Source organism: Dipteris shenzhenensis, chromosome 22 (assembly GCF_047967505.1).
Source record: "Dipteris shenzhenensis isolate YYH24624 ecotype China chromosome 22, Dip_SZ_1.0, whole genome shotgun sequence".
Lineage (NCBI taxonomy): Eukaryota > Viridiplantae > Streptophyta > Polypodiopsida > Gleicheniales > Dipteridaceae > Dipteris > Dipteris shenzhenensis.
In genome coordinates this window covers 47,443,848-47,515,936 of record NC_141617.1, presented here as the reverse complement: position 1 = coordinate 47,515,936, position 72,089 = coordinate 47,443,848, and the positions used below count along the sequence as shown (strand labels likewise).

General features: G+C 41.4%; 1 protein-coding gene across 2 annotated transcripts; it reads right to left on the bottom strand.

Moving 5' to 3' along the window:
- Positions 1-30,610: 30,610 nt before the first annotated feature.
- On the bottom strand, positions 30,611-57,703 carry LOC147888199 (uncharacterized). Of its 2 annotated transcripts, none has more exons than XM_087393574.1 (5): positions 57,582-57,703; positions 53,493-53,583; positions 52,764-53,393; positions 32,551-32,667; positions 30,611-32,363 (listed from the first exon to the last, which is right to left on the bottom strand). In XM_087393574.1, exons 3-5 carry the CDS (start codon positions 53,334-53,336, stop codon positions 31,179-31,181), a joined length of 1,875 nt encoding a protein of 624 aa, XP_087249700.1. In that variant the 5' UTR covers positions 53,337-53,393; positions 53,493-53,583; positions 57,582-57,703; the 3' UTR covers positions 30,611-31,178. The 2 variants fall into 2 exon arrangements, with proteins under 2 accessions (XP_087249700.1, XP_087249701.1); XM_087393575.1 differs by having other exon boundaries at positions 53,528-53,583.
- Positions 57,704-72,089: the final 14,386 nt, after the last annotated feature.

The following is a 72,089-nucleotide window of genomic DNA, read 5'->3' as shown; positions in this document are numbered from 1 at the left end:
ATTGTGCGAGAGTATCACTTCTACATTAGTGATGATCGATTGCATGATGCCCATTTTGTGCAGCATTGCTTCACTTTGCATGAGTTTCTTGAGGGATCATGGTGTCACATGGCAGCGGCACTGGATCTAGTCAGACGACTGTGGTGGTCAGTGCAAATCTGCTGGACAGTTTTACCTGCTTGTGTAAAGCGTGCTTTGCATCGATACCAGTTTCGTCATAAAAAGGCAATGTTGGAAGTTGAAAGCAGAAAAGAAAGAGGGCAAGCAAAAGGCAGATGCAAGTGATGATTCGAAGGCCATTCTGCCTCATTCTAAGAAGTCTTCTGTCAAGTTAGAGGAGATGAATTATGTGTCTGATGGCAGCCATTGCTCTTCAGATCTTCTTTTTACCTCTACTATCAGTGCACACTCTCTACATGCGGGGTGTCTCTCAGATCTTAACACATGGCTGATTGATTCAGGGGCTTCTTTCCATGTTACTCCTTTCAAGAACAGCTTCAGCAAGTACCATGTTCGGAAGCCTCAATATGTGTATTTGGGAGATAATCATGCATGCCTCATAGAGGGAATGGGTGATGTGAAATTGCAGCTCTATGATGGTTCAGCTTTCATGCTTCATGATGTATGCTACGTCCGTGAACTTAAGAAGAATCTCATTAGTACGGGACAGCTTGATGATATGGGATATCACACCACTTTTGGTGCTCAGAAGTGGAAGATAGTAAAGGGCTCCATGGTTGTTGCTAGGGGTCCTAAGATGGACACTCTCTATCCATTAGTTGCTAGAAAAATTGTTGTATTTGGTGATGCTTCTGTTGCCGAGCTGCCAAAGGTTTCATTGTGGCATAGCCAGCTTGGACACATGAGTGTCAGAGGAATGGAAGAGTTGTCTCGTCTTGGTTATATCCCGTCTCTTAAATTTTCAGAATTGAAAAATTGTGAGCATTGCATTTATGGTAAACAGAATATGTGTCCTCATAAGAGGGGTTTGGGTAAGAAAAGCTCCCAGTTAGAGCTTGTGCATATAGACACATGTGAAATGCCAAATCTATCACTCGGGGGGGCAAAGTATTTTGTTATATTCATTGATGATGCCACACGTAAAGTGTGGGCCAGTCCTCTTTGTTCGAAGAGTGATACCTTCACGAAATTTAAGAAGTGGCTTGCCTTGGTTGAGAACCAAACGGGTAAGACACTCAAATGCCTGCGTTCTGACAATGGAGGGGAGTATGTGTCGAAGGAGTTTGATGCATTTTGTGACTCCAAGGGTATTAAAAGAGAGATCACTGCTCCTTATAACCCACCTCAAAATGGAACTGCAGAGCATATGAATCGAACCATTCAAGAGAAGGTTCAGTCAATGTTGTCACATGCTGCACTATCCCATGGATTTTGGGTAGAGGCCATGCAAACGGCCATTCACCTCATCAACAGATCGCCTAATAAGAGGCTGGATAACAAGGTGCCAGAAGAGATATGGAGTGGAAAGCCTCCTTCTTATAAGCATCTGCGAGTCTTTGGTTGCGTAGCGTACATACATATCCGCAAGGATTTGCGCAACAAACTCGAGCCTAAGTCTCATAAGTGTGTATTACTAGGATATGGTGATGATGGGGAGATGGGATATAGACTTTGGGATCCCACACAAAGGAAAGTCATACACAGCAATGATGTGATCTTTGATGAAAATAGCATGCACAAACAGCCCATGAATGCTCCAGAAAGCAGAAGGGTTGTATATGATGAAGATGCACATCCTGGACAGCACAACGAGGGGGCTGTACCGCAGCAAGAACAGCCCCAAAATCAGCCCAATCATGCTGCAAATGATGGTCTTGATGACCAACCAGAAGAGGGAAACAATTTCCCAAATGTTATGCCACCGCTTGAGGAGCTTCCTGACATTATCTTACAACTGTACCTTGAAGGACACATGCCAAATGATGATGATATGCAGGCTGAATAGCCAGTAGAAGGTCAGGAACATAGGGTTCGGAGGTCCACTAGGATCACAAGACCACCTGATAGGTTTGTCCCAGGGGCTGATTATGTCATGCTTACGGATAGTGGTGAACCCTCATGCTTCAAGGAAGCAATGCAGAGGGATGATAAGGTCAAGTGGGAGCTTGCCATGAAGTCAGAGATGGATTCTCTGAAGAAAAATGAAACTTGGGATTTGGTGCCATTGCCTAATGGTAAAAAAGTATTGCCATGCAAATGGGTTTATAGGCTAAAAGAGATACCAAATGCTAGGCCGAGGTATAAAGCCAGACTGGTTGTCAAAGGCTTTAAGTAGGAATATGGTGTTGACTTTGATGAGATCTTTTCTCCTGTGGTTAAAATGACTACCTTAAGGACTGTCTTAGCCTTGGTTGCACATGAAAACATGGCATTGGTTCAGATGGACGTGAAGACTTCTTTTCTTCACGGTGATCTCCATGAGGATCTACATGCAGTAGCCTGAGGGTTTTGCAGTAAAGGGGAAAGAGGATCTTGTGTGTAAGCTCAAGAAGAGCCTTTATGGTTTGAAATAGGCACCAAGGGAATGGTATCATAAATTTGATGCTTTCATGAAATCCCAAGGCTTTAGGTGAAGTGACACAGATCACTGCTTGTACACCAAGAGGGTATCAGATGGTAGTTTGCTAATTCTCATTTTATATGTGGATGATATGCTTATTGTCGGTAAATCTCTCAAGGAGATGGATGTCTTGAAAAAGGATTTGCATCAGACCTTCGACATGAAGGATTTGGGACATGCTAGCCACATTTTAGGTATGCATATCACTCGAGACAGAAATCAGCATTTGCTTTATTTGTCTCAAGAGGAATACATTGGCAAGGTCTTGCATAAGTCTCATATGGAGGGGGGGAAGACTATTTCTACTCCGTTGCCTCCACATTTGAAACTCAGTGCTAAGGACAGCCCGCAGAGTGATTCTGAGAGGGCAAAGATGGCCAAGATACCTTATGCTTCAGCTTGCAGTAGTCTCATGTATGCCATGGTTGCTACACGGCCCGACATTGCCTTTGCAGTGGGAGTCATTAGCAGATATATGGCAAACCCTGGGAAGAAACATTGGGATGCAGTGAAAGGTGTCATGAGATACCTGAAGGGTACGAAGGAGATGTGCATTTGCTTTGGTAAGCATGATGCCATTGTTCATGGGTACACAGACTCAGACAATGCAGGTCATCCAGATAACCGGAAGTCTACTACCGGTTATGTTTTCACTTTTACAGGTGGTGCAATTTCATGGATATCTCGTTTACAGGGATGCATTGCCTTGTCTACTACTGAGGCAGAGTATGTTGTAGCTGCTGAGGCTTGCAAGGAGGCCTTATGGCTTGCTCGGCTTGTGGCAGATTTGGGATTCCCTGGTGATGTTCCGTTCTTGCATTGTGATAGTCAGAGTGCCATCTAGTTGGCTCGAAATCCTGTTTTCCATGCAAAGATGAAGCATATTGATGTGAAGTACCACTTTATCCGTGAGGTGATTGATGACAAGTTGCTTCAGCTTGTCAAGATTCACACGGATGATAATTCTACAGATCTTCTGACGAAGAGTTTCCATGCAGAGCGGTTTGGTATTGCAGATCACTCATGGGTGTTGGATGAGGCCAATTTCAGATTTGTGTTGGTCTTGTATATCATTGTATACTTGCTATTTTTATTTTTTTCTCTCTCCTATGGGCATATTGCCTTTAAGTGGGAGGTTGTTGGGGTGTAAAGGCCCTATGTAACATTTATAGTTTGTATACAATGTGAAACCAGTTTGTTGAACCGGTTCCACCCTAACCCTAACACATGAATAAAACTCATGGGTTGTGGTGTGCCCATCATCCATTCTTCACACCCACACATTGTTGACTCTCGTCTCCTACTCTCTCTCACTTTCCACTCACTCCATCATTCAGTTCAAAACATGCAACAAAAAAATAAACTAAAATAATCAGAATAACTAACCTCGTCCCTAGACTCGGCCAACAATGCCTCCAACTCTGCAATCCGTGCATCTCGAGTCTCCAACTCATGTTGAGGCAGTGTAGATGTGGGAGGTGGTGTAGATGTGGGAGGCTCCATAGATGTGGGAGGTGGAATCAAAAGTGATCTCGATAGGGCAGAGATCATGTCGTGCAGGGATGAGGCCACTAAATGAACATCCCCCCTAATCCGTCCTCTAACAGCTCGCAATGCTAGTGTGTAGCTCTGGTGCCTCGCATCGATGCCGAACACCTACAGTCTGATGCTCTTGATGCCCCATCCTACCATGTCTCGCTCCTGATCCTTGACGGGTACTAAGGTAGTCTACCCGATGACCAAGCACAAACTCAGCGTATAGCTGCATGGTAAATGACCTGGCTATCTAACGGTTGTGAGGCAATCAACCACCATTCGTAGCGAGATATCTTGGATAAATGTGTGCTACTATGATGAGGTGCCTACAACGTAAAATATAAAAGGGCAGCACTGATCGTGGTTGCATCGTCTCAGTGTGACCATCCCAAAACATATCCTCTAAGGCCTGCCTATGAGGTGACTAACGCTCAAACAACTCTCAAATGGCTCTCCAATCCAAGCCATGACCAGTGATCTCTGCCTCATCCTGTGCCTGAAAGGTATCCAAAACGTTTTCAACTGTGTCTAATCGACCTAGAGCATCAATGACTAAATCTAGACTCGCAACCAAGTGAGGGGGTGCCCTAGCATCCTACAATGCCCTCATCTTAGCTCTCAAAATCACTATCTGCATACGAACAATGGTGCCAGAACCTGTGCGCTAGCTAGCACATGCACACAAAAAACACATGGAAATTAATATTCTATTTGGATAATGAAAATAATATTCTATTCAATGGGACTTAATAATCTATTTACATAATGAAAACTTTTAGCTAGCCAATTTTGATTGAATTTTTGCAAAAGCTCATGACAAGGTTTCATGGAATCACATAAGTCTTTGTATTTGTTTATGTAACTATATCTATACATAGATCTACAACCTTCCCTAGTTCCCTATTTCTATAGTTTCACGTGCCACCTAAAGGTATTGCTAGCCACATGACCTACCCTCTCCTATTTGTTTGATTGATTACACTTAGTCTCATACTCCTTGATGAGGTAGGATGTCATTGGGATCATCCTATGCACCTAACGGTAGATGGGCCAAATGTGTGGCCATGCCTACAACAGTGCTATGTTGCAAATGCAACACATGCACTCCCTACATGCTCTAAGTTGCTCCACTCTTCAATGGAAGATGCATACACAATAGTTATTTAGCAGTGTTACTGAAAAAGGGATTTAGATGTTTGGTCTTATTTCATTTTCAAAGAAATTTCAAACTTTGTGTTAAAGATGCTACACTTCCCTAATTTGAAAAATAATATAAAAACTACTTTAATCTCCTTTTTAAAATAAACGAAATAGATGATTTTAAAAAACAAAATATATACGTTTTGACATTTAAATAAAAACTTCACTAACTTGAAAAATAATATAAAAGCTACTTTAAACTCTTATTTTCTTTTTTTTAATAGATGATTTCTAAAAAAAAAATTTAAATATTTTTATATTTAATTTAAAACTTCACTAATTTAAAAAATAACATAAAAGCTACTTTAATCTCTTTTTTTTTTAATATATGATTTTAAAAAACAAAATATATACTTTTTGACATTTAAATAAAAACTTCACTAACTTAAATAACATAAAAGCTACCTTAAACTCTTATTTTCTTTTTTTTTTAAAGATGATTTTTAAAAATAAAATTTAAACATTTTTTAATTTAAATAAAAATAGCACTAATGTGAAAATTAACATAAAAACTACTTTAATCTCTTTTTTTTTAATAGATGATTTTAAAAAACAAAATATATACATTTTCACATTTTAAATAAAAACTTATGTAATTAAAAAAATAATTTAAAAAAACTTTAAAATGCATTTGAAAATTTGAAATATTTTATAATTAAATTAGATATTCCTATAAACTAAAATTTAAATAAATTTTCACAAAAAAAAAATGCTACATTAAAAAAACCTTACCTGGAATCTCTCGCTCCATCCATCTCCGTCATCCATCGGTCGTTGTCCGTCGCTGCCACAATTCCGTTGAGCTCCCGCAAATCCGTCGATTTCAATGAGGAGCTCGATCGAGGTTTGAAGAATGAGGGGGGTCCCTCTCTCTATATACAAAAATTTAGGGCTTCACTACCTTGATCGAGGTATTTCACATGCCACATACACATCGATCCATCATACCTCGATCGAGGTATAGACATGCCACGATACCTCGATCGAGGTATTTGACATGCCACATACACATCGCTCCATCATACCTCGATACCTTGATCGAGGTATTCGACATGCCACATACACATCGTCTAGCATATCTCGATCGAGGTATGGACCTGCCATGATACCTTGATCGAGGTATGTCAGCTGCCAGCCAGATGCCATATACCTCGATCGTGGTATTGGACATGCGGCCAAGTCATCAGTCTAACATGCCACGATCGAGGTTTCTGGACTTGCCACGGTACCTCGATCGAGGTATGTCATCTGCCATGTCGGATGCCACATACCTCGATTGTGGTATTTGACACGACCGAAGTCATCTATCCATGATATCTCGATCGAGGTATGTGGAGTTGCCACAATACCTCGATCGAGGTATAGGTGGCTTGCCACGATACCTTGATTGAGGTATAGGCTCGGTTCGGTGAAAGAAAGTCTAGGACCTCGATCGAGGTATTGGCTTGGCTCGGTTGTCCTCGTGTGTGAATTTCATTGGAGATGATACCTCGATGAAGATATTTCACACCGAAGCAAAACCTTTGTATTTTCACTCGAGGGGGTGTCACACTCACTTGAAAGTGGTCCGAAAGTGGACACCCTTAGCTTGCTACCTCCCTATAGTCATTGAAGTGAATACTTTTTTGTCTTTTGTGTTTAGCTATTTTGGGTGAGGCAGTAGTGTACATGCTTGCGTACTGAGCCAAGCAAAGGTTGCAAAATAATGTCCTGGAAAAATACGTCTGTGCTATTCGGTTGCATTCTCTCTAGTTGTGAACGTCACTTCAGCACTGATGTGCATTCTTCCATAGGGCTTATGTTTAATATTTATGTAGCAAAACTCCCTAGTTTAGCTAGTCAATGGCAGGGACAGCCATAAGTACATTGCTTGTTATGAGTTGATGTGTTGGGTGTTCATAATTGCGTTGCCAATTTTTCAAATGCGCTCGTTCACTGGGGCATCCGTTTGTAGACATTTGTCCATTGCTTGCTTCATGGCCTTTGTGGTGGTCGAATGGTCGACTTTGGTCTTGTATGAAGTGCAGGATGTAGCTGGCTATAGTGTGGGGGTTCATCACACACTGGATATCAGTATTGGCTTGCCACAATGCTGAGATTATGGTGTTAAAATTATTCATGCAAATATGTTTGGGTTGATGACGCAAGAAAATTGTTGGTTGAATGACACTGGCTCTCAAGGCCATAGTGTATTGTTCCTTTGTCAGTAACAACAAGGTGTGCAAGAGACCATCAAAGTCAAGTTTCTCTATGTAATTGTTATTCAAGAAAGCATGTACTTTTTGATAATTTTCCTTGTGTACACTCAACAGTGAGCTTTGGTCTAGAGGTGTCAATAATGCTATTGCTCTCATAGGTGGGTGTGGAAAATGAAAGCGATGTGTTGCCTCTCTTCTTGCAAGTTTTTTTGTGCTTGTGCCTCTAGATGTCCTTGTTCTCCAATGAAAGTTTTGCAATGTCAGTGCAAATGTATTGATGCATGAATGACACAATATCCAAATCAAAAGATTTATCATATGTAGGTGCACCTGCGATCCACAAAAGGCCATGGTTGTGCTGACTGCCCCTGTTTTGGAATTCCGCCACAACACACACACACACATACAGACAAAACACTAAATATTAAAATATAAATAAAGATGTTATAAACTCTCTCTCTCTCTCTCTCTCTCTCTCTCTCTCTCTCTCTAATATAAATAAATATCTTATAAACTCTATGAATATGTGTGTGTGTGTGCTCTCTCTCTCTCTCTCTCTCTCTCTCTCTCTCTCTCATATAGAACCACCACAACTCCTTGGAGGCTTTTTCCAACTTTAAAGTGTTGTTTCCCAAGTTTGGGTTGTTGCTTAGACAAAGGACATTGAAGCATTGCAAAAATGGGGGGCATCCAGCCATGGTAAGGTACTTTAAATACAACATCCTCTTTGATGATCTATGCACCTACTGATTCAAATCAAAATTCCACATCACTATTCATCTTTATCTTTTGTATTCTACATTCTACCCCACTGACATTCTTTACCACAAACAAATCTCTATTCATGATTGCCCACTGTTGCTCCATTTCATAGTTTTGTAGTACTTTATCTCTACTTTCACATGCCAATGTATGTCGAGCTCAATTCCTACTAGTGTTGAATGAAATGTGTGTTGCCATCTAGAAACCACATAATTGCTCCATTGGTGTTCAAGTGACCCACCAAAAGTACGTGTCTAATTTTGGCCAAAGGAGATCCTTGGGGATCTATGCTCACATTCTGTAATAAGTAGCGCTCGAGTGGTCCCAAAGTTTAAGTGTGATAAGAATGTTTAAAAATAGGAAATGGGCTATCTCATTCATGTCTAAACATGGCTTGACCAATGCTTCTATGGATGTCTACAACATGAATTGTCCTAGCAGTGTTGAATGAAACATGTGTTGCCATTTAGAAACCACATAATTGCTCCAATTCTATTCAAAAGACCCAGCAAAAGTAGGTGCACAAAATTGGCTAAAGGAGATCCTTGGATAGCTACTTTGCATAAGCTGGACAGCATTTGTGCAATCAACCCATTTGCAAGTGCACATTCAAACAATGTAAATGGAGATACAAGTTTCCTTGAATATGCACAGCCTCAAGTGGGATGACAAATATATGGAGAACAACTTTTTCACCTTAGACGTGAATAACTGCATTGAGAGGCTATTCCAAACACATACATATGACTCATCACTAAACATGTTGTACCATAGCATTTCAAGAATAGCTTCCAAAACAAGAATGCCTTCGCACAAACTCTATACGCCCTATAGCAACTCTCCACTTTACAAGTTAACAAAGGCCAATGTTACACAATTCCTTATGAATTCCTCAAGCTCAAGGGCTTTGATCCATGATTTTTTGGCACGTTTTTTCAAGATATTTGACACAACATTCACTCTACTAATCCATAACGGTGTTGTCCTGATACAAACAACAAAACTCGGTGGACGTCGTGATGGTGGCAACCATGTAGTACTCCTAAATGATTGGTATTTGCCAACAACAACCACTCCATTATGCCCACTTCCAACAAAGAGGACTTATACAAATTGGATTAAGGATGATGAAATACAACTTATTGAACTACTACACACATCACCCAACTTACCTACTACTAATAAACTAGCTTTCCTTTACAACGACTAGCATGGCAACGGATGCTACTCCATTGAAAGCATCTACAACGGATGCTACTCCATCAAAATCATCTACAACAAGGTTTACAAAACTAGGGCAAAAGCATTTTTTGACTACTAGTACGTAGTGCAAACACATTAAACGAGGGCAACCCACCCACAACTCCCCAAGTACAAACCCAATCTTTTGATCATGATCAACAACGTGCAAGACACAAGAAATAGAAGAGGGTCACAGACTCTCCTCGAGCTCTCCTATAAAAGAAACCTGGAAGACACTCCAACATTCCCATGTGCATGTTGTGGCACTTTGACATTCAACTCCAAATTGAGCACTTTACCTTTAGCCATGCTACATTGTTATTAGAACAACACAATGTGACACTCACAGAGACAGCATCGACTATGCATTACATCTGCTCAAGTTGCTTGAAATCAAATGAGGAGACAAAAGATAGCTAAATTTTCTTTAAAAACATGGTCTCCCAAATAAAATGATGTACACATCAACTTTAAATAGAGTGGAAGAACATCTAGTGGCAATAAGAATACCCCTTGCATAGATTTGAGAACTAACATATGAAGCAAATATGGTTTACATGGAAGTGTGGTAAATGTGTTTGTAGATATTAACAAAGTGTAGCGTGTCTTGCCATGTTTCTTGGTGTGATAACACAATAGTGTTATTAGTGATCAAGCAAAGGCTACAATACACACATAAGTACATGAGCAAGTTGGTTCATCCAACTACAACAATGCATGCGATGCATGAGCTACTTCACACACCACTTTATGAAGATAGCAATGTGCAATTTAATCCGCTCTACGTGGAGCACATACCAAATGTGCAAGAAAACAAGCAATTGATAAGCACATATTAAGTTTGGAAAACCATCCAATTCTGGGTGACAACATTTAGACAGATACTCTAGTACATGGCATATACAAAGCCAATAGGTTGTTGACTTTGAATATTGTCCAATTGTCATCTCTCTATCCGAAGGATTTCCACCACTAAGCACATTTAAAGATAGACATTGTGAAGAAATGGCATTTCTAACACTGTTCTACAGGCACCCACGTGCATACAACATTTTGTAAAGAATAACCTACCAAGAGATCGTGAAATGGGAATTTATGAACAGACACAGATAATTGTGACTTGCATAGAGAACCTCTTCTTCAAGATAATGAAGGTCCTAGTTTGGCAAGTTCTATTATCGACATGGGTGCAAATGCACAAGGGCTAACTCAAAGGTAAAAAATTATAAGCTAGAGATGCACTAGCTAACACAAACATCGAGAACCTCTTGCAATCTAATATTGGGTATCATGACTTGTGACTTCACATGCTTGCATAGATCTATAGACTATAAACAATGTCTGAAGAGGAACCAATTTGCAATGGTTAGACAAATTGGCCCACCAAAATTCTTTGTCATATTCTTTGTAGCATAGAGGCTATGGGAACTTATCCAATTCCTCTCTTCGTTGCAACAAGAACAAGGTGATAACTTCTATCCACTCACACAAAATGACATCCGAAATATGATTCACTTTGACCCAATAACAATAGCTCGTTATTACATCCATAGATTCCAAGCTTTGAAAGACTTATTAAAAGAGGCCCACTATATTGGGGCCTATCACTAATCTGACACTAAATAGATAATGGCCTCTATTGACAAATACATCACGACAAACCTGTCTCTCCTTGAGCTCCTGGAGCAGGAAATAAGCACAAGAAAACTTGTCGAAAAAGGGGGACAACATGCAGGTTTGGCTTCCCATAGCCTCACATGAAAAAAACCCAAATTGTGTTTCCACTACCAGATGGCACAAACTTTGGGCCGCACACAAAAGGAGGTTAAAGAAGATTACCAATTTCTTCGCACAACAAAGTACATTGGCACTCCCTTTTGATGTATTCTTTGAATAAATTAGAATATCAATTGACGAGTATATCCACGTGTTGCATGGAAATTCAATCTTTCTTTCTTTGATGTACCCACCATAGAAAGGCCTCAATTTCGAGAAGGAATTTTGGAAATGCATGTTCTAGTGGATGCGACAAAGGTTGGCCGCACCCACCAAGAACTTGGGCTCGCAGTATCGTATCTATTGGGGGAGTGTTGGCTCGCACTCCCCAGCAATAGTGGAATCTGTCAATTAACAATCTTCTCAACAAGGAGGGAACCAAAACACTTATACACCAATAACTTCAATCCAGCTATATCAAGACTTTGGAAAGCTAATATGGATATTCAATTTACCTTGAACCCCCATGGAGCATCATCATACTGCACATCGTACATGACAAAAATCGATAAAGAGACTAACGAGGCCATTCGAAATGCTGTCATTGTGGGCCTGCAGATTAACTTCCCATGGCAAATGAATGCATATGCAATCTTTGGAATGCAATACTAAATACTCAACACATCAACGCACAATAATCCACTTACCTATTCTTATCACTCCCCTTGACAAGTGCAAGTAGGGGTTCCTATTACGTGAACACAAGACTTGTAGATCAATGGGGCAATCGCAACTTGAGAAGTTGGATTCAAATAGCACCAACATCTTCTTTGATGACATTGTAAAAAAATACATGTGCCATAAAGTCTCCTATGACCATCTATGCCTAGTAGCTTTGATAGCGGAAGTGAGAGAGGGAGAGAGAGAGAGGAGTGCACATGATACAACTACTTGTACACTAAGTTGTATTGAACATGAACATGATATACATGTGAACCCCTTAGGGTTAGGGCTAGGCTTAGGGTTAGGGTTTGCTCCTAATGTCCTAGAGGTATGGTGCAATTTACACCATCCTCAACACCCCCTCTTAAATTGCATTGGGTAAATAGAGGGTGCATGTATAAGACCTTTTTGTGTTTCATTTTATGTATATGATAGCATCCAAAACTGAAAAGAAACCAGAGTAGTATGTGTGTGTGTGAGCACAATGACTATGTAGAATGTACAATGAGTACAACATATGAGATCCTGTACATATTGTGCATTTCCCCCTCTTAAGTTGTGGGTCATCTTTCGCCTTTGGGAATAAACCTAGAAAATAGGCCAAAGGGAAGAGGAAGGAAATATGTTGAAAGTAAAGTCCATGTGGATCAAAGACTAGTCGTTGGATAGAAAGATGACCGTGTGTATGGCTGTGTACTAAACATGTCATAAGTCAACGTGGACTGTGCAGCTACTCTGCAGAAGAGGCATTTAGATATGAGGGTAGTCGATGCAACTATAGAGAAACAATCTGGCAAATTGTGACACACGATAGTGTCATCAACCTAAAAGAACTAATAGCAATGGTGAAGGTACATTTGTAGTAGAACTGTAATCTCTATCAAATGATGCGGGGTCAAAGCAAACCGCATAGTCGGTGTGGATAGAGTGATCTAGGGGTTGAAAATATGAAGCAGGAAAATTTGTTACTATGAAAGTGGATAGTAGTGTGTCCATATTCTTGTAGGGCTAAATAAAGTCATCTAAGGATGATCTTCAAAGAAAATTCATAAGTTCACAAGCGTAGTGGTATGAGCACCTTAATGAAATCTCTTAATGATATACACCACAAGAATATGGCCTAGAAGTCTTGATCATCCATAGAGACCATATGTATCTTTCAAGTTTGAGGTGATTTCTAGAGATAAGTCTATCCCATCCAATAGTCTCCAGGGCATTAGTTCTCATCCAATAGCCTCCATGGGCCTCAAGCCTCATGCACACTCTTTTAAAAGCAAATAAGCTTAGGGGAGGAGGCGGCGTGAAAAAATCATTCAAAGCATACATCCAAAACATACAAGTATGTACTCCAATCCTACTTTCATACATCTATGGATAGAGGCTAGAGTTCTACTACTATGAAACTTTGTTGAAATAAACGCGATAAATCCTAGCCATTCGATTTCCAGTAGCGACCCTCAACCGTGGATCAGTTAATCTGGTATGTCAGCACATGGTTCGGAGGTTCACCTAACTCACTTGAAACATCAAGCTAAACAACATAAATTATATTCTAGAAAGAAATGACAAATGCAACAGCCACAAGTGCTCAATGTGGTTGAAAACCAACCTCAACCATGCAATTGTAGGTACTTCTAAAGTAGAAGTCAAATCTGTACATTCGACCTATCACCATGAACATTCCAAGCTAGTTGAGTCAACATCAATGCTAGGAATGGATGAATTTCCCATGTGTCACCTAGAAGATGAGTCGTAGGTTGTCTTGGTTTTTAGCCCTTTGGCACTTGACGTACGTGAAAGGCCGCTATAGTCAACATTTTTGAAAATGAAAAGGGCTCACAACTATCACTACTCACTCTTTTCATTTTCAGAAATGTCTCCCCAGGCCTTTCACTAAATAACATCAACCTAAAAGAACCTTTTTTTTTTGGGCAAAGAAAATTTGATTATATTCTAATCATATGAATCATACAATGTTGTCAAAACTTGACAAAATGTTCCCCTCTACAAAGGGATAGCCAAACCAACTAAAGAGAATTTCAGAAGGATCAGAAAAAAGAGGAAGCATGAGGAAATCCCTTGTTACAAAAGGAGGATGGAGAATTGGCTAAATTAGAAATAGAAAATATGGAGATCATAGTTAGCCATTTCAAAAACCTTTTAAGCACAATGGACTTAACAGACAATAAGGTCCTAAAGGCTAGAAATAAGTGCCATGTAGCTAGATAACCATCTGTATCCAAGTTAGACAGAAATCAGTTGGAAATAGACCCATCTCTTCAAGAGCTTAAAGAGGTTGTGTTTGCAATGGCTAATAGCAAAACACCTGGGGAAGATGGGCTACCTGCTAAATTCTACAAACTCTTTTGGGACACTGTTGGCCCCTCCTTATTGGTTGTTTGTAGAGAGAGTGTTAACTAGGGGCTACTCCTAATGCATTTAAATGGAGGGTCATTAAACTTATACCAAAGGAAGGGGGAAAAAATTGGAGGCCCCTCACTATGCTAAACTATTCCTACAAGATATATGCTAAAGAAATTGCTCTAAGACTGAGACACCAGATGGACAAGTGGATCTTGGAGGAGCAGAAAGGATTCATCAAGAACAGACATTTATTAGAGGCAATCATCAATTTATGGGAAGGGTGCACTCGTGCTGAAGAAAGTAATCAAGAGATATGTCTTATTAAAATAGACTTTGATAAGGCATATGATAGACTGAATTGGGACTTTCTGCTACTCAACAGCCTGGGATTGGGAAAGAATTTTATCTCCTATGTAGCTCTGCTACTATCAAGCCTCTACAAAGGTGTGTGTGAATGGTGAGGTATCTTAGAGCTTTATGTTGAAAAGGTCCATCAGACAAGGTTGCCCTCTAGGCCCCCTCTTATTTGCTATTACTGTAGATGCCTTGGGATGGCTGATAAAAGAACAAGTAATCAATGGTATAGAACTCTAAGGAAATCAATTGGTGAACTAGCAATTTGCAGATGCCACTACCCTAACAACTAGAAACACAGATGTAGACATACAAAGAACTAAGGAATGCATTGACATTTTTTGCAATGCATAAACCACTCCAAAATAGGTTATGCTTTATTATCTAGGGGCACCCTAAACCTTTTGGACCAGCTTGGATGCAAGAAGATCCCCCGTGGACAGAAATTCAGGCTTCTAGCTATGGGAACTAAGAGAACCTTTACTAACGTAGTTTATCAAAATGCAATAGCTTTGTGCAAAATCCTTAACATAAAGATTTAAGAATTCTAAGCAGGGAGGGAGGGAGGGACGGAGGGGGGAGAGAGAGAGAGAGAGAGAGAGAGAGAGAGAGAGAGAGAGAGAGAGAGAGAGAGATAGAGAGATAGAGAGAGAGAGAGGTGGACATAGAGATGCATCTAGAGAGAAAGGAAAAGAAAGTAAGAGTTGCCAGGATTAGGGTTTGAGATGGCATAACGTATTAAAGATTAAGTTGCCTCAATTGCAAGGTCATAAATCTATGCTCTAGGTGTCTTAAACCCCTCGGGCATCCCATAACCTATTAAAAACATCCCAAGAAACATCTCCATTTATTTTGTAGGAGCCTTAATCATACCAACTTTAAGGCCTATACAAAGTATCATGAGTGGAAAAAAATGTATCGGGGTACTTCTATCCTATGAGCATGTCTCCAACTAACATGATACTTTACAAGGGCCTTAATCTTATCCACTTTAAGGCCCGTGCAAAGTATCATACCCATCAAATATCATTTTCATGGTTAGAGGAGTGTATTTCCTTGTTTCTCACCGTGAATCTAAAAAAATATGAGGCCAACAATTTCTGAAACAAGATTAAGGACCTCAAAGGAGAACATCCCTATTGTCATCAATGATGTAGACTAGTTGAGGACCTTCACCTTCTTGTGGTAGTTTTACTTCTTTGACCTTAGCAGGACCATCAAAGTGAAAGATCATAGTGGTAGGGAGAGAAGCAAGCTAACACTAGGAATGAAAAGGAAAGATAACAAGCATAATGGAAATGAAATGGAAAGAAAATAAAAGCAATGGACAAGTACTCACGTGATATGATACTTCTCAAATACCTTAATCTTACCCACTATAAGGCCATGCCTTCAACTATCATACTCATATCTTGTTTTTTCATCATTCAACATACAATATTTTCCTATTTCTCACCAAGTGCCATGCATAAGTGTAAAAAAATACACATCGTCATACTATATTAAGAACCAATATATAGATACATTTAGAGTAAGGCACTCAGTGTCCCCAATTCGACCTTTATTACATTTATAGTCCACTACTTTCATCTATTTTCCCTCATATGAATTAAACTATACACATTAAGGCAAGAGGTAACTGAGTGAATTAATTTATTTAAGATTTTTGAAATTGCATCTTTTATTTCAAATTCATCATAAGTAAGCTTTCTTAGGTGGAAATATCATATGGTTGCATTGATGACATCCTCTTCTTTGTTCTAATCATGAGTATCATGAAAGAAACTAATATTATGTATATACATATGGAACAAAACAAAGATACATTACATGTGGGAAAATAAATGACATTTTCATTTTGAAAGAAAGGGTAAAAATAAAAGAAATTGAGTTTCACAAACTTTATAAAAATTGATAACTTAAACCTTTATCAATTAGATGTATTAATTTTTTAGTTCTAAATCTCAATGTATTAAAACAAGATAACCTTTTTTACTAAGAAACCTCCTACTGCAGCAAATATTGATCTTAAAAAATAAATGATTGAGATCCCATCTCCAAACACTATGATCCAGGACACACAAGGTGCACATATTGCAGATTTCTACTCCTTCTGTATAGAATGGAAATCATTAGCACTCTCCATGCCACTAGAAGGGCATTTGATCTATAAATATAGCTTCACCATGCAAACAATAGGATTACATAGCTAGAGGAGTTTGTCACCACCATTCTACTTAAGGATGTTATTCCTCCATCACCCATTGGACTCAAGTATTCTTTAGAAAATTTTTGTTAGTTTTAGGTGGCTACATATTCCTATGTGCACATGTTGGAGCCATGTACCCATGTTTGTTTGTTAGTTCTTATCTTATCCACTGCCTTTGTTGTGCAAAACCAAGGACACAATGGTCATGGAGGAGTGGGAGTTGGCTTGATCAGGTGTGTAGTGGCGACAAACGTTCGGTCATTTGGCATTGCATGAATCAATCAAGAGAGACTTACTTCTTGGAGAATTAGTCCATATAATTGTAGGGTTTAGAAATTTATTGTGATGTTAATGACTTGGTAGGTTGGTAGAGAGAGAGTGGAGCTATGGGCTTGTAAACTCCTCTATGCATCCACCAAGCATGATTGCATGCAAGGCCCTATGCAACCCTTCTTGAGACCTACCAAAAGCTTGTATCTCCTCAAGGAATTCTTGGAATATTGATCTTTATTCTATTTCTTCTTGCAAGTGTGGTCTTGTGTATGATTCCATAGAAATGTGTTGCAAAGTCTTGGATATGTTGGTTGCATGTAATGTCTAGTCTCAAGGAACATTCACCATGAGTTGTCTAGTCTCTAGGAACATTCACCATGCATTTTGTGTCTCTAAGAACGTCATTCGACATACTATTCTTGAGCGAGCCTTCTCTCTCCCTTTTCATCTCCTTGACTCTCACACTCTCTAAAGAAACCAAGAAAGTGGACTACCATGGCACTTATCCTAGAATTAGTGAGCCAAAGGTGTTCAGCCACATGAGCAAGCCTCAATGAGCACAGAGGAGATTCTACTACAAGGCCACATGAGCAAGTCTCAATGAGCACATAGATGAGATACTCTAGACCTCTAAGGAGGCACGTGGCATCCCCACCACTATCTCTTCTTGTTGTAGCATGAGAGTATGTATACATTCAGATAGGCTTTGAGTTGAATGTAGCACGTGATAGCTTTGCACAATCAAGGAATCATCTACCTTGCAAACAACCATGCCTATATTATTTATACAACTAGCTCCCACGCATACAATTATATTCTTGATCCTTGTTCTATGATGTGTTTTGTTCATGTGTTCATATGTTCTACTTTTTTGTTATTGCATCAATGCATCATAGGTTTATTGTCAATGTCCACTCATACATACTTGGGGGTGTAGTGTTTATTAGATTGAAGTCAATTTGGGATGATATGGTACCTTGCATTTACTCTTGAATCTTTTTCTATGATGGCTCTTATAGTAGTTCAAAACTGAGTCTCATTATATTCCTTCTATAAGTAGTTTAAATTGAGTCTTATTATATTCCTTCTAATTTATTCATTTTAAACTTCTTTAGGTTGCACCTATTCTTGTTGGAAATCTTTCCTTGGATCACATTTTGAGAATATAGGACACTGTACAATTGATAGTCGAAGCAATAGATCCTTTATGGTTTGGAATGTAGAGGCTTTTCTTCACAACTTTTCATGAATGATCATTGCCAATAGATGAGGAATATAGCATTTGTCATCATTTGTATGGTTGGTTAACAACAAGGTCATATAATTAGTCTAATCTTAAATGATTTGTTGATTTAAGAGGGTGAAATTCTCAACATGCATGAATTGTCTCCTAATACCTTTGATCTTTAAGACTTTTGTCTAGAACCATATTGCTTCCCTGTGAACATGTTGCCTCATATTCCATTATTTTATGCCTTTGTATTAGGTGGGAACCAAATTATGCATCTCTAAGAATCTAGCATCTAGAAACCCTGAGGGATACTTTTGTGTTGGAATTGGAAAGGTGCAAGAATCCATCAATTCTATAATATTTAGGTATATATGAAGAGGTTCCTAGTTGTACATTATTATTCCATTCTTCTCTTCGTATTCTTCCCTACATTAGTATGACTTAATGAGGTCAGTGAGGTGCTCAGTCACTTTAGGGATAGGTAATAGTGATTATTATATCTCTCAAAGTATGCCTAGTCCCTTGGACTTGAGGTAATCATGTGCTATTTCTTAAAATCTCATACATGGATACTCTAGTCCACACAAGTTGTGGTGTCTACACCTTTGCTATTATCCATACCATGCATGTCTTGTATGCATGTTTTTCTCTCAGCCTTTCCCTTGTTGGATAAAGATCCCTCTTGCATTCCTATTGTCTCTAAGTCAACCTATGACTCTTGAATCTTTTCTTGGTTTTCTTAGTCCATAAATATCATTATCTTTTATTCATGCTCCTTATTCAGTTGCAAAAGTATAGATCTCTTTTCTTTCCTATTGATCTATTTTCAAAATAGTATTTGAAGCACAAATCCACTACTGCGAACTATGTTTTACCTTCAACTTATCATCAGTGCATGTCTTTTCTATGAGCAGCTGACTATTTACATGTTTCTTAACTCTCTCGATTTAACAATATTCCATAGTGATCTATGATATGTGCATTGCATAGTAATCTATGATGATTGCTTTACACTCTTTCTTAACTCTCACTCTTGTAACAACATTCCATAGTGATCTATGATGAGGTGCATCAAGTGCCTCAAAGAACATCACTTTATGGTTGTTTATTCATGCAAACTATTACTAGTTCTTGAAACATGTAGGTTCTATATGTGATATGTGGATCCTCATTTATGCTTATTTTTGGGTAGTTAAATGGATAGCTAGTACTCATTCCTAAGGTTTTAGGTTCATAGTGGTTTAGGCTACCTATGATGAATACTGGTACCTATGAAAGTGATTACTTGTGTGACATTCTATTCCCTATTTTAGTAAGGATTTCATTCGTAATTAGTGAGGATTTCGTACACCCAAATCCCTAGAGTTGTTAATGTTGACTAGTGATTCTTCATAGTTGCACTTAAATCTACTGTCATTGATATCATCAGTGTGAGCTAGACTCCATTTGAGGTCTCTAAGGATATTTTTTCAATCAACATGATTTTATTGGCTGTGTAAGGCCCTTGCCCTAAGTATATGATCTTTTCTTTGTGGATTTTGGCATTGTAGAGTTCACATGTTTGCCCTTGATCTCTCTTTCAAATCATACTTTCCCTTTCTGTGTCTATATAGACATGGCATGGTAGGCTTTCAATGTTGTCTCGATGTGATTCCCCAGCTAATAAAGTCTTTCTTTAAGGTGTTCTTGATCTTTCAAGTACTACACCATTACATGTGGACTTGGTATGATGAATTATAGGTGAATGGCTACTTGAATGGTGTACACCAATCTGAAAGGCATATATTCACTACTAACTTATAAGATACATTTAACTTTTTTGTCCAGTCAAAATTCTTTAGTTCCACGATCTTGGTGAGTATGTTGCATAATGTTGTGTTGGTGGATTCTACTTAACCATTACCACACACATATGCATTTATGTATATCATATGTATGTATGTATGTATGTATGTATGTATGTATGCATGCATGCATGCATTTATGCATGTATGCATGTATGCATGTATGTATGCATGCATGCATGCATGTGTGCGTGTGTGCATGCATGTGTACGTGCATGCGTGCATGCGTACATGTGTGCATATGCATGCATGTGTACGTGCATGTGTGCATGCGTACATGTGTGCACGCACGTGTGTGCATGTGTGTGACTATGCACGCACACATGCGCGAGTGCACGTGCAGGCATGTGTGTGTGCATGTGTATGTGTGTGTGTCTAGACGTATGCATGCATGCTAACACGTGCTTGCATGTGTGTGTGTCTAGACTTATGCGTGTGTGCTAACATGTGCATGTGTATGTGCGTGCATGTGTGTTTGTGTGTGTGTGTGTGCATGCGTGCATGCACGAGTGCACGTGCAAGCATTTGTGCGTGCGTGCGTCTATGTGTCTAAACATATGCATGCATGCTCTGTCTCTCTCTCTCCACTAAATCTTTACTTTAACTTGTAGTTTCTATGGTGCTGTGACATATGGATTTTAACTAATTTTAGTTCTAAATATTCTAGGAAATGAAAATGGGGAGAAATCTAAGCTATAAGAAATGTATTGATCATGGGTGGTATATGCTTGTGTAAAAGAAAAAACATTTTTTGTTGATCCATAGGGACAAAGTGACACGCTAGTACCACAACACACGAGGATTTTAGACAAGAGATTAGCATTCATCAGTAGTAGTTAGAAGCCCTATAGATGGAAGAGTAGAAGAATATTATGGATGTTTACATTCAGGAGCACCTTGCTATAGCAACAAGGGCTCTTTGTCACGCTCTTTTGGTTTAGAAAGAAGAGTATGACTTTCATGCATGGGAGTCATTTTGGACTCAAGATGGGAGGAAGAGTCAATAAATGGTTCTTCTCTACTCAATGGCTTGAGACATGGTAGAGAAATTGTTTCATAATTGATTGACTATGATAGGATATAATAGTTGAATCTTGATGCCATCCTATGTATTGCTATTAGTTTTTTGCCTCCCTTTTTTCTACAAATCTAAACATACCTGCCAGAGATAATGCTAGACATAGTAGAAGGAAAAAAGGACTTACAATATCCTAGAATTCCTCTAAAATTGAAGGATATAGTGGCCTTTAATATCCCATAGTTCTCTAAAGTCAAAGGAGTTCAAATATTTATCAAGGGAAAACACTTACTCGAAACTATCATTGATGTTTGGGAAAAGTGTGAGTATGCAAAGGGCACAGACTAGGATATTTGCTTCCTCAAGGTGGACTTTAATAAAGCCTATGACAAGCTACAATGGGACTTCCTCATTTAGTCCTTACAAGACATGGGAGTAGGACCTTTTTTTTTCTCACAGGTCAGACTTTGTCTCCAGTGTTAATGGAGAATTGACTCAATCCTTCCAATTAAGAAGTTCCATCAGACAAGGGTGCCTACTAGCTCCCTTGCTCTATGTTATTACTGGTGATGCCCGTGGGACTTCCTCATTCAATCCTTATAACACATAGGTCTAGGACCAATTTTTGTTTCACAAGTCAGACTTCTTCTCACCAATGTAGCTAAAGTTAATGTGAATGGAGAAAAGACTCAATCATTCCAATTAAGAAGATCCATTAGACAAGGGTGCCTACTGGCTCCCTTGCTCTATGTTATTGTCTACTGATGCCCTTGGATGGTTGCTCCACAAGAAAGTAGAAGAAGGCACAATAAGGGCATTGAACTCCCCTCATGTCAACAACTTCTCACCTAGCAGTTTACTGATGACACAAATCTCACACCAAGAAACACTGCACAAGAAATTCATGGGGTCAAGCACACCAAAACTTGTTATTCTACCCTTTTTGGAAAGGACCAAGTTCTTCTTGATGAGGCAGTCAATAGAGCAATTGGAAAAAAGCAAGCAAGAATTTTTTGAAGCAATAGGAAAATCAAGCAAGCAAAGATAGAATCTAAGTGTCCCATAAAATAATAGCTTGAAGTAGAAAGTATTCAAAAAGGGGGGTTATGTGTCACATTTCTTGAAATTGAGTAGTATTAAGTTAAGGACTATTTTAATGTGACACCATTTGGGTTTGGCAATTACTCAAGGGGGTCCCTGATAAACATGTAACATAGCACTTTAGTGCACTGAGGGATATTTTTTAATGGGGAGACTTACATGCCGTTTATGTGCATGAGGGGATAAAATAGCAACTTAGAGAATTTATGTATGTGGATTTATAAAGGGATGTCACAATTTTAAGATTGAAAATGTAAACACATACCCCGATTTAACCAATTACATGAAAAAATGTAAAAATGCAAGAACGGGAATAATTCTTAACACATCCTTGCTTGCACATGCTTTATGGTTTTATGAAGAGTGACCCCCTGAGTGTAATTAAAAGGTAGAGGATGTTAAAATTTGGCATTTTTTTGGCCAAAATAGACAGTGACTTCTCACCCCCTATTATGGAAAACCATACTTTAAATTTGGTGCAACAAATCGGCCAAAAATTCATAAAATGTTTACTCTGATGCACACAATTTTTTTAGATGGCGAAAACAGGCATGATATTCATCTAAATCATCCCTTATCATTTGATTTGATATGTAACCTCATGCAATTTGGATTTGACAATCAAAAGATGCAAAGATGTCAAAAACTCGCCAAAGAAACCAAACTTTTACAACTTGCAAAAATATAGGGATGTGAAAATGTCATCTTTTGGGCCAAAACAGGGAGCATGTTAACATGCTCCCAGTTTTGGGCCAAAAGATGACCTTTTCACATTCCTGTATCTTTTGAATTACAAGTCCAAATGGGGTCATGTTACATATCAAATCAAATTATGGCAAGGCATGATTTAGATGATTATCACCATTTTTGCACCATCTAGTAAAAATTCATGCACCAAAATATGAATTTGTGGTCAATTTGTTGCACTAGTTGGATTAGTGGGATGTAGGAGTGAATCATTGGGCAGCAATGCTTTTTGCAATAACAAAGAAACATGGGTTTTGTTCCAAGAGTGAATAGAGTTTAAAAAGCTAAGCATTTACATATGCTTAGAATGTGGCATAATCCATTCAAGGACTTCTTGGAAATGCCCCACTTGTGTGGAAGGTTGCAATGATGATCTCAATTACTATGCTGGAAAGAGAGAACTTGATTTTGCAGTAGGGTTTGTCTTTGATACTAATAATGACTTGGCAATGAAACATACCAACTCTCTATGGGGGATGTGAAATTAGTGTTAGTGGCTTTAAAGTTATACGCATAATTTAACCTTCTAGCATTGAGGAAACATATAGACTTTTGAATAAGTTATAATTTTTTACTACTTAAATAGGGGATTTATAAATTTTTATTATTTTGTATCGCTCCTTGTTTTTGGCTGGCTCGCTTTTTGGTAATCCTCCTTCTTCACACTATGTGGTGCCACAAGATCAACAAAGGCACATTTTTCAGGTCTCTAGGTATTTCCTTTGGGTTTGACATTACAATGAAATAGAGGTGGGATTGGTTTCTAGAAAGCTTCCAAACAAAATTGTACAAATGGAGAGGTTTCCAGGCCAACTTTGATGTGAGAAAAATGGTCCTCAATAATGCATTGCACCTACCCTATAGGGATTTTTCATCTTTCTTGCTGCTGATCCCCTTCCCAAGTTGGAGTAGACAAATTAATCAAAATGTGTAAATCTTTTTTACGGGGACGTGACACCATGATTTCAAACATAAGGTGATCTTTTTGCAGAACACCCAAAGAAGAGGGAGGTTTAGGGGTTGTGAATATTGATCAAGCTACCAAGGCTTCCTTGATTATAAAGGCTAGTAAACCACGATAAGGACTGGTCTGTCCTCCTTAGGAATGTCAACCAAATTCGGAATGCCCTGCACTTATTTGTGGATGAAGCAATGAGCATCTTTTTGAGATCTCAAGATGGCATTATTTGGTTAATACTTCCCTTCAGGTAACATGAGAAGATGTTGGAAAGTGAGATTGCTAATCACGCTAATGTTTTTTGGATGCCACTCCTCATACTCTCACATCTTTCAAGGCAACCCTCGATTTACTTTGTTTTGTATAGCATGTGCACATATCAAGTGTAATAAGGCGACAAGGACATCTTAGATGGGGGTTGATTTTGATTTTACTTGGAGATCAAGAGTTCTCCAAGAAAGGCTATACTAACTAAAGAAGCGTATATATAGAAAGAAGGTTAATATGCTTTCCTTGGCATGGTTTGATGGAAAACGAAAGAACAAAGAAGAAAATGAAGGCAACTGAGTGGCATTTGCTATGCCAAGATTAACAAGGGCCATTTAAAAGACCAAGGTCAAGGTCCTTAAAAGGCAAAAAGCTAAATCCCCAAGCATAGTTGTACTGCTAGAAACTCTTAATGGATTCTAATGTAGCACAATGATCAATAAGAGCAAACTCAAGTGCTACTATGACAATAGACTCAATGATCATCAACAACATTGGAAAGCTTGGCTCCCTAAATCTACCCTAGTTAGGATTAGATTGTCACACAACCACTCACTCACATATGTGCGGGAAGGCACCATAGGTAGTCTCAACCAATTTTAACCTAGAATCGTGGCTATGGGCATTAGCATCCTATGAACTCTCCAATGACATGTCCCACTTCACTAATCATGCATAGAGAACTCACATGTTTCTATGCACAAATAATAGGATTGCATAAATAAAACCCCATTGAGTATCCCACAAAGACTCCAAGTACTTAGCTCTAGAATGAAGGCATTTTCCTTCGATGGATAGGTGAGCAAATTGAAAGATGTGTCTTTAGTAGTACGACACCCAACAAACTTTAATAATGCACTTGTACATTCCATGCATGAAAATAGGAAACTACTAAGAACACAATAGATGCCATCAATATAAGTAAACAAAGAAGCAGATATACTTAGTTTAAAGGTGTTGGCATTGTCAATCCCACCAAATCACACCCAAAGGTCACCAATGGGATCCAAATTTATACATGAAAATCCTAAGCCTTGTCATTGATAGCCTCATCCTTATACATCCCTCTCAACCAACAATGAATCAAAATGCTAGAATCCTATGACCCCTGTGTTCTATTTAAATAGAACACATCAAGTAACACAGAACATTTTCATGAGCCAAAATTGATGCCAAACAAGATAAATCAAGCACAAGGCCTATCAACATGAGGATCTACAAGTCAAGTAAAAGATAAACCTAAGAATCATTATCAAGATGCAAAAATTGGTACAAACGGTATTCAATAGTCAAGCTCAAGTGCACAACATTGTGCCACAAACCCACAACTCATTTTAGTGGGATTCACAAGATACAATGAACATTGGAGGCATTCAACAAAAAGGCAGGGACTACTTTGTCAACATGCACATCAAAAAGAAAGTTAAGATCAATTGTGAACCAATCCAACCTTGACAACTGGAGAACTCCATGGAATGCACAAGATGCAATAAACTTCCAACTCAAAAGATAGGATATCCAAGGACGGGTAATCAAATTGATCTAAAGGAGTTGTAAACCATGTGTGGACAAGTGTCAAAAGTATAGTTAAGTGCAGTTGACATGAGATCATTGTGCTCGTATGGAGTAGTTGCAAAGCTTCATTTGTAACACGTTGAGCCCAAAAGCATCGTTGATACATGATTTGTGTAGATTGGAAATCCTTGATGCCTAAAGAGATAGAAATCCTTGATTCATGAGTTGTGTAGCGATAGAAAATCCTAAACCCTTGATGCACGATTTTTGTACAAAAAAAATCCTTGAGATCTGGTTTTTGTACGGATAGAAACTCAAGAACATTTGTAAATTTCCCACTCTTCAAGATGATGGTTTAGTTCACTTCAAGTGTTCATGTGCTTGATCTCCTTGTGTTCGTGCTCCCTTACCCTATCAATGTGCACTAGCATACTTCCCTTGCAACCTATACTCTCACTCCAAAATCATCCTCCTCTTTCCTCTTGCTTCTCGTGCTTTCTCCTCCTCCTTCCTCTTGCTTCTCGTGCTTTCTCCTCCTCCTTGTAACTCCTCCTCTTCCTCCTCCCTCCTCCTCTTCCTCCTTCGTCCTCCTTGTCCTCCTCATGTGTCTCCTCCTCCTCCCTCCTCCTCTTCCTCCTTCGTCCTCCTTGTCCTCCTCATGTGTCTCCTCCTCCTCCCATCTCCTCCTCCTTCCCTCCTTCCCTCCTCCTTCTATACCAACTCTTGACCCCCTCCTTCTTCCCTTTCTATTCTCTTCCTCCTCCTTCCAACTTCCGTCATTGTCGTTCTTTTTCCCTCATCCTCAACCCTAGATTAGAATTCTCAACCCTTACCTCTTTTGATCGATGACTCCATTGCTCAACCCTATATTCTTCCTCAACCTTGAAACCTTTTCTTGAACCCTAAAACTCCTACTTGCCCTTAACCACTCCTGAAGGAGGTGGAAATCATAATCAACTTTTATGAACCAACATTTTTCTTCACCTAAGCTAAACGTGAGAATTGCTTTTCATTCGTGAGCCGACATCTCCAATCGAAATCTGACTCAAAGGCTATGCTATAGTTATAATCATTCCACTACAACGATCAATCTATCATATATGTAGGTAACCAAATCTTTGAAATTTGGAAACAATCGGTGTGGGGATGGGCCAACGATGGGGGTTTCCATTGAGGGCTCGGGCTAGGTTTGTTGTGCCAAGGACGAGGTTAAAGCATCATGGTAGAGGCAAGGACAAAAGCAAGGCAAGAGCAAGATGCTTGGGAGTCCCTTCTTGAAATACTTGATTTAGCATACTCTCGCCAGGTATATGCACGTTTGGTTAGACTAAAAGCCAATGTCTCGAACAATGTGTTTTTACTGCTTATAGAAGCACCTTTGAAATATAGTTTCGTCTCTCTTTCCCGCTAGATTTTAGTTGGCTAAGCTAGTCACATAGCAAGCAATACCATAAGTACTATTATTGAGACAAGACAGATCTGCACGTACGTGATTTTGCAAGAACAATAATCTTAGTGAGAAGATTTTCTTTTCTTTTTTTCTTTAGACTCAAACTACGATGGGGGCCAATATAGATGTTTTATTTTTCACTTTTTGCAGGTATGTCTAATGGATTTGGCCACGGCAACTAGAATACCTATGCGAGGACAAAAAGGCAATTCACCCAAGCTATGCGAAGCACTTCTATTACACCTGAAAATCCCTATAGAGTACAGGAGTAAACACTATCGCTGCAAGGAAAAGAAAGCGACAATGACCGTGAGGATTGAGGCAAGCTCTAACGCATCAGACTTATGGTGCACAAGTTAAGACAGGTAGCTCATAAGGTGCTCTCGTTCCTTCATAACATACAAATGGTATGGACTCAACCGTCAGAAAGGATATCTTGAAGCAAATCCTGTGTCATCCCTCGCTCAAGTGTTTGGACAATGCCAAAGAAAAAGTAAGAGTTACAGGACGCCCATGTCAAGCCTTAAACCTTTGCTGAGGCAACCTAAAACCTTCGATGAGGCATTCTTTAAAAAGTCTACCATGACGATGGTAATGATTCTAATGGGTCTACTAACCAAGAACTCAACATTACAAAAACATCCAAGCTTTTAAGTTCTCCGGCATTTATACTCCACAAAATCCCATTTGTTGATGGAAGATGAGGGATTGTTGTCACTAGCCTCCTATCAAAGGCGACGACCACGATGTAGCAACATATTACAAGAGGTACATGCTACCTCATGCAAGTTTTCACCTTCCCCAAACCCCATGCCATGGAATATATTCCTCCCCCCCACCCCCAACCCCCCGCCCCCGTTTCTCTCTCTTCAAAACCCTCTCCCAATTGCACTCTTTTGTTGTGCACCCCCATCACTCTATTGCTGTCACATCTTAACATTGTGCAACAACCCCCTCCCCAAGGGACCCCCTTGTATAATAAGTAAACACTACCTAGCCCCCTTCCACTACGAAGCCCATGTGCCAAGCAAGAATTTTCTCTCACCACTACACAATCTATGCCTAGCCCCTCCCCTTATCCCCCTTAGCCTTGTCAAGTTCATGTGCACAATAGGGCCCCCCAACACCAAGTGACACCTAACATGCGAGAGTGCTCCTCCCATTTGCATTTAAACAAATATGATGGTAAAAGTGACAACCATAGGTTAAGACTTCATCACATTTTATTATAATTTTTCACATTATTAAGAGACCTATACCGCATTGCCACATAGTGAATGCCACTTGCATTATATCTCTTTCTTTTCTCCCTCCCTTGCATCCTAAATACAAAGTGCCTCAAAACAAAGACAGCAAAACAACCACCTTATATTTTTTCTCCTCTGTATTTGACTGCTCTGAGGGCCTCGGTATGTTGGCCACACAAAAGCATTCCTTTAGGTATTTTGGACCTTAGATTAAACATTTCCGCTCTTTTGTCCTTGTTCATTTCACTCTTGCCAATTTTCTTTGGTACATGCCTTCCATACTGCACATACTCACTTCGCTTCTAAATAAAAGAACACATTAAACTTGTACTTAAAGCTACCAATTTTCTATATTTCTCTTAATGGATCTTGGAGACATTTTATTGAACTCTCCATTCACGAGGGCAGCACTTATATTTGTCAAGCAGCATTCAAGGGGTGAGTTCCAATGTCGGTAGGGAATGCTTGTAAAGGGTACTCCCTACAAAAGACAACTTTTACTTCAAAGTTGTAATTTATATTAAATCCAAAGCTCCTAAATAAATTGGCCTTGATTTAGGATTGCTACCAATGCTTTTTTGAGGTAGAGACATTGCCATAGATGTGAAGAGTGCTAGACATGAAATCTTGCATGCATACTGAGATAGAGAATCAACCTTAAAGCATCCTTTCAAACAAAAAACTAACTAGACACGAGGTATCAAAGTTTAAAGCAAATAACCCACCATATTGCAGAGGCAATTGGACTGAATAATATGACCAATGAGGACTTTGGACAATATGCAAGAAAATGTTCCAGCACTAAGATGTAAACACAGGTTTCACATGAAAATAATTCTATTGATTAAACCAAGGAGCCAGGATAATATCATTTTAAACAATTTTGTTCTCTCTGATCTTTCTCATTTTCAAGAGATTGAAATCTTCTTTAAAGGTGCCAGGATACATGTCCTTTAAAATGACAGTTTCCTCAGCAGCTTCCTCATTTTCTATTAATTAAATTAAACCCTTCTTGGAACGTGCAAGGATACACATTATTCCAAATGATTCTGTTTTCTCTGCACACTTCTCATAGCTTTTGAATACACATCCACTAGTTGGAGGGACCTATTAAGAAATAAACTTAAAACTCTTTAAGCTTCACTTTTCAACAACAACTTTATTTCCGCTGCAGATTACAATGTAGAATTTACGCAGGCTAAAAGAAATCATGGCATATCCACAGAGCTGAAAACAACGACTGTCTACTTATTCAAATCCTTCAGAAACTTCTACGTCATGTCATCTGATAGTTAAAACGATGCCATTAGACAACGCACAACAACTTGCAAAATTATGACTCAGCTTTTGTATTTAGAAACAGCACACAGCTGGGATATAACATGACTCGTAAAAGATGCCAACTAACAAGAAAACAGCTTCCTTCCCAGTAAAATATCTTAATCTAAATGTCTCCCGAATAAGAAGCATCAGCACACTATTAAGACCAGGATTGTATGTACATTCACCGGTAACAAGCACTAAACACTGCACGAATGATATCCAATCATGGCACAATATCCTCCACAACTTTGGAATCAATAAAAGGGATAGGTTCTCCTTTGATCAAGCCTCCGAAACTAGCTCAAATCTTAACTTACAAGCGTATACATCTAAGTGGATCCGAGAACAAGTCCAACCTCATCATGTTTAAATCCTCCTGGAAGCCACTTCCTAAACATTTCAAACAATCGATTCCTCCCTGCATAAAAGTGGCTAGTTACTCAGATTGGAGTCCTGCGAGATCAATGTGTGACTTGCAAACAAAGCTAAACTTCACATAACAATACAACTGCACCCTCGACCGCCATAGAACAAAATCTGTCACATCAAACCCCCTTTGAAATTCCCACAATTATGAAAACAAGTTTTAGATGCCACCAGCACAACAATCAGAACACAGTCCATACAATCAATCAAAATCTGATGAGCTGAAGGACAAACACGAGCAAGATGCTGGCCATACTGTAAACATACCCAACACCAGAAAGAAAACCGTAACACAAATCTGAATCCAGCAGACCATGTTCAAACAAGTTCTCACCATAGAACTCAGGAGCATGGCTTTAAACATCATTTTTTCACAATTACATTGATTTCTGGGAGCTCTGGTCCCCAAAGACTACTTAAGACAGTAAGTCTTAAAGACTGAAGCAATTGCGAGTAACTTCTGCATCATATCGACAAAATGGTCAATTCATCCACAGCCACCCAGACAAAATCAAACGAGGTTGTAAATGGCAAGCCTCAGATGCAGTTATCGAAGTCAACCCTATTAATTCTGAAGCATCGGAAAAGTCTGCTCATTACATTACAAAACCGGCAACCTTATATTTATGATATGAGAGAGGCAATGGATGAAATGACCTCATTTAAAGACTGCATGTTTCACAAATTCCACCTCTTCTCATGACAAGTTTCTCATCCCAAACATGACTTCACGATGCTTACCTTTTCCTGGTTGACTTTGGCTGAATACTATAATTACCCTAAATTGATACCTGCAGTTGATATAATCCATCATCGCCTAGAATTAACGCAACAATGCACAGACAAATTGTTTCAGAAATATCAGAACAATGTTCCATGGCAGCATGAGGAGCCTATTTTTCATTGACATCAGCAGTCCCAGATGCTTTCTGAGACCCTTCAACAGGCAAGGAGTTATCCTTCTTTTTCCTCCTGGTCTGCTTTGCCTTATTAGTAGGCCCCGAAGGTTGAGCACTAGAAGCAGGTACTGGTAGATTGTTCGCAATATGAGACGGAATCATATGGGCTGCTGCTCCTGAAGAAACATTGCCAAATGTTCCAGGAAGAGGAAGTAATCCCGTACCAGGCAAGAAGAAAACACCTGGTTTTGAAGCCATAGCTCCACCGCCTGCTCGCATCTGACATCCAGCAGCAGCATTAGAAGCTGCTGTGGGTGTTGAAAAATTGGCATTGGAAGGCACACCTGGAAGACCTAATGCGGAACTTAAAGGAAGACCTTTAGCACTGCCCTGGGCAGCACTGGAAGCTCCCACATTCACAGAAAGGGGCAACGCCCCGCTGATACCAAAAGGGCCAACAGCATTAGATATTCCACCTAATTCTCTGAAAACATGAGGTTGTATGTTGGTTTGGTGACTGAAAGAATCCCACATCCTTGAGGGAAACCCTTGTATCCCACCAACACCCCCTGGAAAGGCTACATCATAAATTTGGGGCTGTCGAACATTTTCCTGTTGCAAATTGATCCCAGTGAAATTCTGACCAGGATGCATACCTGGGAGCGGCTGCATACCCATGCCTGGATAATTACCTTGGGCCTCCATTTGAGCATGCTCCATTTGAGAGTTTAGAAGGCCACTAAGGTTTGATAAATCCCTTGAGTACCCTGCAGAGTTGGACAAGAAGCTATTCACAGGGTCTAAACGAATACCAAGAAATCCAGGATCATTTTGCAAGTACTTCAATGCCAGCTGATCCACTTCTTCCATCTGGCTCTGCCCTAAAACTGCTGTTGGATTTGGGTATCCACCTTCACCAATAATCTTATTTCCTGCCAGATGTGATACATCAGAAAGGGCATTCCTGTTTAGAAGGTTTATGTCAGCACTTTCATACAAATTCGGTCTTCGTACACCAGATGTGATGCGCCCATCCTGCTCAAACGGAATGCCATCTACTCCGACAGATGCTTGAACTTCCTGGCCAAGTCTCTCATTGTCCCAACGTGAACCCAACTTTTTTTCAACATTTTGATATCGTGTGTCTGGTGGGGAAAAAAACTGAGTGAGTTTGAGCACCTGTACATACAAGTTGCCAATAAGATGGAAGCACCTTAAGAAACCCTAAAACCACGTGCTGGGAGACCATCTAACTAAAGAGAAAGTGTTGCCAAAAAAATCCAAAACAATGCCTCCTGTAATTAGAACTCCCCCATTTATTCACCCAAACTCTTCTGCCAATCCATTTCGATCAAAACCAGAGTACCTGGTCAGCAGTAAGCTCACAATCGAACTTGCCCCTCTGACTAAAGTTATCTTTTAGAACATCTCTGACAATATCAAAGCGCAAAGGCAGGCATTCCCTGTGTATATGGAAGCGTACCTACGGAAATAACAAGAGTTCTGGTGAATTTTTGTTTAGACAACCTTAGATAAAACTCTTCAAAAGATATTAAACAGAATAAAAATGTAATGTTTAAAAATAACTCGCAAGACCAGAGCAAATTGACTTGGACACTCTCAATCAGGTTGAACAGTCCCCATGAACATATATTGTATAGCTTTTTTGCATAAGGTGAATTTATCATATAACCACTGCATACAAAAGTATGCATTCCTTACTGCTTCCAAAAGACTAAACTAACAAATGTACGTTGGGACTCATTGGACACCACCCCCAAACATTACAGAATCCAAACATCTTGGTCGATACCCAGTCGGGGATCCAGACCGATGGGGGATGTAGCGCAATTTGGTAGCCAATTTGTCTTGGATACAAAATGTCGCAGGTTCAAATCTTGTCATCCCTATGGTTCGACAGTGAGTCTATGGAGTAAAGAGAGTTCAAACTTGATTCGGAGGCTAAAACTGAAGAACCTACTTGACAGCCCAATTCCTTTATTTTAGTTGTGAACAATTTTAACGAGGGGTAGTCCCAATTCTATTAGTCCAGGTGCGCTTGACTAATAGAATTGGGTGTTTCAAGTAAATTTCAACTTTAAATTTCTTCACAAGTCTGGATCTATTTCTATGCAAACTTAAAAATTCTAAACAGGTCCGCATCTATTTCTAAGCAAAGGGTCTAGGGCTTTTTCATCCTATTGAAAGTAGCTGGGGCACTAGTCAATCCAAAAGGCATCACCAAATATTCATACAACCCAAAAGTAGTGTGGAAAGCTGTCTTATGCACATCCTGAGGCTGTATCCTCACTTGGTGATAGCCACTCTTTAAGTCTATCCTGCTGAAAACTGAAGCTCCATTTAGATGATCCAACGCATCATCAATGTGCGGAATAGGGAATATATTCTTGATGGTCATTTTGTTCAGTGTGCGGTAATCGACGCACATACGGAATGAGCCATCTTTAGCAGTACAGGGGAACAAAAAGGAGAAAAATTGGGCTGAATTAGCCCCTTGGACAACAAGGAGAACAAAAAGGAGAAAAATTGGGCTGAATCAGCCCCTTTAGCAGTACAAAGTAACAAAAAGGAGAAAAATTAGGCTGAATCAGCCCCTTGGACAACAAGTCCTGCACCTGAGTCATAATCTCCTCTCGTTGAGTTGCACTAACTCTATATAGGGGCCTATTGGGTGGCTCGCTGCCAAGAATGAGTTCTATGCCATGATCCTCAGGTCTCTCAAGGGGTAACTCCCATGGCAAAGCGTCAGAAAAACAATCTTTTTAAATTTCAAGAAACTGAAATTTATTCTGATCTGCCTCACTTATTTCAGCATGCATTTCCATAACTCTCTCTTTTACAAAAACCATGTAATCTGAAACTGCAGATTTATTTCTTTTCCAACAGAACTATTCGATACAATGGGAATAGTTTCCCCTCTATTCCTATCAACCAAATCTATGGCAAGACCTAGGTGCAAAAATCCAATTCTATAAATAAAAAATTAAATCCAATGGATGGTGATGGGATGCAAAAATACATTGGGGACACATATCCATGTTCAAAAGGCATCTAATATGCAAATGAGAAACAGCTCACATGATCTGGAAGTGGAGAAGGAAGGTGGACAAGATCAACGATCCCAAGAGAAGAAATAATATGCAAAATCTGCCCCACAGGAGAGACAGAAAATGAGCAGCATGTACTCCTAAGATGTAAGGCCTACCAACACATCAGAGAAAGATATGATGACAGCAGAGGCAGCCTAAAAGATATATTGGAACAGCCAGCTACAAAGATGGGGAGCTATCTAAAAAAACTTTGGGAACACAAAGTACTTGGGCTAGCACACAAACTAGCCCAACAAGAATTAGTTAAATAGCAATCTAGAGTATTCTATTTTCCTGGATGTAAAGGATCACTATTTGTTAAGAGTAGTCAACAATCATCACATCGCATCTCCGTGCCTCCCTCCCCCCCCCCCCTCCATCCTTCTCTCCCCCCCCCGCGCGCCGAATCCCTCCCCCTGCAAGTCGCGAGAGTAGCTACAGCTGCTGTCGTGCAACAGAAGCTCTTCACTAATGCTGCTCTCGCACATACTAGATTCCCTTTCCATCAGCAACAGTAAATGAATGCGTCAAAGTGGCTGCTGGCAAATAGCAACAAACAGGCGCTAAATCAGCTCCTGTCACGTCGCACAAGTTACGCCACTTTCTGATGCTATCTATGCCAGGAGACTTTATCCGCATGGGAACCGCTGAGAGCAGTTCAAGGTACACACAATTCAGGACACCAACCTGCTGATCACAGAAATGCAAGTAAAGAACTAAAAATATAAATTGACAGGTCACAACAAGCAGGCGCCAAGTGAATCTTGATACCAGCTCATGTCCTGCGACAACCAAATCAAGTATTTGCAATCATAACGCATGTCTATCTACTGCTGACACATTGCGATCAAACAAATCCAACAGGCTTCTGGGAAACGGAGCAAACGAGCAACATCTTGGTGTCTATAGTGTTGCTGAATCACAATAGAAAAGGGGCAAATACTACACAGAAACAGAGAGAGAGGGCTATTGGAATGCATCAGATATGGCCAAGGATGAACAAGCTGTGTCAATATGTCAAGAGATTATGCGAATGCATCAGAGATTGCCAATATGGAACAAAGAAATCAATTCTAATCAGAGAAAACGTGATCAGGTATTTCAAACAGAAATTCATTGTGTGAACTTGGAGTTATTCCATATAGACAGGAGCAGAAGTGCATTGGGGAATTTACTGTGTGAAGCTAGAATTCCAACAGAATTACACACAGGATCAGAAGTGCATTGGCAGACATGTTCACCCCGGAAAAGATGTTCACCCCACAAAAAGACCATGAGCATTATGACTCCATCTCCAACTTCTACAAGACCTCCAAAAGGCAAATGTACGAGACCACAATCAAGATGCAAAGCGAAAAACTGCACTAGCACAAGAGGTTAAAAGGAGTTAAAGAATACCGTTAATGAAATGGCTCAGAAAATGCCTTTATGGACAGCAAGATAGAAAAGGGGTATGCTAAAGCACTCAGCAGGAAGGACAGCACAATAGAAAAAGATACGCCAAGGTTATCAATATAGAACACAATGGAAAAGAAAACAAAAGTGCAGAAAGGGCAAGGGGGGAAGGATCAAATGCAAGACCCTCAGATGCAACGTCATAAGCACTGTTAATGATATAATGAAAAAAAATGGATGAAATCACATTCACTTTGAGAGAGCAGAGGGAACAGCAGAAGAAGGCACTCAATCTCTGGGTTGTTGAAGTAGAAGACAAAGAGGATGAGGATATAGAGAAAAGTCTTACCTGATGTCTTTCAAAAAACCATCCAAATCTCGGCCACTAAATGGCAGGAGGCCGTTAGAGTGGGAAGAAAGGGTGACAAACCAAGGCAAATCCTTGTAAAATTCCAGGACAACCAATCCCATCTCAAAGTGCTGAACCATAAGCACCATCTCAAAGGGCACTCAATATGGTCAATGAGGATTTGACACAGAATCAATACTCCAAAAAGCTAAAAGAACTTTTAAAAACCAGCGATGCAAAGAAAGAAGAAAAAAATGCATACATGAAAGACAAAAAGGCTGTCGTAACAGGAAAGGGGGAAGGCTGTCATAGCAGAAAAGGACAAAGGGGGAGAGGGACTCACGATCCAAGTATGGAACATGAGAGGATGGACCTTGTCCCCCTCCACTCCCGCTCCTTCTACATGGCAACTCTTCCTTAAGAAATAAAATAGAAGGTTCATCCCATACAACGACGTGCAGTCTGCTTGTGAGCTTCCGTACAGAAGTATGCCCCTGACATGCATCTTCCGTACAACTAGTACAGACCTGACGTGAACGCTTCCATACAGTTATTGCGTAGACCCGTACGATCCTTGGCGTAGGCATCCGTACAATTGTACGGGTCCTTGACGTGGACATCTTGCAATCGTACGGTCATAGCGTGGACCTCCTGTACGGTCCTGAGGTACTGACATACGGAGAGTTGGTCCTCTTCTTACACCTAATTTCAGAGTCCTTTCAAATATGCACAGGCTACAGCCTCACCGTGAATGTATTGTTGCGGGCAGAGCTTAGACCTACCTATATCTCAACTGTCAATTGAGTTCTCTTGCAAAGCTTATAGCCTGCGTATATCTGACAAAGTATTTATCATGTATGTGCTGTGCCTTTCATCTTTTTTGGTGCATTATGCTGGCAGCTCTTTCCTCTTATCTGTTTAATGTTCTCACTCTTAGTGATTGGAGCTGTCGCAGGTTCTTCTACGAGTGCGATCTGCCATTTAATATTGCTCGGACTCATGCATTTATGGAGTTTGAGCAAGCAGTGGGAGATGCAGGACCATCGTTTAAGCCTCTATCCTCAGAGACACTACGCACTCAAGACCTTCATGCAGAGCGGTTCGAGGTAGAAAAGGAGCTTCAGCCCATTAAGGCAGCATGGAAGAGATATGGATGCACTATCATGTCTGATGGATGGTCAGATACAAAGAGGAGGCCTCTTATCAACATCCTTGTGTCATGTTGTGTTGGCACTGTGTTTCTGAGGTCCACAGATGCAGCCAATGAGTCTCATACAAGTGATTATATTTATGGTCATATTAAGAGGGCTATTGAGGATGTGGTACCTCAAAACGTAGTGCAGGTCATCACTAATAATGCTATAATTGTCAACGGATAGGTGCACTAATAGAGAGTGAGTACAGCCACATTTTTTGGACACCTTGTGCCGCACACAGTTTGGATCTCCTTATTGAGGATATAGGCAAGCTTCCATGGGTAGCTACGGTGGTTGATAAGGCACGAGCTTTGGTGACCTTCAATACCCGAAAGCATAGAGCCCTTGCTATTTTCAAAAACCACAGCACATTGGAGATTTTGAAACCCTCCAAAACTCGCTTTGCCTATCTCTTCATTATCTTGGCACGCTTGGTGAAAGTGAAGGCCAATTTGCGACGCATGGTTGTGAGTGAGGAATGGATAGGATGGGATAAGTCCAGCAAAGGGCATTTGAGAACATCATATTTGATGGAGACTTTTGGCATGCAGCGGAGGAAATCATTGGCATTGTAAAACCCCTCTTTATTACCCTTCCCCTCACTCACAAAGAGGGCTGCACTATAGGATTGGTGTATGAGTTCATGGAGAAGGTTGGAGAGGCAATGAAGGGCTGCACTTGGTTGCAGGGCTGCACTATAGGATTGGTGTATGAGTTCATGGAGAAGGTTGGAGAGGCAATGAAGGGCTGCACTTGGTTGCAGAGAGATAGGTACATCCCAGTAACAAGTTTCAGCTTTTGCCTGCATTTCCTTTCCATTTCAAATTATTCTAATATCTATAATGGTGAGACTTCCTTTTACTTAGCATTTCAGATGTGTTCATTGTTATGGCAAGCTGCAACAAATCTTGGATATATGGAAGACTAGATGGAATAAACTTCATAGGCCAATCCATGTAGTAGCCCACATTTTGCACCCTCTATGGAGGAGGGAGGGCCAAATTGATGATGAGGAGTTGTCACAGGGATGGACCAAGTTCCTAGAGAGAGCATACCTTGACGCAACTCAACAGAACTCCGTGGAGGATGGACTCCTCGCATTCAGAAACTCCTTTGGGGAGTTTGGTACAGCTCGTGCATGCATCCGTGAGGCCCAGTTGAGGCTTGTTTCATGGTGGGACAAGTATGGCAAGAGCACTCCGGCCTTGAGGCTGCTTGCCATTAGAGTCCTCTCACACGACTGCTCATCTAGTTCCTGCGAGAGGAACTGGAGTGTATTCTCCCTTATACACACCAAAAAAAGAAATAGACTATCCACCGCTCAACTTGAGAGGTAAGTAATCAAATTTACAGCAAGATTGAAATCTGAAAATTTAAAAGTTGTGTTGAACTTTGAAGCATGACTGCTATAATTTTTTGTGGTAGGCTTGTGTATGTCCATGCAAACTTGCGTCTCCTTCAACAAATGAAGAAGACACAAGGTCCAATCGAGGTGAATCCAGATAAAATACGCGTGGAGGTACCTGAGGACGATGGTGATTTGCTCCATCCCAGCAATGAGGATGATGATGTGTATGCCTTTCTCGCTGACGAGCGAGAATTGTTACTACGTGCCACACGATCACAAACCCATGGGCGACGAGGAGCTGCAGGAGGAGAGGGGGCTGCATCTACATCTCTTGCAGTTGCACCTACTCCTGCCTCTTCTGCTTCTTCTTCAGATACATCATCCTCTTCAAATTCCAATGCTAATGCTGATGCTGATGCTGATGACATTGAGGGGGAATCTCAGCCAGCTGTGAACCTTGAAGAGTAGAATCAGTATTTGGGAGATTGTAGCTAGCTACTAGTATCTTCTAGCTAGTTACTAGTTGCTACTTTAAGTTTCAATTTATGCTTTCTGGCTGCTGGCATTTGAGTCATGACTTCTAACTTATAAGTTATAACTGGTTTCAAATTGATGTCTGAACTTTCAAGCTTCAACACTTGAACTTGAATCTTGACTATTCAATATTTACTATGCACTGTTCTTGACTCAAATGAAAAATCTGAATTCTAAATTTCTGATTAATCATTCATGGGGCTGGTGCCTGGCTCTAGGCTGGCTGGCTGCTACTCATTTATGGATAATGTCTGTTGAAAACTTCAGTGATAAATATGAGGCTTAAATTTTAATGGTGGTTGGCTGCTATTCTACATGTTTATGGTAGCTATTTTCTACATGTTTAATGGATGGCTGCTATTCTAGATGTGGTTGGCTGCTATTCTACATGTTTATGGTAGCTATTTTCTACATGTTTAATGGATGGCTGCTATTCTAGAAGTTTATGGTAGGTATTACTAGTATTTCTACATGTCTATCATCATTCTAACATTACATATATATGTGGGACATATGATAGGCATCTTTGGCACTAGAGAGTACAACCAAGAGCTTTTAAAAAAATTTACTTTTTTTGAAACGTTTCACGTTTCTACGTTTCGAAACATTTCTTGTGACTATGGATGAGATAGACATGTACCTAGATGCAACATGTTCCACCGTCGGCCACCTTGGTAGCCATCTGGCAGGACATCATCTTCATGCTTCGCGCCATTTGGGAGCGAGGCGCCTCCAGGTTCTCGAGCTACTGTCGCACGGCGGGAACGTTTCTGCAAGGCTTGGCTTGCACGTGGTTTCTACACAAGGCCGAGATCAATAATGGTGAGAGCTCGATCACTTTTATCATTCCATGCAATCACCGCAGCAGATTTGCATTTCCTTCAGGCTTGGGCTGGGCTTTCTTAAAGACTTTCCACACACTGCACTGCTTAAGGACGAGGCACATCTTTGTTTGCCGATGCATAGAGTTTGTACCAGAGAATTTCTTGATCTGAGAAGCAAAACGAGGAGGTTTCACTGGTTGAGATTGGTAATAAAAGCTGCGAACTTGAAGTATCTTGTTCACAGACGATGGGACAGTGTTGGATGAGACTTCACTCATAGATCAGGGAATTTGTGGGCGTAGCTCCAGCTGAAGTAATAAAGGTAGTGGCCTGCCCAAGGGCTACCAAAATGTCTGCTCCGTTAGTTGTTAGACCATAGAGGAATTAGACATTAATCACGAAAGAACTTCCCCAGCTTCAGAAGAGGTGAGATCGTGGAAATGGAGCCATTGAGGCCCAAGAAATCTCAGCCCAAATAATCAAGTCATTGAAACAGCCTCGTTGAAGTAGCCCATCAACATGAAACAAGGCTGTAAAACCAGTGTCAACCAAATGGATGACCAGTAATAGGAACCTTAGTGAGAAGGCTTGCTATGTGTTTAAAAACAAAAAATGCTTGCAAACCTTAGAAAGATAAGATTAATCAAAGCTTCTCTTTGTGGCCACTTATGACTCCTTCAAAAATCAGAATCGAGATTGTTGAGAGGAGGTTAGAGACATCCGAAGTGACCACCTTCACAGAAATGGCGCACAAGATCAGAACGCCAGCTAGAACAATGGAATCGTGTCGCAGATCAGTTAGAGGATTGAGAGCAACTCGATGAGGTAAATCAGTGGAAGAGAAGCGTGGGGCTGGACAAAGCCTGATTTAGGCCATAGAAAGAGGTTTTCAAAATGATTTCAGACACTAACAAGACAGCAATGTAAGACAGCTGCCCCTGCATTCTGGAATAAACGTCTTACAATCCATCCTTCGAAAACATCTTCCAAAACATCTTTAGAAGACGTTTTCGAAGGAGTAAAGGAATTCACGACAGAGTTCGACATAAAGAATGTCACAGTAGGCTTTCTGATATGATCCATCAAGAAAGTCATCTGATCAATATTTACTAGTTCATCCTGAATTTAGTCGTTTTCACACACGGTACCAAGCATTTGGCGATGCGCTGAGAGCAAAAACCTTTGATCTTCCCTCAAAAACGAAACCTTCTCTTCTTGCTATGTTCCTCAATATCTTGGGGAGAAGAGCAAAGTGCACGCTGCAACATTGAAGGCATTTGAGGCAGATTTGCTCCAAAAGGCGGTGGCAAGACGCAGTAGATCTGAGCAGTTGTTTGGAGGCGTGGAGATCAGGAATGCGCAGCTAGTGGATGTGCAGCATTATTGCAGAAGAAATGGGCGTACCAGTTTGTTGGAGCAGAGGAAACGGAGGCGGAGAGGATGAGGGCAGACTAGGAAGAGATGGGGGGTTGAGGCAGGAAGCCCAGTTCTGATACCATGTTAGAAACTATGGTGAAGGAGGGAAAGATTGTTCATATGGTGGAAGAGGTAGAGTGATGAAATCACATGATGGAGACAGCACTGAGGTAGTGCACAAGATCTTGTTGATAGGTGTTCCTTTGAAGCAAGTACAAGGCCTCCTTTTACAGGCAAGGGTAGCCTTCTCTTTGACATCTCAAGTGAGGTCACTAGACGTCCACCTCACACAGGAATCTAATCTAAGACTTGTTCAACTTGGACAAGTGTCCCACTTGCATAAGTGGGACAAGGACTCCTCACACCCACAAGAGTCTAGTGAGGGACACTCACTCTATCAATCTAGGAATCTCACATATAGGCTTCAATATCCGATAGTTCAGAAGAATCACAAGCCATTTTGGCTCTCTTGTGCAAGGACCCATGAAAGAAAGTTTGTAATAGGTTCTTAAGCTGAGAGATGCAGCCTTTATGGCACTACATGAGCAAACAAATGAAGTAGTGGACAGCAAAACTTGATTAACAAAGACCACGCCAGAGGCTAGAACCAGCCTAGCTGAACTCCAAAGAAAAAGTTTCCTCCTGACATCATGGGTGCAGACTGTTGAGACAAAGAAATGCCTCAAATTGATAACCTTAATATCTAATTGAAAGACCTCTTTGTTAAGTGAAACCAAAATCCAATCCCCAGGTAGCAGAGTCCTCATCAGTGATCCAAAAGCCATTGTACTTATGCCAATTCATCTGCGACCCTATTGGAAGATAAAACAAGCTCCTCTTTCCATCTGAGGAGTCGTCTGGATTTGAGGAAGAGACTCATAGCCTCTGCCACAAACAAATATAACAAAGGAGCAAGAGGGCAGTCCTGACAGATTAATTTTGGAAATCTAAACATATCTCCTCTAGCACCTTTGATAAAAACTTGGTTGTGGGCTGATCTGTAAAGAGAGGTCACATGTTGGATCCATGAATTAGAAAGAACAAAATCTAGCAACATACCCTCCAGAAAGCTCCAATCTACTCTATCATAAGCTTTCTCGAAATCCAAGAGAAGAAAATCTTTTTGGTTGTCCACCAAGGGGTTGGCAGAAAAATATATTACACTTTCTAATGTGACCCTTCTTTGTTGCTGGGATTGAAGAAAAGCTTCCACTTTCACCTACATATAGAGTTCTCTCTTAGATTCTTATCAAGAGATTCAAATCTTAATGCATTCATGATGCAATCAAGAGTTCTTTAACCCCAATTTGACCAAAAGTGCATTAATTATACCCATGTTGTAAACTTAAGAATGAGACATTTAAATGTTGAAGCTTAATGGGGGCTATGAAAATAGCATGTACTAACATGTCAATTGTCTCAAATTATGAGGTCTTTCTCTACATGGAAGTTCCCATTTTGTGAGGTATACAATCTCAAATTGTTCTGGTTATGATAGCTCTAGATTCAAACCATGCTAAGAGCAAATATTGAAGGCTTGCTCGTTTACACTCTTGTCCTTTGGGCTTCAACTTGTGGGACAAGGACCAATCTTTGAACTTCTTTTTACCTAAGCTCAAGTGTCAGGTCCCATGTACGAGAAGCATGTGCCTCTTTAGATGTGTCAGTTGAAGATGATATACGAGTAGTTGTATTCTTGCTGTCTCTTCAGATCGTGGTCTCTCACAAGTTGGAGGGAATTACTCAAATGAGGTAATTACACAAATTAGAGAAGTTTGAGTTTATTATGGGATTCACCTCTGAAGGAATGTCCTCGCTACTACCAACTTATCGTCAATCAAATTGTCACTCCTAGAGTTTAGCTTTATTCGCCTTGCAAATTTGTCCAACGTTGAAGCTGTTGAAGCTTTGTTTCAATCTTTCTATCTTGTATAAATTATGAGGTCATGTATTGAACATCTAGACTTTTGTACAATAAAGGAATTTACAACAAATGAGCAGCCTTATCCCAAGTGATCCATATGTGGCTTCAAGGTGGCCTGTATACAAGAAAAAATTTAATTAGTTAATAGCATAGTTATGGAGGGACTTGTGCATATGGACACAGTTGCTATGATTGTATATGATCTGCATCGAATTGGTCTGATCATAGACAGATGCATCTCACATGCACTGAGGATTGCCATTGGACAGATGAGAGTCGCATCCCATCAGCTGGGATAGAAGCAAGTAGAGCTGCTGGCATACCGAGAGAGCAACGGATATGCAGAATTTGCATACTAGGGGAGGTGGAGACAGAGGAGCATTCTCTATGCATATGTCTGGCATATATGAGATTCGAGGGCGATACCATTGCCCATATGAGAAGGGGCTCAGGTTTGACCACTCTCTCACCTGATCCATTTTCAGAACTAGGTTTGTGTCGATCTTTATTTGATGGAGATGCGATGAAAAAGAGACAGATAGATTAGACAGCATGTGCTGACAGTATTACCTAATCAAGAGATAGATGCAGCCCAGCGACACGTCACATATATTTATGCCTTTAAGTCTGCCTGGGGCACAGCAGAGTGGAGGAAGAGATAGATGATATGAGGGCAAAGTGAACTGGGACGAGGAGATGGCATGAAGCGACGGAGCAGAGTGTTGCTAGACCACGCACCATAGATGCTCGGCCTATCACAACCTTTCTTCGAGGTGATCGCCTAAGTCAAGGGGTCACCCTTGACATGGCACGCCGAATACACAAATCTCGGAGACCACCTCCCCCTCCCCCCCGATGCGACAAACACAGGGGTCACCCTTGACATGGCACACCGAATACACAAAGAAGGTGAGATTCAGCCACTCTTGAACGAGGAATTGCATATGCTCAAGGAACAAGTGCAAACTTTTCAAGCCTATGGCCCTCTCTAACCGTGGAAATCAGCTGTGATGTTGGGGGAAGTCAGCCGTACAAACATGTAAAGCTGAGCCCCCAACATCACAGCTGATTTCCACGGTTAGAGAGCTTATCCAGGTGAAAGTGACAGCTGAACCCAAGGTTGACATCCAAACAGAGATCCAAGAACATCACCTTCGGAAAGAGAATGCTATGAAGATTCGGATAGGGGGAATACCCGATTGGCAGCACAAGGATGACACTTTTGAGGAGGCAATCGACAGAATCAAGGCAGCAGTCCCAGCCATTGATTGGTCAACAAGCCCAACTGATGACAAGAATGATGATGAAGAGGAGTCTTCCCCAGTTAATTTATCGCCTAGGAATGGACACGTTGTCATCACCTTCAACTCGAAGACACTCATGAAGAGGATTCTACAACAATCCTATAAGCTGAAGGGGACAAAGATATGGATTGCTGAGGAGCTTACAAGAACCCAACTGAAGAACAAAGCTACCGAGCTTGCTAAGGTTCGGGCAGCTAAGGAAGCAGGAAAATGGGCAGTATATCGTGATGGTCTTGCAGTGATTAGAGAATTTAAGACAAAATCTAAAGACCCTCAGTCTTAAACTGATGTAATGGACACTCCATAGCCTAGTACTTAGTTCCTTTTATGTTTTATGTTCTATGTGTTTTGTTTTTTGGAGGAAATCAGCTGTGATGTTGGGGGCTCTCTAACCGTGGAAATCAGCTGTGATGTTGGGGGCTCAGCTTTACATGTTTGTACGGCTGCTGCAATAATCTCCTGCTTCCCTGGGCCTTCCAAAGCTGCAATACGAGCTAGGGCTTGGGTGAGCTGGGACCTCAGGTCTCGCACTTCTTGCTGGAGATGGTAAATCTGCTCTTGCGGCTTAGTCGGCGTCAGGGGAGGTTGAATCTTATACCTAGAGTACGTCCTGTCGAAGGGAGCAGGGGTTGTGGCTACCATGGCGGAGTAAAGCTTGGGGGGATGAGGGGAGGATGGGCTGGCCATATGGACTATCCCCCTTTTGGCTGGACTAACCCCTTGGCTGGGCCTGGGGTACAACCCAGCCAAGAGTGGGGAGAGGAAGTGGAGAAGGGCTGAGCGACGAACGAGGGGAGGGAGCTGAGCGACGGGAAGGGGGCTGAGCGACGGAGGGGGTTGAGTGACAGGGAGGGGGCTGAGCGACGGGGAGGGGGCTGAGCGACGGAGGGGGCTGAGCAACGGACGAGGGGAGGGGGCTGAGCGACCCGGGGGGGGGGGGGGGGGGGCGCTGAGCGATGGGGAAGGGGGGGCTGAGCGACGGACGAGGGGACTAAGCGACGGAGGGGGCTGAGCGACGGACGAGGGGAGGGGGCTGAGCGACGGACGAGGGGAGGGGGCTGAGCGACCGGGGGGGGGGCTGAGCAATGAGGAGGAGAGATGGGGGGAGAAAGACGGAGGGAGAGAAGGGAGGAGAAAGGAGAGAGAGAGAGAGTGAGCTGAGAGCTTGAAAGCTTGAGAGATATTGGAGTCCGAGTTTCTGGAGGTGTAGCTGTCCTCTTCAAATCACGTTTGAGGCCACTCATATCTGTGATGTGTAGGGAGAAACATGGATGACACATGTGGGTCCGGATGCAGCCACAAGATGCATAGGCAATTTTCATTGCAGTATGCTACTTTCCCCCAGATACATTATCATATGCCCATGGGGTCACCACAAAGGGGCACATCCCATATTAGATGATATACGATGACATCACAGAGTTTTCTAAGCAAGGGGGGATTTTTCTTTTGGGTGACTTCAATGCATGGATGGGGAGCAGACAAGTTAACCTGCTTGACTTCGGAGCTGACCCTCTTAGAGTACTAGAGATTAACCTAGCAGAGCTTGGGATAGTGAGACATTTAGAGGATGCACAGGTTAGAGGATATGGCCGACACTTACTGGAGATGGGAATCCAGGAACATTCCCAAACTCATCCTCTAAAAACACAACAAAGTGCGGTTTCGATCTCATGATAGTCACTCATAAGATTGAAAACCATAAACTCCATCACGCATAGCAGGGACTAGCTACTATGACATCCCTGTAGGATCGCTTGAGAGAGAGAGAGTACAAATAGCAAAACGTAGAAGACACTAACACTATAAGTGTCTTTATTTATGCCTACAAGCCACATACCATGGCCTATAGGGCATCACTAGAACCACCAGAGGATGGCCTACAAACCCCCCTCCATGGGATGGGCTGAAGTACTCTAAAAACGTCTCAGAATACCTGGTATTTTCTGGTCATGGTGGCACATGTTCATCCAAAAGGATATAATCACCTATGAATGTACAAGGGATGTCAGATCATGTAACAAAGGGAATCAAGTGTAAAGCCTGTCGAAAGACTTCGAACTTGGGACGAGAAAGTGCCTTTGTGAACATATCTGCTATGTTGTCCTCTGTGGGAAGATAGGACAACTCTATGTCTCCTGCTGACAACCGCTCCCGAACATAATGATAGTGAACTTCAATATGCTTGGTACGCGCATGAAACACTGGGTTACGCGCAATGGCCAAAGCACTCTGGCTGTCCGTGTAGACAATAGTGGAGGATGTCTAGCGAATACCAAGATCTGTAAGTAACTGTCGAAGCCAAACACACTCTACTGTAGCAGTGAAAGCTGCCTTGTACTCAGCCTCACAGCTAGACGTGGCAACTGTTGGTTGCTTCTTGCTGAGCCAAGAGATACATGAATTGCCAAGCAAAAAACAATTGCCAATATGTGACACTCTGGTGTCGGAACATCCTGCCCAGTCACTATCCGTGTAAGCATGCATGGTAAGTGAACCCTGATCACCATAGAAGAGGGCTAAATCCTGAGTGCCTTTGAGATATCTGAAGACTCTCTTCACTGCCTGCCAATGCTGTGAACTGGGCATGTGCATGAATCTGCTGAGCTGAGATACTACATACTGCAAGTCAAGTCTGGTGTGACATAAATAAATAAGGCATCCAACAGGCTGCTGATAAAGAGTGATATCGCATGGTGGGCTCCCATCATGAGCTGAGAATTTGAAGCCAGGGTCCACTAGAGTAGAGATTGGCTTGCAATCCTCAAACTGAAAACGATCAAGGAGCTGTCCAATATACTTGGACTGAGACATCATGATACCCCCGTCAACATGAGCAAACTGAATGCCCAAATAATAATGGAGCCGTCCCATGTCTGACATGTCAAAAATCTGCTGCAAATCAGCCTTGAAAGCTGCAATTTGTTGAGTATCTCGGCCCGTGATGAGCGTATCATCCACATATGAAATCAGCACTAAAAAATCAGATCCACTCCCACAGGCATAAAGAGTGGGTTCTGTGGGACTATTCTGAAAACCAAGGGATAGTAAGTGTGCATGAATTTTGGCATACCATGCCCTGGGTGCCTGCTTCAAACCATAAAGGGCTTTTCTAAGCCGGCATACCTTATTTTCCGAATTAACAACCTCAAAGCCAGGAGGTTGTGTGACATAGACTTCTTCCTGCAGATCCCCATGAATAAAAGCAATTTGGATGTCAAGCTGGTGCACCTGCCAATAATGATGGGCTGCAATGGCAATGACACATCTAATGGTAGTAATCCTAGATGTGGGAGCAAATGTCTCCTCAAAGTCAATGCCTTGTTGTTGGGCATACCCTTTTGCAACAAGACGGGCTTTGTATCGATCTATGCTGCCATCAGATTTCCTTTTTAATTTGTAGACCCACCGCGTTCCAATGGCATGCTTGCCGGGAGGGAGTTCTACTAGTTCCCATGTGTCATTTTTAGCAATAGATTGTAACTCAGCTCTCATTGCATCCATCCACTCTTTGCTGTCAAAAGCATCTTTATGGCACAGAGGCTCTTCATTGCAAGCTCTAGCAAGGAGTGCAAACTCAAGAAAGTGACCATGCTGTCTATTCCCTGATCTTGTCCGGGCAGCAAAAGGCTGATCTTGTTTGCTGTCCCTCAATGTATCAAGAAGCCATATGGGAACTTGCCTTTGCTGTCTACTGACAACTCTTTCTTCAATGACTGCATCATGAATAGTGGGATCATTTTGTGCCGGAAGAGAAACCTGCAAATCAGCATGAGGTTGTGGCTGATTATTCCTTAGTGGAGGGCCTGCAGGAGGCTGGGGTTGCTGGTCAAAATCCTCTTCTGATGATGGCAGAGGTAACCAAGATTCAAAGGCATCAAACATGTCAACATCTGGCTTTGCTTTGCAGTCCACAAGAGGAGAAGCTGAATGTTCAGCACAGATTACATCTCTACTGACAATAATCTTCCCAATATTTGGTTGATATAACCGATACCCTCTGCTCTCCTGGCTGTAACCAATAAATATGCATTTGATTGCCTTGTCATCAAGCTTATGTCTCATGGCTGAGATGGTACATGAACATATGCAAGAGACCCAAAAACTCTCATGTGTGAAAGTGAAGGCTTCCTGCCTTTCCATGCTTCATAAGGTGTAACAGTATTCAATGCCCGTGTAGGTGATCTATTCAGCACATAGTTGGCACACACTACTGCATCAAGCCAAAATTTATTGGGCAAAGACTTGGCCTTAAGCATGCATCTGGCCATCTCCATTGTGGACCTGTTTTTCCTTTCAGAAACAGGATTCTGCTGAGGAGTGTAAGGAGTAGTGCATGAGTGAATAATGCCCCGTGAAGACAGAAATGCATCAAACTCCTTTGACATATACTCTCCCCCCTATCTGTGTTGAGGGTGACAAGCGTGCATCCTGATTCATTCTCAACCTAATTCGGCCATCTCTGAAAGCAAAAGAAAACTTCAAATTTGGCTTTTAAAGGATATACCCAGCAATATCTTGTGAAATCATCAATGAGAGTCATGAAATACTTATACCCCCCAATGGCATTTGTCCTCATTGGGCCACAGACATCACTGTGTACTAGCTGCAAGTTCCTTTGTGAGAGTTTGGGACAATTCTTTTGAAAAGGAAACCGATTACTTACCCAAAAGACAACCCTCACACACATATACCTAGATGAATCCAAGAACATTCCCAAAACATAACATAGTGCAGTTTCAATCTCATGATAGTCACTCACAAGGTTGAAAACCATAAACTCCATCATGCATAGCAGGGACTAGCTACTATGACATCCCCACTGACGTCATCAGCGTCCAAAAGACAACCCTCACACACATATACCTAGATGAATCCAGGAACATTCCCAAACTCATCCTCTAAAAACACAACATAGTGCAGTTTCAATCTCATGATAGTCACAAGGTTGAAAACCATAAACTCCATCATGCATAGCAGGGACTAGCTACTATGACATCCCCACTGACGTCATCAGCGCCCTCACACACATGTTTGGAAACTGTGTGAGTTTGAGGTACATCATTTGCCATCTGCTGTGAATGTAGCTTTGCAAGAGCTCTATAATTGAGATGACCCATTCTCTCATGCCAAAGATGAGTTCAGCAAGCTGTGAATCTGAAATTGCAAATGCTTCAATAGAAAGTGCAGCTGAGTGATGATCAAGGTGATAAAGCCCCTTTTGCAAAGTGCCAGTGAGAACTATGGCATTGTCATCACGAAGATCATAAACTAGGCATCTATAGCCATCAAAAATAACTCTGAAACCTGAAGTGGCAATTGCTAAAATTGAAATCAAGTTGACTTCAATTCCAGGCACAAAAAGAACATTTGTCAGAGTAACAGGATGGCTTGAAATGGATGTGAGCTGCACATCTCCAATTCCTTTAACAGCATATGAAGCATTATTAGCACATGTGACAGTCCTCCCTCGAGGTGCATCAGCTAAAGAATGAAACAAGTGTCTGCAAGATGTGACATGCTTGGAGCACCACTATCAAAGTACCAGGACTGAGCATCATAGAAGTAAAGAATGCATCAGCTTTGGAGGGATCAAATGAGCAATGGACAGCCCATGCCCAATCATCCTGAAGAGCATGTGCATGTGAAGCATCTTCTGGCTCATGGGATTCAATAGCATGTGAGGCATTAACTGTCAATCCTGCTTTCTTTTTCTCCGAAGCAATGCGCTTCTTGCATTCTGAAATGTCATGTCCAGGCTTGCGACAATAGTTGCATCTTTTCTTCTTTGACTTATCTGCTGTATTTTTAGATGCATGGGAGGAATTGCAGCTGCTATGCGCAGATTTTGGCTTGCCCATAGGCTTGGAAGCCTTGCCTCTTCCTGTCTGCTGTGAAGCAAATGCATGATCAGGAATAATGGCTTGTCTATTAGCTCTACTTTGCTCTTCCTGCAAAAGCAAAGTCACTAGCTGATCAAAAGAATAGTGGTATGGATTACCCATGGCCACTCATCGAAGGGTTGTAGCAAACCCTTGATATGTATCTGGCAATTCATTCAATGTGGTACTGACAAGCTGTGAATTTGGCACCACCTCATCAATGTTGGCAAGCTGTTCCATGAGGTCCTTGACCTTTGTCAGGTATGCATCCATAGACTCACCTTCATTCATACTAATGCATGAATGTGCATTTGCATCTCTTGCATCCCATCTTGACTGTTCTTGAGTTGGAAGAGCAACAACAGGAGTGCTAGAGGAAGAGGCATCAGGAGTAGTACCCCCTGCAGAAGGACCAGCAGTAGAGGCAACCACTGTAGCATTGGCTAGCCTCAGATCAGCCCCAGAAACAATATTCCACAAATGCTTTGCAACAAGAATATGTTTCATGAGATAAGACCACATCGGATAGTTGGTGCCATCCAACTTATCACCTTCATGAAGAACTCCAAATAAATCTTGATTGTTCCCAGCCATAGCAAATGTGATAACCTGAAAAAGACCTGAAAGCCCAAAAGCCTCAAGGCTATCACTGCAAAAAGCTGGTTGTCCAAAAATGACAGCAAATATCTGCAATTTTTCAACCCAAATCAAAGGGAAAATGCAAATCTGATCCAAATGTGACTATGGCAGGCAATGTTCACTGCAAAAACAGCAAATATGGCAAAAACCCCAAATTTAATGACGGCAAATAGGCCAAAAAGAGGGAAAATGTAGAAAAGCCCCAAATTTTGCTGAGATTTTGCAAACGTGAGACAATGTATTGTAATCTGACCCAATGTCCTGCAAAAGTGACTCAATGTCCTGCAATCTGACCCAATGTACTGCAAACAAACAAGAACTTGCAGACCAAATCCCAAAGAAAATAGCCTCAAGGCTTGCAACTGCAAAATTAGAACTGCTGTCCACAAATTGTCTGCAAAAGTGCACCAAATCCCGGAGCAAGTACAATGCAAGTACAACGTACAACGCGAGCACTAAACTGATGTACGGAACAGTACGGATATTAGCACGGAATCCAATGTACGTCTGTACTACGTAGTACAGTGTACGGAAGCACGGTATGGACAGGTATGCTGATTGTACGGAGAGCAGTACAGTATCCTGTACGAACAGATACGTAGTGCAGGTATCCCATCTACAAAAACAATGGTCATATATCCCGAAAAGACCCCTTCATGCACTTAGGGCAGGACATAGCCCAAAGAGAATGCAATTATTCTCACAGGGGATTTAATACACGACCAGAATCAATGCAAGGCATCATTACAATGGAGAGGAGGAACCCCATATGGATGGAAGAGATGGAAGAAGATAGTGAAGAAAGAAAAGGCTGGAAAAGGTATCAAAAGATGCCGGGAAAATCACTCATATTGGAAGGCAACTCTTCACACTATGCTGGGGACAGCAGAGGCAATCTGAAAAATCTGTTGGAACAACCAGCCAAAAAGCTAAGAAGCTATTTCAAAGAAGCTTTGGAACACCGCAACAAGGTACTCGAGCTAGCACAACAAGTACTAAATACATAGTAAGATATTTATTTCACCGAATGTAAAAGACCACTATTAAATTTAATAGTGGTCACTAGTGCCATAGATCCTAAAGGGTCTCACACGGACTTTAATACAATCATATCATCTCTCTCTCTCTCTCTCTCATTCTCATATACATATATATAAACAAAAAAAGAACTAGCTCCTACTCTTTCCTTAACTCTTCCCTGTCTACTTCTAATATTTGGTATTTTATGGATTAACACCATGATGCTATTGCACAATGACAACCCAACACATAAATACAACTGTATCTGTCCTAACTGAAAAGGTTGCATAAAACATGAGACTGGCCCTCAATCAGACTCAAGACAAGAAGCTTCCACCACAACACTAATATATTAACAATTTGAGTATTGCTCTCTGCAATTCTGCAATTCATGCAACAGAAAAATGCAGTGGTGGGACTTTTCATTGTTTTCATTTTCAACTGTGTTTATGTCCTCATCCCATTGTTTTGCTTTTCGACTGTGTTCATGTCCTTGTCCCATTGTTTTGACTTTCACCTGCCTTTAACCACTCCCATTTTGTTGTGCAACCAGCAAGATTATTGATCAAAGAAACAGGTCTGGAATGCCACCACACTTTTGAAGTACAGCCTGCATTACAGAAGAAAGTTCTACTAACCTGGGCAGAATATGACCCTTTAAATTCTCCAAATGCTTCAGGCACAAGGATCATGCCACCAGCACTGGCAGCCTCAAATATACCAAATAATTCTTTTGAGTCCAAGTTAAACAGAAATAGCTTAGTTCCTAGAACAACACGCTCCACAATGTCCCTTTGGGCTGACGGCAAACCAAAAACACGATAATGGAAACAATCCCTCTTTGTTGAGTTGCTACACAAGAACACTAAACCAGCTGGTCCTCCTACATCTCCTCTATGATCTCCATGTTGCCCAGCACGTGCATGCCCATCATCCAATTCGTTTCGCCTTGACCTTGGAGGAGAATTCAGATCCTTTCTCTTTGATCTCATGGGAGAATCATAGTCCCTTCTCAGGGATCGTCTTGGAGAATCGAGGTCATTTCTCCGAGCTTTTGGTGGGGAATCCCGCCGGCCCCTATATAATTTCCTGGGAGAGTCCAGCTCCCTTCTTCGAGCTCGTTCATTTCGATCTGGAGATCCTCTGTCCCATGGACGCCTTCTGCCCGGGGAACCCCTGTCGCGTGAACGTGAATGCATTCTAGACGACATGCCTAAGACAGTACACTAATTTTGACAACAGCACCACTGCTAATTTCGAGGTGTCATCTGCACATCCACAATCAAACTCAGTCACAAGGCCCTCATCAATTTGGAGGTATCATCTGCAAACCCACAATCATACAGTAGATATCACCCCTCTCGTACACGGGATCTTTGGGAAGGCATTCTAGAAGGCATACATAAGACAGTCCCCTATTTTTGACAACAGCACCACAGTTAATTTCTGAGGTATCATCTGCACATCCACAGTAAACAAAAGAAATCCAGTCAATGACCCTACGAAACCATCAAGATGGACAAAGATCACAGTAAATCCAGAAAAATAGCCCAAAACCTTAAGCATAACATTCAACAGCATAATAGGCTGTCACAAAAGCGAAAGCGTTCTTTATAGCCTGTGCAAATAATCACAACCTCTCACAGTGTAGGCAATTGTTATATATACCTAGATGAATCCAGGAACATTCCCAAACTCATCCTCTAAAAACACAACATAGTGCAGTTTCAACATAGTGCAATTGTTATATATATCATAATGTGGTTCTTCTCATGTCACGAGGGCGCGAATTCTTGATTGAGATTTACTAGTGAATACCTTTAGCTTGCATGTGGGCAACGCCATGGGTTGTTTGGTGTGCAAAGGCCCCCTAGGAATTCATGGCCTTGGGGGAGAATTAATTGTTGGGCCTTGGGAGTGGTCCAAAGAGGGGACAAAGGGCCCTTAGGTGTCAAAGTTTGAGCCATTGGCCATTGGAGTGCCAGACGAGGCATGAGGCAATTGAAACGTGCAAGTGCCACGTGGCACTTTCCAAATGCAAAGTCCCTACATGCATGCAATTGGAAAGGCAGGAAGCACCTAGATCACGTCGCGTGAGCATCGACGGGTAGACGTCGCATTCCGTATGGTAAGGTTTGCCAAGAGTTAATGGTCGTGTTGTGGACTGTCGTCAACTAGCAGCTGGTCGGGATTTCGAGGTCCTCCGGTCAATGCCAGGTGATTGCGTCCTATTTCCAGGTGTTTTCAAGCTGCTACAGGAAATTGCGATTTGTTTCCAAATGTTTTCAGGCTATCCAAGATGTCCTAGGAAATTGCGATTTGGGCTATCCAGGCTCTGTAGAAAAGATTGCGATTTGATTTCTGGAGACTTCCCGTTAGCAATGGCAATCAATGAAAGCTCAAAAATGAGTGATAGAAAGCCAAAAACGAGCTGATGTAATCAAAATGCTGCAAGTACAAGTGTGGAGGCTCAAGGGAGAGCCAACATAACAAAACCATAGGACTAACTACCCTAACTGAACTAAGTGTCCTAATTGACCTAGATTGTACATAAACTAACTGTACCAATAGTCCTGACTGACTATAACTAGGCCTACAAGGCACATACCAAGGTATAAGTGGCATCTATGGATAGCCCATGAGATGGCCTACAAACCCCCCTCCATGGTATGGACGGAAGTATCCTAGACATGGCTCAGGATACCTAAATATCTAGTGTCATGGTTGCACATGTTCGTCCCGTAGGAATATAGCAACCTATAACTGTACAAAGTCAAGTTACAAAAGGTACTAAGTATAAAGCTTGCCAGAAAATCCTCAAACTTAGGTCGAGGTAAAGCCTTCGTAAAAAGATCTGCCAAGTTATCTTCAGTGCGAACATAAGACAACTCAATATCACCTGCTGATAATCGCTCTCTGACATAGTGATAGTGAACCTCAATGTGCTTTGGAGCATGGAAAATTGGATTCCGTGCAACAGCCAAAGCACTCTGACTATCAGGGAAGATGACGGTAGAAACAATCTGACATGCACAAAGATCTACAAGTAGCTTCCGAAGCCAAACACACTCCAATGTAGCTGTAAAAGCTGCTCTGTACTCAACTTCACAGCTAGAAGTAGCAACTGTACTTTGCTTCTTGCTGAACCAAGAAACACATGAAGTACCAAGCATAAAACAGTTGCCACTATGTGACACACGAGTGTCAGAACAACCAACCCAATCACTGTCACTGAATCCATGCATGACAAGTGAAGTATCAGCCCCATAAAGAAGGCCTAAATGCTGAGTGCCTTTGAGATATCTGAAAGCACGCTTCACGGCATGCCAATGGTGCATAGATAGGCTGTACATATATCTCCTCAACTATGAGACAGCATACTGTAGATTAGGTCTCGTATGGCATAGATAAATCAATGACTAACTGCCTGCTGATAGAGAGTGACATCATATATACCGCTGCCATCCTTAGAAGAGAAGTGAAAACCAGTCTCTAATGGTATGGATACTGGCTTGCAATCCTCAAACTGAAAACGCTGCAAAAGCTGTCCAATGTACTTGGATTAATGCCTCTCTCACTGCTAGCAAATTGGATGCCCAGATCGGACATAGCAAATGTCTGTTGCAAATCAATTTTAAAATCTGCAATTTGCTGAGCATGTGTCCCAGTCACAAGCATGTCATCCACATAAAGGACTAAAATCAGCAAATCTGTCCCACGCTTGCAGATGTAAAGGGTAGCCTCTATAGGGCTGTTCTGAAAGCCAAGTGTGAGCAAATGAGTATGAATTCTCGAATACCAAGCCCGAGGTGCCTGCGTCAATCCATAGAGGGCCTTTTTCAAGCGGCATACCTTGCTTTCAAAACCTTCAACCTCAAAGCCAAGAGGTTGGGAAACATAGACCTCTTCCTACAAATGCCGATGAAGGAAAGCTATCCTTATATCAAGCTGATGTATCTGCCAATGAAAGTGGGCAACAAAGGCAATAACGCAGTGGACTGCTGCATGTTAGGGGATCTCGGGTTAAGCTCTCCATAAGCGTGTTTGGGAAAGATTTGTGCAATATACTCTCAGACATTCTGGACTGTTTTACTGCTGTCCATCTTCTGAATTTGGTGCTTGTGAGTTCTCTCTGTAGTGGACAGCAATCAGCCGGACACTCTCATACTGAGTAAACTGCCAAGAGACTCCAACAGGTTAGTCACAACCCTTACAGCTAGAGCGAGATCAAAGCCGTTGACCTTCGAGGAGCTTGGTTCCTTGGTGATCCAAGAGAAAGCAAGGCAGAGACTGTGTGACGATGATCGCAGCGAGAACGCATTCAATGTCCCTACCAAAGGTAAAGTGAAGGGCAAGCCAGAGAAAGGCAAGCCCAATAAGAAAAAGGACACTTCCACAAACGGAGACTCTTCTAAAAGACAGTAAGAACAAGAACAAAAAGTGCTAAAGAAAAAGGACTCTTCCGCAGACGGAGACTCTTCTAAAAGACAATGAGAAGAAGAACAAAAAGTTGGGCATAGGGCGAGAAAAAGGCTTATCAAAAGAGAAAGCAGGAGAAAAGTCCAAGGGAGAAGACCCTGAAAAAGAGTCAGCTCATCTGATACAAGGCGAGATGTTCTTGGTGACTAAAACCTAAAGTACATTGAGAGGATGCATAAATCCATGTGTGGCAATGCTGGTCAAAAAATCTAGGTTCCCTAGTAGATGAGGACGGGAGAATATGTTGCTCAGAGCATGCTGAGAACAAGGTTGTTCCCGTCATGGAGGATAAGGACGACGAATAGCACTCTAAGATGGATTTTGGGTTGGTAACTGCACTGCTGGAGTATTGGCTCCGGATCAAGTTCTCTCTCTCTCTCTCTCTCTCTCTCTCTCTCACACACACACACACACACATTATTACAGTTAATGAATTACTGCAAAGTACAGCAACCTTAGCTCGTGTAAACTTCACTTTTTGTCCCTCCCTTCCCCCCACGTTTAAGAACTGAGTTGCTTGCGCAATTGCAAATCGTATTACTCTACAAGCTTCTTGATTAAGCAATGGAAATCAATAACGCATTTAAGGCATGCATCAGTGAACTACGCAATAAGTCGTAAGCTGAGCCAACCATAAAGTGTACTTGAATATGTGACTTCTTTTGTCCAAGCAAAGATGCAGCTTCATAGGTAGACTTCGTAACTATCGCATTGAAGTCTAATTCAGAAAGAATACAACAGCATGTATTCGCAAGGACAGCTGACATTCCAAAACCCGTCTGTATGTTCCCATTGGCCAGAGCTATCACTTTCCTCGCGGCGTCGGTTAATATGGGTCGCTAGGAAGGGCTGTCAGCTTGTCGAGCCTTCTTACCAAAACTAATCTTGCCCAGCAATCTACAACAAACCAGTGCCGCTTTCGAAAAATTAACCGTGCTCCTATAGGATTGGCACAAAAATCGAAGCGAGTGAAGCACCTGAAGAAGCTTGTGTCGTCCAGAACAGAGCCAAGATGAGGTTCGCATGCATTACAGGGTGCAGGACGTCTCTTGACCTAGCTCACTCTTCACACACAACCCTCTTTTTATTTTTATCTCAGGTGCGATTTACGATTTTAATAATTCTTGGTTCTTTTGTGGTAGATTTTTTGGTTGGGAAAATTTGACGGGTTAGCGAGTCGCCGTAGTTAGTGGTTGAATCAAGGGGTTAACGTTAGTGCTGTTAGAGGGTTTAAGGCTTGCAGCTCTTTCGTGGTGCACTGTCTTTGATACTTCGTGCACATCTCATGCTTTGTCTGGGTACTGCTTGGAGACTTGTTCCACTCCGTTTGGAGCCTTCGCGGTCTTCCTCTTACGCTCCGTCTCCCGCTCCGTAGGAGTGCTCCTCTTCTTTTGTGGTATTGTGGCACTGTGCCGTCGATTTCAAACTTTCCTGAAGGATTGGATATAGCATGTTGTATTGGATGTTCTATAGATCCTTCTCGTCGTGATTCCATCAATTCGATGCCATCCTTGGACCGCTGAGATGCAATACGCTCATTCGTTGCATGTTCTTGTCTAAGGGTACATCAAAGCGGGATTTATGATGTGTTTTGTGGAGCAGCTTTGGAAGAGTAATGATGTGTGTTGTGCACTATGGTGATGCTATTTCGAGGGATGGTCGTAGAAGAGTCTGGTGCTTCGATTGTGGACGTGGGTCATGTGTTGTTGTGGTGGTATTTTGAGAGACCTCCCTAGAATAATCTGGCGGTTGTGATGCTATTTCGAATGGATGGTCGATGGGACGTGTCAGTTTGTCGTTCTCAATATAAGCATAGAGATGATCATCTTCTGAACCCAAAACTAATGTCTACCCTTGTAGGATGATCGCGTCAGACATAGACATGGTGGAGATGGGAGGTGCTTGCCGTATCGCACCTATCTCATTCAAATTCTTTGTACTTCGTTGCTTCAACTATAGATGTATGCACTTCCTTATTTGATCCGAGAGCTGTTGTAGTGTCTGACGATGTTTGGTATAGGTGTGCAGACTTTGTCACTTGATTTCTGAGTTGTTTTACTCTTATTATTTATTGAGTCGTATGTGTATGTAGTTTGTTAGTTTATTCGAGAACTGCTCTAGTGTTCGAGGACCTCTGGCTTAGCGGCCCATCGACCATGCATTCAAAATAGCATTGCAACCACCAAATTATTCTAACAAAGGTCTTTCAAAACAGCACCACAATAGCACATGACCCACATCCACGGTAGAAGCACTAGACTCTTCTATGACCATCCCTCGAAATATCATCACCATAGCGCACAATACACATCAACGCTCTTCCAAAGCTACTGCACCAAACACAACATCATAAATCTCGCTTTGTTGTACCCTTGGACAAGAACATGAAGTGAATGAGAGTATTGCATCTCAGTAGTCCAAGAATGGCATCGAATCGGTGGAATCACGATGAGAACGCTCTATAGAACATCTAATACAACATGCTCTATCCAATCCTTGAAGAAAGTTCGAAATCGAGGGCACAATACCACAGTACCACAAAAGAAAAGGAGCACCACGAAGCCTCCAAACGGAGCGGGAGATGGAGCGCAAGAGGAAGACTACGAAGGCTCCAAACAAAGCAGAACAGATGAAGCACGAGAAATGCAAGAAGTATCAAAGTAGATAAAGCACCACGAAGCAGCACCCAAGACTACATGCTTCTACAACCCTAACCCTCTAGCAACCCTAACCAACCCTTCACTCAGCCACTAACTACGGTAACATGCTAACCGCATCAAATTGACCAACTACTCACTAAACTCCATTTCCCCAACCCAACCTCCCAAAAATCCACCCCTCTCCTAGGGTTTAGGGTTGTAGAGGCTTGTAGTGTTGGGTATTGCTGTGTGGTGCTCCATATGCTTCCATACTTCTTGCGCTTCTCATGCTTTGTCTGGGTGCTTCTTGGAGACTTGTTTTGCTCTGTATGGAGCCTTCGCGGTCTTCCTCTTACGCTGCACCTCCCGCTTCGCTTGGAGCCTTCACAGTGCTCCTCTTCTTTTGTGGTACTGTGGTAGTGTGCCCTCGATTTTGAACTTTCCTAAAGGATTGGATATAGCATGTTGTATTAGATGTTCTATAGAGTGTTCTCATCGTGATTGCATTAATTCGGTGCCATCCTTGGCCTACTGAGATGCCCATATTTAAGCTTATAAGTTTTCCATTGTAAAATTATTGCTACCCCTATTAAAGAAGCATATTAGAATAGGAACCATAATCTTTTATATACAATTTATGTACGCTTTCACAAATATATGCATATGCTACCTTTATTGAATGTATTATACACCTTTTACGACAAAAGCCAAACTAGTACAAGTTTTTCTATTAATTAAATCACATGAACAAAATTAAAAAAATAAAGTTTGAATATAAATTTAAGCTGCAAGGTATCAATAAGTAGTTCAATCACAAATTAGAGACTTCTTCAAATCCCTCCCCCTTTTGTCCCTCTCAACCCTCCCCCTCCCCCTTTGAATCCCCACTAACCCCCCCCCCCCCCCGCCCAAGCAACAAAGAAACCCCCTTACCCCCTAACTTATAACCTTAAACCACAGATTAAAAAAAAAACTCTCCCTTGTACTCTTGTGCCACCATAAGGAGTCCCTTGTGAATCCCCCTTAGCTCAAAGCACCACACACACAACCTATTTACTCTCATGCTATCCCTGTAGTGGCATCTTCTTCATAGGCTCCAATCTCTCTAGGCATGTCGCCTCTATATATACACAGATATACAGATAACATGTCGCCTCTCTCTCTCTCTCTCTCTCTCTCTCCACACATAGATTTACATATAGCATACACACATAGATACATAGAACGTGTATGCAACATGCATGTATGTGTTTTGTGCTTGTGTGTGTCCATGCGCATGCGTGCATGCGTGTGTGCATCCGTGCATGCATGTGTGTGTGTAACACACACATACACGTATGTATACTTGTGTACATTTGTATGGTTATATATCTTTATACATATGTATATCTACGTGATGCATTTTATTCATGTGTGTGCATGTGCATGCACGTGTGTGTGTGCGCACATGCGTGCGTGTGCAAGTGCAAGTGCACGCATGCACGTGTGTGTGTGTGTGTGTGCATGCGTGCATGTGTGCATGCGTGCATGTGTGCATGGGTGTGTATGTGTGTGTAACACACACACACACACATACACATATGTATACTCTATCCATTTCATAACACAATAGAGAACTTGCATGCATATCCAAAGGCACTTCACATATCCCCCAATCAAATTGGTGACTTGCCCATATTCATCATAACAAGTAAATGATGGAATTAGTTTCAAACACTTGAGACAATACTGCAATATATTCATATTCTGTAGAGCAAGTCAATGAAAGATTCGATTTCATAACACAATAGAGAACTTGCATGCATATCCAAAGGCGCATCGCATATCCCCCAATCAAATTGCTGACTCCCATGTGGGATGCCTCACAATAGTGAAATCAAACACCTCATGAACATTCAAGAGACATCAAAACCAATATTTATATGTTCCCGTTTCTACTTTGAAGTGGTTAAGCACCACCTTAATTCGAGATCCTATTCAAAGCACCACACATAGGCTGTGTGCTCTCACGTTGTACCTGTAGCTGTGTCCCCTCCATAGCCTCCATCCTCTCCAGGCATGTTGCCTCTCGCTTCTCCTTGCTCACCTTTGCATCAATGAAGTGAGTGGGTCATAAAGTCTAGCACTGCGCAAGCATCATCGCCATATTTTTTAGCCCTGCAAAGGGTTTTAGGAGAGGGGTGGATTTTGGGGAGGTTGGGTTGGGAAAATGGAATTTGGTGAGTACTTGGTCAATTTGACCGGGTTGGTGGGTTACCGTAGTTAGTGGTTGAGCGAAGTGGTTGGTTAGGACTATTAGAGGGTTTAGGGTTGTAGAGGCTTGTAGTGTTTCTTTTTAAATAAAAAATTAAAAAAGTCACAGACATGGTTTGAGGCTAGGGCAGTCGCCCTGCCTCTACCCCCCAAGGGGATTGAACGAGGGCAGCCACCTTGGTAGGCTGGCAGCCCTACCAATGGGCTACCACGGCTTCCTCATCTTGTAGTGTTGGGTGTTGCTCGGTGGTGATCTGTCTGCTTCGTGATGCTCCGTTTGCTTCTTGGTGCTCCGTTTGCTTCGATACTTCTTATGCTTCTTGCACTTTGTCCAGGTGCTACTTGTTCTGCTCCATCACGAGCCTTTGTGGTCTTCCTCTTGCGCTCCATCTCCCACTCCTTTTGGAGCCTTCGCAGTGCTCCTCTTCTTTTGTAGCCCTTAATTTTGAACTTTCCTAAAGGATTGGATGTAGCATGTTGCATTAGATGTTCAATAGAGGAATCTCATCGTGATTCCATCGATTTGGTGCCATCCTTGGAGTGCTAAGATGTAATACACTCATTCGTTTCATGTTCTTGTCCAATGGTACAACAAAGCGAGATTTTTGATGTTGTGTTTTGTGCAAGAGCTTTGGAAGAGCGTTGATATGTGTTGTGTGCTGTGGTGATGCTATTTCGAGGGATGGTCATAGAAGAGTCTAGTGCTTTGACCATGGACATGGGTCATGTGTTGTTGTGGTGCTACTTTGAGAGACCTTCGTAGAATAATCTGGCAATTGCAATGCGATTTTGAATGCATGGTCAATGGGCTCTTTCAGTTTGTCATTCTCTATATACGCATAGAGATGATCATCTTCAAAACCAAAAACCAGTTTCTACCAAACCACATCAGACGTAGACATGGTGGAGATGGGAGGTGCTTGCCTTATCCCATGCATCTCATTCATATTCTTTGTACTTCATTGCTTCATTTATAGATGTATGCACTTCCTTATTCGATCCGAGAGTTGTTGTAGTGTCTGATGATGTTTGCTATAGATGTACAGACTTTGTCACTTGTGATTTTGAAGTTATTGTATTGTTATTGTTTACTGAGTCGTAGGTCTATGGAGTTTGTTAGTTCATTTGAGAGGTTCTCTATTGTTTGAGGACCTTTCGTATAGCAGTTTGCAAAGGATCTTTGTTGTTATTTTTTTGGCCCTTTAGGTTTGCCACTCATGTCACTGTAATTGGTTGTCCTGATGCGATTGCACATTTTAGGTATGGCCAGTCCCATGTATGAGTATTTCTAGATGGTACAAGCCTCATCGCCAAGTGGTTAAGCATAACTTTGATTATAAAGGCCTCCTTTGTTGTTACCTTTTATTTGTCACATGTCTGGCTCCGCTATCATGCTACACATTAACTTCCAATCTGTCTTGTTGTCTCAGCCAAACCAAACTATCCTTGCTAGTCAAGGCAGCCTTTTGCACCTCTAAAAGCCCTATTGACCCACCACTCAGGGCAGATTAGTCCACATTAGGACTGGTATGTTGATGCTCATAGATGGAGTTGCACATTGGAGTGGCATATAATGTTACATACAAGCTTGGATATGGGCACACAAAAGACCCACATAATGGGTAGTAGAGTTGGGGCAAACAAGCAAGGGGGAAGGAGTTTTGTACAGATTTGGGTCAAGAACACTCATGCAAATCCCCACATTCCTAAGTTCGAGTTTTCCCACCTACTGGTCTTTTTCTCCCTCTTCATGTCCACTCCATACTGCCTTATTTGATCCAAGAGCTATTGTAGTGTCTGATGATGTTTGGTATAGGTGTACGGAGTTTATCACTTGATTTCAAAGCTATTGTACTGTTACTATTTACTGAGTCGTAGGTGTATGTAGTTTGTTAGTTAATTTGAGAGCTTCTCTAGTGTTTGAGGACCTCTAGTATAGCAATTTGCAAAGGATCTCTATTGTTGTTGTTGTGGCCCTTTAAGTTTGGCACTCGTGTTGCTGCAATCAGTTATTCTGATGCGGTTGCATACTTTAGGTATGGCCAGTCCCATATATGAGTCTTTCAAGATGGTCCTAGCCTCCTCGCCAAGAGGCTAAGCATAACTTTGATTATCAAGGCCTCCTCTACTATGTCCTCTAATTTGTCACCTGTTTGGCTCCACTACCATGCTATAAATTAAATTCAAATCTCCCTTGCTATCTGAGCCAAGACCAAACCAAACTATCCTTGCTAATCAAGGTAGCCTTTGGTGCCTATAAACGCCCTATTGACCCACACCTCTGGGCGGATCAGTCCACCTTGGGGCTAGTATCGTGTTGCCCCACAGATGGAGCTGCACATAAGCCTTGTGGAGTGACATATAATGTTGCATATAGGCATGTATATGGGCACACAAAAGACCGACATAATGGGCAATAGAGCTGGGGAAAACGAGTAAGGGGAAAGGGGTTTTGTATAAAGTTTGGTCAAGAACACTCATAGAAATCCCCACATTCCTGTGTTCTAATTTTCCCCTGTACTGGTCTTTTTCTCCCTCTTCATGTCCACTCCGTATTGCAGCAGGTTTAGAGTGTGCTAGCTTGATTTCAATACAGACTGTAAAAATCATGACATGGTTGAGAACATCATGATATAGTCAAGAACGTGGTTTTGGATTTGTATATGAAGTAGGAGTATTGAATGATCACTCATGAGTGGACTTTTTACCAACGTTTTGCTATTGTTTCTTGACATTTGGTTGCTTAGAAGCTGTGTCCCTATCATTTGATTTTTTATTTCAAGCTTTATACATTCAAGCCATTTAGGTTTGTCAAGATTTACTCATTCTGGCCATTTAGATTTGTTAGTTACTTTGTTGCAATCAGCTGTCCTCATGTGGTTGCATATGTTTAGCATGGTTAGAAGTCATAGGGAGTGCCTAAGGCCTAGGTCTTTGCTACTATGCTACACTGAAATCCCCACATTTTCAACATATTCATGTTCTCCCAAACGATTTGCTCACCGTTTTGATCATCCTCAAAAGTTTGAATTGTAGGCCATACAATTAGTTAAATTGGATGGGGTAGTGATGGACGAATGCAATTGGGCGTGATTTCTTATGAAGAATTTAGTAATGTGGGTAGCATGTTTGATCAAGTACCAACTCTTTTCTATGGATGAGTAGAGCTATGAAACATGTATTTGTTGACACTATTTCCAATTTAATTTATTGGAACATTTCCTTATGCCGTCGACGTTGAGGTGGCCTACTTTGTACAAACATGTTCTTATATGAGCACTTTTACTTCTTACTACTGTTATTTCCATTTTAATTTCCTAGAAAATTGTGCTGCACAATAAAGAGAATAAATTGTTATTTCCATTTTTGTCATTCCCATTTCAATTTTCTGCAACATTGTGCTACTGTTGCACAATTGAACAGTGTATAATTGTGAGTGTATCCATATATGAACACTTGCATTTGTTGTTGGTATTTCCATTTCAATTTCCTGGGATATTATGTTATACATCCTGTTGTTATTTCCATTTCAATTTCCTGCAATACTGTGTTGCACAATTGAAGAGAACACATTGCAATTTCCATTTCAAATTTTTGGAATATCGTGTTGCACAATTGAAAAGAATATATACTTTTGTCATTCCCATTTTGATTTCCTGCAATATTGTGCTACTGTTGCACAATTGAAGATTGCGCACATTGTGATTGTATCCATATATGAACACTTGTATTTGCTGTTGGTCTATTTGTTTAATTTTTTTGCAAAATTTTGTTGTATAATTTAAGCGTACAACAGGTGGTGATTCTCATGACATTACATGAAGTCTGAGTGCATACCCTCTTTGTTTATGTTTCCCTTTGTTCGCAGTGTATTGTTTACTAGTTCAATTTTAATGTAGAAGGCAAAAAGTATGACATGGTTAAGAATACGATGACATGGTTAAGAACATGGTTTTGGATTCATACATGAAGTGGAGGTATTGACAACACAACCCATTTTCGTTTTCGTTTATGGGTGACTTCTTGTTTCTTACTCTTTCACTCTGGTAGGAGTAGCTTGTTCATGGCTTTTCCACACCCTTGTTCACTGTTCAGCTTGAGCTCTTCTCCATAAGAACTGTTCGTCATGCACAGTTGGTTGTGGCTACCTGAGCTTCCTCTCATCTCCTATCTCTCCAAGCTTAAACCTTCTACTACACGTAGCTCAACCTATTGTCCGTTTGAGTATTCCCAAGCCGTTGTTTTCCTATTCTTTCAGTCCCTATGAGCAGTTCATTCATGTTTAGATTCTCCACACCTTCGTTCACTGCTCAGCTCTAAAACTATCACACACCCATACACATTGTTTTTTTGCTAATTTTTGAAGAGTCGATTTGTAAGATCCTTAACTAGCTAGCAGAATGCAAAATTGTGTCTATCAAAACTTGTAAATAATAACTACATGCAATATCATGCAGCTGGTGGTTCCACACGAGATTAGAACCTTAAAGACCTCCACATACATCATATTTAGCCTTCCAAGTACATTGTAGAAGTTGGACACAATGACTCTTTCTTATGGGTCTTCAAACACAAGCACATTGAAGTTAGAGAGAAGAGGAAAATGAAGCGCAAAAAGAGTGGAAGCAAGCCTAGAAACAAGCCTAGAAACAAGCCTTGATACTATGAGAGTGCTAGGGCATTAGGATTTTCTAAGTTTATGAGCATGTACACACATGCACTTGTAGAATTAGCAAGGTACCTGCATGAACAAGGTTTACTGTGATGTAGACTTCTCACGGTTTATGATGTGGACATATGATTTGTAAATTTCATTATTGAATAGTACATAATATGGAGATACGTTCTACTACTTTGATGACCACACACACATGCTCATATAATTATTATAGAAGTAGGGTGTTTTGCAAGATTTACCATTACATGAGCATTTGTCATTGTATATATTTTGAATTCATCTTGAACAGTGCGTATGCTTTACTATGGAGATGGCTTAACTTAGAAGTTGTATTGTTGGACGTAGTTGTACCCTGGGGTGTCAATTCAATATGTAATATGTTACTACCCTTGTCCAAAATCCAAGGTATGGGGGGACAAGGTCCATATTTAATATGCATGGATTTCCTTTAAAATTTTTCAAATATTCAAGGGAAAAATATGAAATTATCATGTCCCCTACACATATTTTTCATAATATGTGAGGCCTAAGGGGGGGGGTCTTTTGGATGAGAGCCAGGGTAAAACAAAAAATACACTAAAATATGAAAACCCATTTCCTTTCAAATTAATGTAACTTTTTCATGTGTTACCCAAATTTCAAGGTGTAAAGACATATTTGAAGCTCTTTTAGTGTAGAACACAACCATGTTAATTTGAGTAATTTCTACTCATGGCATATTGTTAAATTCATCTCATACTCAAGATTTTAATAGGTTTTCTTACTAAAGGGAGTTGGCACCCCAGGAGTTGTACTTCGCCACTAGTCGTTGTTGATTTCCCATGACTAAGAACATGTGGTGTCTTTTTTATCCAAGTATAGCTTCCGAGGGTGTTGGTCACCTACAATCGTGTCATTGCTCATTGTAGCATAGGTGTTCACAAGTGTGCATAGGTCCTTGGATCATGTTCCGATGAGAGGTGTAGGCTAAAGCATGGAAAGTAGATCTCATGCACATGTGAATGAGAAAGAGAAATTGATTATAACAATTGATGGAGGCTCTTGCCTCCACGGGAGTTCAAGGGTTGAGAAGGGGATTTCAAGGTTTGAAAGGGGGACAGGGTTGAGAGATCTAACTAGGAGTTCCAGGGTTTAGAGGGGGTTGCAGGGTTTAGGAGGAGTCTAAGGTTGAGAGGAGTGGAGAGCTAGTCTCCTTTGTGGATTCAAGGGGTAAGGGTTGAAGAGGAGGGAGGGAGGAGGAGGAGGAGGAGGAGGAGGAGGAAGAGGAGGAGGAGAAGGAGGGAAGAGGAGGAGAAGGATGGAGGAAGGAGGAGGAGGAGGAGGGAGGAGGAGGAGGAGGAGAAGGGAGGAGGAGGGGGAGGGAGGAAGAGGAGGAAGGAGGACGAGAAGGAGGAGGGAGGAGTGAGGAAGAGGAGGAAGGAGGAGGAGAAGGAGGAGAAGGAGGAGGGAAGAGGAGGAGAAGGATGAAGGAGGGAGGAGGAGGAGGAGGAGGAGGAGGAGGAGGAGGGAGGAGGAAGGAAGAGGAGGAGAAGGGAGGAAGGAGGAGGAAGGAGAAGGAGATGGGAGGAGGAGGAGGAGGGAGTACAAGGGTAGAGAGTGCAAGGGTAAGAGCATGCTAATGCTAGAACACGAGTGTAAGAGAGTATGGAACTCTTTGGGGTTCAGTGTTCAAGCTCACTATTGTGTTCATGCGATTGATCTCCACAAGGCTTCAATGTATCTTGCACTTTCCTTGAGTGTTTTCTCATAACTGCTTTGCATAATTGATGCATGTGTGTCCAAGGCTTTGATGAGTGTTTCTTGGCTTGTCCATTTGATTTTAGAGTTTCTATTGATTAACGGCCAATTGCGAGGAGCATCTGCATTATCTGGATTATGATGATTGGCATCCCATCGATAGCGACTGGGCATCGCATCAAATGTGGGATGCATGCGAAAGGAAGATGGAGCCTGCATGTATTCAAGGAGGTACTTTTCATTGAGCAGATTTGGTCTATGCCAAGTAGGCTGTTGCTCCAAGTCATGCTGATGTCTGGGGTGATTTGTACTTGGCGGATACTCATTGAAATTCTGGAGAGGTCCCATTCCTCTTGACTGTCTGTTTGGGTATTGCCTCCAAAAATCACCGGGCATGGGAATCCTATCTTTATCTTGTTGCATTTCCCTTGTGGGTGTGCGAATTGGATTATCCAATTCTTGAAGCTCATTGATGGAATTATTCATGGTGTCTTCCATTGAAAACTCAAAGGAGATTGGAGGAACATGTGGTCTTGGGGGAGAGGAAGAGGTTATAGGGGAAAAGCTTGAGGTCGAAGCAAGTAGTGAATTTGAGAAGGTAGAAGTAGGAATGTTGGTGGAAAGTGAGGGCAAATTGATTTAGCAACTTGATAATCCTCAAGGGATGGATTATCAAGTGTTGGAAAAAAGTTAAGTGTAACTAGATGATAGGAGTTAGATTCTTGGATCAGGCGATAGTGTTGAGAGGCATGGGCAAAGAGGCATGGCAAGAAATATGGATTAGTGTGGATTTCTAGAAAGGTATGGAAGATAGTACTAGAGTTTGGTAGGGATGTGAGTAGATCAGAATAGAGAATGGCAAGATAGGGGAGATTAAATTAAAGGTAGACCACATATTCCTCTAGCAGATCCCAGTCGCTTCTAGTAGGCATTGTCAGCTTTAATTTTGGACTCTTTTGGAAGTTATATCCCATGGAAGTTGCTGGTGATTATTGCAGTAAAGGTAGGAGTCCAGCTACTACCCCAAGAGGGGGCTTCCCATCAAGCATTCATACAATAGTATTGTATCAGCCTTTGTCCATATGAGATTTGCATGCACGAAGAGACAGAACACATTCTTCTCATCTTCATCCATATGCTGGCATAGAGCTCGGAGAGTCTTGGTGCTTACTGGTTTGGTCCAATCAAGACCAGAGACGGCATGTAACATTTTGATTTGCAACAAGTGTTTCCAAAGTATGCATATTCTTCCTTCAAGGTGACCCTCTTACTGGAGGATTGCAACAAGCTCTTGGTATAATGTAGTGATGCCTTGTAGCAGAAGATCTTGTGCTGATCCCTCTGCATCGGCATCGGCTTGACCTAGTAGTTGAATTTTCAACTTGGAAATTATCGCCTTTTGATTTTTCCATTCCATGCACTTGTCTTTATACTTACCCAATGTGGAGGTCTATGCAAGCTTTAGACTATTGAATTGTTGAGCTGCTTTTGGATGCCTTGGAAATTGATCATTAAGCACGTGGAGTTGGAGTATCTCTTGCTCTTGAGTGTCCAGTTACGCTTTGGTGTGCACAAGTATCTCACTTGATGTCATGCATTCCTTCTCTAGTGCTTGGATTTGACGTTTACCTTCTTTGAGGTTGTTCTGCAACTCATTGTTTATGTCTAATGTTGCATGGAGCTGATCCTCTTTAAATAGCAATCTTTCATTTAAGTGCACCAATTCCTTCTTGATATCATCACAAGTGGCTTGCATATGGGAGAGGGATAACTTGACCTTTTCCTTTTGGTTCAATGCATCAGATAGCTGTAGGTGTTTTTCTTGGAACGAAACTGTGGCTTGTAGGGCATCCTTTCTACTTTCTACTACTAGAGCATTTTGTGCAAGGAGCTGTTGCTGCATTTGTTCTGCCATGCTTTCCTTGAGCTTCATAATTTCAGTCTCAGCACTTTGCAACATGGATTGGAGTGATGGGAGCATCTGTCTTTCCATTTCTCTTTCCTGCTCATCTGACGCCATGGTAGCAAATAATTGAGACCATTGTTGTAACTGATGGCTATGATGTTGTATGATCTAGAATGTGCTATGGCCTTGCTTGTATTGGACATACAGTTGACTCCCATATGCCCATGTGGAGTTTTGATCAATTTCTTGAACAATAGTTTATTGTAAGATGCCACTAGAGACATTTGGGGGTTGTGACTCTAGAGTTGTGGAGTCGTCAACATTGGTGACTTGCGATTCCTGGAGAGGCATGCTATTTGGCTCTCTTGCAAAGTCATTATGTAGCATGGTATCTTCTTGGATTTCCACACTCGAGTCTTTCTGTTGCGGGAGCAAGACTGAACTGAGTTGCTGTATTCTTTGGCAGAGTTCCACATTGTCATTCTTTGGAATCTGTTTGGATTGTTGCCCATCCATGCTATCCGCATTGAAGAAGGTGGAGGGTCTAATTCCCATTCTAGCGATAATATCAATGTTTCAAAGTCCTCTATATCTTGTGTTGAGAGGGGTGTAGAGTTGGTCAGAAGGATTTTAGCTTTTCAAAAAGACTACCTAGTCCCTTTGACTGCAAGAAGTTGTAAGCATTGGGTGACATGGCGAATGTTAAGACTCGTGGCCATACAAGCTATATTGTTCCATCTATTGCTAGCTCTTTGTTGGTATGGTCCTCAAGGTGTTCTGCACCTGCATCCTGCATGGTCAATTGCTTTGGCTCAATTTCTCCTGCCTCTAGTATCCCTTGGTTCTATGGCATTTCTTCTTGGCATGTTGCATTTATTTGCTCATCAGTATCACTATCTAAAACCGCTAGCCGTGTTCGTTTTGGTGCTGGTCGGTGATTTTGGACCGCGTCCTTCTTTAGGTTGGTGATTTGAGGAGGGCTGTTGAGGTTGAGGCTCGGGACGTTTGGCATGGTGTGACTTTGTCAATGGCATTGTAGGCCTTTTTCCCATCTTATTGGAATGTCTTCATCCTGGCATTGCACACATGAATCAGGTTCTAGTTTGACAGTTGCCAATATAGTGCCATGTGCTAAGAGTGCCTGTTTCTTTCGTGAGTGGCTAATGCATTTTACTCTTTTGTGATGAGGGTGCCATGTGTGTGGATCAAAACAAGTATCTCTTGGGGCTTTTATTTGTGCAATTTATTCATGGTGCTCGAAACGTGTGGGTGCACTATGCATGACTACTGAGGTAGGCATTCCTCCTATATGCTTAATTTGCTAAGGGAATCATAGGGCAGCTAGGACTCAATCATCATCTTTGAGCCCTAGGTTAAAATTCATTGAAACTACCTATATGTGCGAAGGCATACATATGCTAGTGAGTGATTGTGAAACAATATAGTCCTAACTATGGAAGATTTGGGGCCCCCAAATCTTCATTATTGTCAGGGATGGCTTGCATGTTGATGTAGTAGCGCTTCACTTAGCTTATTATTGTTGTGAACTGAACTCCATCCAGTGTTTCTAGTAGCACAACTCTTATGGGATTCATTTTTTTGACTCTATAAGGTCCTTGACTTAAAAATTTGAGCTTGCCCTTATGGAATTTGGTATTGTACAACAGAATCAGGTCACCTTCCTTGATGTCTTTTTCTTTGAGGTTTCTATCAAACCATGCCTTCCTTCTTTGTTTTTCTGTTATCATGGCATGCTAGGCAACTAATCTGGTCTTTGTATGCTTCTCTAATTGGTAGAGTCTTTCTTTCAGTGATGCATGATCTCCCATATGTTCTTGTACTGCTATGCGTAGACTAGGTATTACAAATTCCAATGAGACCACAGCTTCAAGGCCGTACACTAATTGAAAAGGTGTATTTACCTTGAGTGTGCTTCTGTATGCCCATAAGGTTGCATTTAGTTTCTTTGCCCAATCAGAATGCTTTGGTTCTACTACCTTGGTGAGGACAATAAATAGAATTTTGTTGGTGGATTCGGGTTGTCCATTCCCTTGGGGGTAGTAAGGTGTGCTCTTTCTATGGATCACCATAAAGCCAGACAAGAGTTCTTGGATGATCTCATTGACAAAATGTGTGCCTCTATTTGAAACAATTTCAATGGGACATCCAAATCAGGTGATCACATTCTCGTACAAGAACCTTGCTATGCTTCTCACACTCCCTACTACGCATAATTGGAACCATTAGTATGTACATGAAAGTCTATGTCCCA

Excerpts from the sequence above, each read along its gene's own strand:
- LOC147888199 (XM_087393574.1), bottom strand. The coding sequence starts at position 53,336 with ATGTCGTCTAGAATGCATTCACGTTCACGCGACAGGGGTTCCCCGGGC. Across the intron at positions 32,668-52,763 it reads AAGGGTCATATTCTGCCCAG|GTACGCTTCCATATACACAG; the intron begins GTTAGTAGAACT and ends TTATTTCCGTAG. Across the intron at positions 32,364-32,550 it reads GTGAGCTTACTGCTGACCAG|GTGCTCAAACTCACTCAGTT; the intron begins GTACTCTGGTTT and ends TTGTATGTACAG.